Raw genomic sequence first — 60,948 nt, forward strand, 5'->3', positions numbered from 1 at the left:
AAGACTTTGATGTGTGTGTGTGTGTGAGTGTGTGTGTGTGTGTGTGTGTGTCTGTGTGTGTCTGTGTGTGTATGTTTAAGCGCTTTTGAATTCTTGAAGGTACACTACTAATGATGTGTACTATAGATCCTTTGACGATTTTTCCCCCCTCATTTTCTGCGTGTCATTGGGGAGGGGGTGGTTTTATATCACGAATTGAAATAAATGTTTTTCTGGGAAATTCGATGAAAAATCTTCGGTCTATCGGACCTTTGGTTTACAAGTTCCTTTTTAATGTTCGGTCTACAGGAACTTTCCAAGTGTATGTATAAACAGCAATAGATAGCTTCCGAGGGCTAATATAACTGGGCGTGTAATGTTGTGAGTACCGCTCAACGCTACAACATTTTCTATTCTTGTGATACAAATAAAAGTGATATTCAGAACATTTCTCCGATTATACAGCTTCACTATTGGATCGAATGACAACACTACGTGGCCTGTATGGTACCGGCAAGTATTATCGCAATAAAGTTGACAGATATAGTGAATGTACGTATGTGTGTGCATGTGTGTGTTTGTATGCGTGTTTACATGCGTAATCAATAACCATGGATCTGACAATCCAACGCTCACTGTATAGGTTATCGTAATTGGTCAAGAATTTCTTAGGTTTATTTGCTATGAATTTTGAATTCTAAATAAAATCAAAGGGTGTGTACAGTTCTGGTTGAGGTGAGGATTTAGCTTTTAACGTTTTGCGAGCTATTCAGAAACCACTCTATGAGATGTCAAAGAGCATGCAATTCTAAGGGGTTTCAAAAGTTTATTTGATGAAAATCGGCTTTGAAATGGCCGAGATTTCCAAAAACAACGTGAAACAAAGAGATCCTAATAAAAGGCGTGGCCTGTCGCCTTTTATTATTATCACTTTTTTTTTTGATTTCTCAGCCATTTAAAAACCAATTTTCATCAAATAAATGTTGAATCCTTCTTAAAATCACATGCTCTTTCATATTTCATAAGAGGTTTCTCATTATCTCACTTGGAATGTTCAAAACAAGAAATCCCTACCTCAACCAGTACTGTACAGTCCCTTTAAAACAACGCTATACAACTTGTCACGCATTTAATGCACTTGTATTCATCACACAATTTCCACATTTGTTTTCAAATCCAATTTAACATAGATTACAGTTCTTTTTATGAGAACAACTGAATCTATGTGATATTGGAGTTGACATGAAAACAATATGTGCAAACTGTGTAATGGATAGAAAGGAATGTATATGCCTATTTTAAGGTAAGATGAGCTTGCGGTTAGAGCGCAGTCGACTAGACACGTTTAGACCAGGACCCCGTTTACAGTGCGAGGCTCGGCCGCGGCCGAGCCCACCTTCCTTTCAGTGTAAACGCGCAAAAGGCCAAATGCGAGGCCAAAATTGGCCTCGCATTTGGCCTCGCTCTGGAGGTGGTTTCGGCCGCGGCCGAGCCCGGCCTTGTCTCAGTGTAAACGCAAACTGGGCCAAATGCTCGGCCAATTTTAGTCTGGCTTCCAAACCCTCTGCCTGTATCTTTCGCTATTCAGGATATTAACCCCCTCAACATCGAAAACTGGTATAGTTTAAGGTGGTTTTGTCCTGCAAAGGATTTTTTCCTTCGACAAAGGCCTTTGCCCGAACGGCGACTTTGTCGCCACGGCATTCAGTTGGCAAAGGGTCTGAAAACCAGACAATACCAAATTGCGTTTGCTTACAAGCAGAGCGCCACTACGACAAAATATTAAAAGGTTTGAAGCAAAAGCGCGGCCGAGCCCGGCAGTGTAAACGGACAAAATTGCGGGGCCCGGCCTGGCAATTGAGGCTGGGCTCGGCCGCGGCTCGGCCCAGCCCCGCACTGTAAACGGGGTCCAGGTAACAAAATAAAACCAAGGAGGTTTGAGAAATGGAGTAACAATAGACCCCGTTTACAGTGCGAGGCTCGGCCGCGGCCATGCCCAGCCCCGCTTCAGTGTAAACGCGCAAAAGGCCAAATGCGGGGCCAAAAATTGGCCTCGCATTTGGCCTCGCTCTGGAGGTGGTCGAGCTCCGGCTGAACGTTATGTAGGCGCGGTCCCAATGCACCGAGACCGCGCCTACGTAACGTTCAGCCGGAGCTCGACCAATCAGAGACAAGTTTCATTGGTACACTCTTTTGATTGATGCCTAGCAATTTCGGGATTGAGCGAGAGTTCAATATTTTGTACTGGACCTTTGTGAGGGTGCGTTTCGGAGGGGTTTGGTATGTCTCCCTCTTACGTCAGGTTTGTGGAGGGATCCTAACCGGAAGCTGTATGTTTTATGTCGGGATTGAGGACACCCCTGCACAAAGGGCCAGACTGGACTAGTACAGCACGCGCGTCTTCATTGTGTGTCAAGTCTATATGGAGGTGTGTCGGGCGTATCCCTTCCCCCACGAGGAAGCTGTTGCAGTTTTGAAATTACAGTTCGACGCTCTTGTGCGCACTTTGTTTGAATATTGGAGCATTTTTGATAAGAAAAAAAGTGAGAGAAAAAAAATCAAGGAAAATGCGAATGGCTAAACCGAGTATCTTTCTGATTTTGTTCTAGATCTATGTGTGCATCTTTAAATCCATAGAGTTGCGTGGCGCATTACACGTGTGGGTCTAGCTACCTTAAAATACTCGTACTAAACACAGGGTAGTGAGGCTATAAGGGGTGGCAGATATCATGATAATGCAGTATGTATTTTTACGCTAGGATAACAATAAATGTGATATTAGCAAACAAAAAATAAACAATTTACAATCTAAATTCTGTGTGATTTTCTCATTTACTGGCTACATTATTTGAAAATATATGATATGGAAATCTAAAGAAAGTGGGATTTCTATATTCCTATAGGATTGGGGAACCACCATCCAGATTCTAACCAAACTGAACTGACAGATCATTTTCAGAGACTGCAATATCCATACGATGCGTGATAAACACATTCTAATTAGAGTCAGAGAGTATCAGTCATTGTCGCCTACTTACAACAGTTGGTTGTGCTTTCTCTCAGAAATCAAAGTTTTCCGTGGTGCTTCTGCACCCCCTCAAAAAAGTCAGGGGTGCTGTACAGCACCCTTAACATCCCCGCTCCGAGGGGACTACACTATGAAAGCTACCGGTAAACAATGTGGTAAACATAGTAGCAACATTGACTTTGCGCCACTGGAGACCGAAGGCCGTGTTTACTTCCATATCGTACCGTCCATGTTTGCGCGTGTTTATTGTGTTTTTGTGGCACTGCAATATAGAAGCTGCAAAAAAAAAAAAAAAAAAATTGTACTTGATGCTACTGGTGCTATGTACCTGAATTATTCTTCTATTGTGCGTGAACACTACATCAGTATACACTTTAGGTAAGTGTACCTGCCAGCCTCAAGGTAAATGCAGTTAAGAGCTTCTACACCGGGGTTATGGGTTAGTGTATAATGTATATCGTATAGAATTCGATCTAAAAGATTGAAATAAAAGCTCACGTTTACACCCGGAGAATGTAGGCACCTAGCTATCACGTCTAGTCTGAAACTGTGTGCATGTTTTACCAATAAGAAGCTACTAGGGCCACCTATTCGCATGCCTTAGTAGGGCCTACAACGAAATGTCCAACTGAAAATCGAAATATTTTCCATGTAATATTATAGTTGACAGATTGTTTGTTTTGCTGTTTGTTTGTCGTTTTCTAACAACTCTTTTATGAAAGAAATACTCTGATTGATAGACCAGCAGGTTTCGTCAAGGCAGCTAAGATGTCCCAACAAATAGTACTTCTGACGGGTGGATCGTCTGGGATGGGACTGGCCGTGGCGGAGAGGCTTGCCAAGGATTCTGGGAAGAGATTCCTCGTCATCGCGACTGTCATTTCCATGAGCGAGAAAGGTGATCTGGTGAACGCTCTCGGTGACGCGCTCGACTCGACGGCGTTCATTGAAGAACTAGATATCACCAACGATGACAGCATCGCTTCCGTTGTTGAAAGCGTGATCGCTAAACATGGTCGCATCGATATTCTGAGAGAGTTGGTTAAGCATGTATACAGTGCGATAGATATAAATACATGAATATGTGGCTGTGCATCACATTGTATACCATAAAAAAGTCGCACGCCGGACTTAAAGTAGATGAAACCGGTGAACCTACATAATCTGTAGTTTTGTATTTTTTCCGAAAGAGCAATTATTCTTCTGCGTTTGTTTTTGGATTCTATCGTCCGACAATTCAGAATTGCGTGATGATCGCATCCAAAGCGGTGCTTGAAACTCGGAGTAGCTATGAAGCACCAATAAACCTTTAGTCATCTTCTTCTGTAAACGTTATTATTACATTGTCATGCTCTGCCATCCGGACATCGAACACTCTATACGAGGATAGCCTTTCCAAAGTGAGTGTATATTATATATGATTATATATATATATATATATATATATATATATATATATATATATAAAGGATCGTTATGCCCTCCCTACAATACTCCTTTTTCGTCGAAGTTTAATTGGGATGGAATTACACGCAATGTATGCCGCCTGGGAAACATGGGGAGGACTTGTTGCTTTCTATGCACCTGTTAATAGTGGAAGCGGGCAACCATCATACCTTCAAAGTTGGTAGAACAAGAATGAATAGTTCCATGATTAACATTCAAAGTCAGGTAAGGAAGAAATTCATATTATCCATCACGAACGGTTTTGGTATCCTCCTCGACAGGGGAAAAAAATAAAACAAATAGCCTGGGGAAAAAAAAAATGTTTACCCTATAATCCTATGTTGGTTCCCAGTGACAAAGTCCATGCAGTAGATATTTATTCAAATAGAAACTTAACGACAGGAATGAGATCATGGCTATAATTCAAACACTGAACACTTGGTGTTCATTGGTGATGGTGTGTGTGTACGTCGATGAGTGACAATGTGTCACTCAGTTGCATTAAGAACAAGAAGGTTGAAGATGTTAATTCAATAATCATCATACACATTATTTTTATTATGATTGACTTTTTCTTTTGACAAAGCAAATACATGGCGCCATATAAATGTAAATCATCATATTGAACATAAATCTTTCTAATAATCGTGAAGACTTTAGAGCTTGTTAATCATTGAAATTTTTTATTTGTTTATTGATTTTTTCCCCTCGGTGATAGTTTTTGCTTTGCTTTGGTGTTGTTGTCTTCTGTATCTCTCAGTGAATATTGCTGGTGTTCAAGTATTCGGCGTGGTTGATCAGATTTCACGGAAGCAAGTAGACCTCGCTTTTAACGTCAATACAATTGGAACCATTCGACTGGGGCACCCAGTCGGTGCTGCCACACATGAAGCGTCGGATGGCCGGAAAAATCATTTCGGTTACGAGCCTGTACGGCGTGCATGGTTGGTATACCTCTTTAGATATAAAATGCCTCACTTATTCACCCTGTAAGTTATCGTATCAATTTTTACATTGAAACATCTATAGTAGGGCAGATATGTAACAAAAATTGGTCGAGATGCTCACATCCGGCGGAAAGTATGAAATTTGCCATAAAGGGGTATTTTTGGGCGCTGATTTCAGAAATTACCGGATCCAAGGAATCTGACCACGGGGTCGGCAGCCATTTTGAATTCCAATATGGCCGCCATCACAAAACAAATTTAAAGATCCCTATCTTCAGTTCTGAATGACCTGTGGTACCAAAACTTGGTACACAAGAGCGTTTTGACATATTGAATTTGATGACAGATTAATTTGAAATGTCTGACAAACATCGAATAGCCGCCATTTTGAATTCCAATATGGCCGCCTCGATGAAATGTTCAAAATCATTATCTCGAGTTCTAAGTGGTGAGTGGCGCTGAAATTAGGTGCAAACAAGTATATCAACATACTGAGTTTAAGAATTGACTAATGTGATGTGTCTGACAAACGCAATGCCCGCTATTTTGAATTCCAAATATGGTTGTGAAGACAAATATCACGACTAACATTCACGGGCATGCCAAAAAGTGCAGCAAAAATGAAGCATAATGCGCCTGTCACTGACGTCACAATGTAAATACAGCACCGCGCACTCAATCAGTTACAAACGCGCGCTTAATCAGGTAGCCTAATTTACAAAGCCAAGATAGAGATTTTCAGCATTCCAACATGGTAACTATGTAAGAAAATTCAAATTAGCTGCCGTGCAGCTTGTCAGACATGTCAAATAAGTCTGTTATTGAAGTTACCATATCACCATGCTTTTACGTATCAAATTCCAATGGCTTATGTCATTCAGAACTGAAGATAGGGATCTCTGACGGCGGCCATATTGGAATTCAAAATGGCGGCAGACCCCGAGGCCAGATCTCTTGGATCCGGCAATTTTTGAAATCAGCACCCCAAAATACCCCTATGTGCAAAATTTCATACTTTCCGCCGGATGTGAACATTTTTTTCACATATCTGCCCCACTATTAATGCATTGTACAAAAATGCGCGCGTCCACACAACTATGCAATGTAGGCTAAACATTATACACGAGTGACGCGCATAAACACTCATATGCACGTATATATATATATATATATATATATATATAAGTTTCTTCATAGATGATAAAAGCATGTGATAATGCCTGTATTCCTATGTTACTATGTGCATAGGCATACAAATAATACAGTACAGTGTTACAAAACAAGTTTGACATAAGGTTATATACAGTGATACGTTTAAAGTATACGAGTTTGCCCTCTTCCCCTCTCTCCGTGGCGAATCGAAATAATCTATCATTATAATCATTATTATTTGTGAGCTAACGCTTATCTTCGGTATGGCGACTGGTATACCTCGGCCATAGTGCATATGGTTCTTCCAATAGGTCTATAGAACAAACTCTGACGATGTGTGATGCCAGTTTCACACGCTGTAACTGGAAAATATTAAAATGCCTGGTTTGTCACTAATGTGATGAATGTTCACTTTCCTCGAACTAGGATTAAAGGACAAGTACACCTTTATATACATGTGGTTTGAGTAAATGCAGCAAAATTAGTAGAACACATCAGTGAAGATTTGGGGAAAATCGGACAATCTGTTCAAAAGTTATGAAATTTTAAAGTATCTGCACAGTCACTCCAGCTGGATGAGAAGACTACTACAGTGCATGATGTCACATGCGTATACGATATAAGGAAACTATAAAGAGAATTTCACAAAATGTTATCTTTTTTTGGGGGGGGGGAGTGAAAGATTCCTCGACTTGTCACTGGCGTATATGTTAAGGGTAATATTATTCCCCTGTCTTCTGAAAAAGGAGAGTCAAATTCTCTTATACTATGCTAAGAAAGTGAAAATATGTTAAGTTTTCTACATATTTTTTTTTTCATGTCGTTCTACACATGTGACATCACAAACTGGAATAGTCTACTCATCCAGCAGTGACAGAGTAGAAAATTCAAAAAATCATAACTCTTGAACGGATTGTCCAATTTTCCTCAAACTCTCACTGATAGGTTTCACTTATGTTGCTGCATTCACTTAGTCAACATGTCTATGAAGATGGACTTTTCCGGATGGCTATATTGCCTAAGAGTGCAGGTATTTGGGATATTGAGGATTTTCACTTGAATTTTGACCCTTTTATAAGTTTATGCATAGAGTAATTTTCAAGGTATCAAGAAAATGTGTCATTCTATTATTCTATTATCTGTATCTTCACTTGGCCTTTAACCCTTGAACTTTGACCCTATAACCCCTAAATTCCCAAGAGAATCACTGTCAGGTATAGAACATGCATCAATGATTACAAAGTTTCATGAAAATACCTTGAGTTTCTTTCGAGATATGGAGGAAGAAGTAAAATTTAGCATTCTTACTTGACCATTGACCTTTTGGCAAGAAACTTCCAAGAGAATCTCTATTGGGAATACATGCATGTATTAAGTTTTAAGAAAAATCCTGCAGGCTTTGCATAAATATGAGGGAAATAGTGAAGATTGAGGAGTTGACCATGCCCTTTGACCGCCTGACCTTTGACCCGTGATCCCCAAATTTCCTAGATAATTGCTGCAATTCAGTACATACATATGTAGGCCTACTAAGCTCCATGACGATACCTTGAGCCATTTGCGAGATATGGGGAAAAAAAAGGGAAATTGTAAAATTTTTACTTGACCGTTGACCTATGACCTCATATCTGGATAATCTGTATTTGGTAGTACGTGTATACACCAAGTTTCATGAAAATATCTCCAGGCATTGCATTGATATGGGGGAAATTTTTGAGCATTTGATCTTGACCTTTTGACCTTTGACCATGAGCATGTGCACCCAAAGGTTGAGAGGCCCAACTCTTATACATGCCAAGTTTTATCATAAGACCTCAAACGGTTTTTTAGTTACGCTGTCCACAAAATTGATTACGGACGCAAGGACGGATGGATGAACAGCCCGAAACCATAATGCCTCCGGCGACCCGTCGTAGCGGAGGCATAAAAAAGATACAAACATTGTACAACTAAAGATTTATACATTATTAGATGAAAACTGTCTCAGGGCGAAAATGAAATAACGGGGTACTGACATATATTATGATATTACCATACATCTCACTATTGTTATGTGTACTTGGTAAAGACAACAATGATAGCGATTTTGTTGTCTTTGCTACATGTTTTTCTAAGACGGTGTTGTGGTCAAGTAACGTATTTTTTCACCAAGCAAGAAAGTAAGGAAACAAAATACACAGGCATAAACTACCTACTTCGATAAGCGGATTAAGGATATATTCGTCCGGGGTTTTTTTTCGATTTCAAATTGAATTGTTTACCATACAGTGTGTTGGACAGTTTATTATGTCCATTACCTATAGCGCAAAATTATAAAAAACGTCAGAAAATGTCATGAACTGCCTGTCACACTATATTCTAAACGTGATGGATTCCAGGTTTGGAGTTTTAACTTTTAACTGTTAACTGTTATTCTCAAACATCTGTACAAGGGCACGAGGCCTTACCCAGCAAATGCTATACACTTTAAGACACAGAGTAGGACCTATTTTGTTTACATAGGTGGAAATGGTGACCACCTTTCCTTCCCCATGCCAGATAACATTTTCAGAGGTAAAAATGTCAGAGGTAGAAATATCGGGTGTACGTCACGAGACCGACACCCACGAGCCATACAGCCCACAAGTCATACAGCCCACAAGTCATACAGCTCACAAGTCATACAGCCCACGAGTCATATACAGCTCACAAGTTATACAGCCCATGAGTCCGACACTAAGCAAACAAGGCCCATGAGACCGACACATTACGCGCCGTGTTGTATCTGTCGAACTCGTGGGCTGTTTTTATCTAGTGTCGAACTCATGGGCTTTATTTGCCTAGTGTCGAACTCATGGGGTGTATGACTCGTGAGCTGTATGACTCATGGACCTGTTTTTAATGTCGAACTCGTGGGCTGTATGACTCGTGGGTGTCGGTCTAGTGGGATGACCCCGAAATATCGCGCATGAAAAATGACAGAGATCATGTCAGAGGGATAAACATGTCAGAGGTTATGTCAGCGGTAAAGATACAGGAGGCAAAAAATGTTAGAGGAAAAAACGTCAGTGGAAAAAAAAGAATATCACAGACTAAAATGTCAGTGGTAGAAATATCAGACGTAGAAATGTTGGGAATGAAAATATCAGAGATAATGTCAGAGGGGAATATAGTGTCAGAGGTAAAGAGACCAGAGGTCAAAATGCCAAAGGTCAAAATGTCAGAGGTAGAAATGTCGTTGATAAAAATGTCAGAGATTATGTCAGAGATAATAATATCGGAAGTAAGAACTTCAGAGGTAAAAATGTCAAAGGTAAAAATGTCGGGGGTAAAAAATAACATTTTACAGGGTTTGACAAATCCACAATTCTTTTTAATTTCAGGGGCCATGCATGGAGAGCTCTACGCTGCTTCCAAGTTTGCTGTAGAAGGATTCTTTGAGTCTTTCGCTCTCGTTGCGAGAGCCTACAATATTTGGTGAGTGGAAACAAACATGATAGAATCTTAACATTGAATTTAGGAACTCTTCTTTTCCCATACATTACTAGTTATCAAATTCAAACTACCAACACTAGACACCCCTAAAAGCCTCAAAGAGTAATAGTTGCCATCTCAGGCGTTAATCCCGAAACTTCCATCGACTATTATCTCATATAGGGAAGAACTATTCTATTTTTACTACAGGCCGTGTGTGATCGAGCCAGCGGGTGTACAAACACCTCTCTTGGACGGAATCATCCAAAGTCTCCAAAAAGTGGGGACTGGTGAATCCGGGAGCGAGATCGACCAAGCGAAGGCGGCCAAAAACGCGGAAGTCCTCGAGGGTGTCATAGTACCGATGGAAGACGTAGTTGCGACGTTCATGAAGATCGTAGAAGATCCCAAACCCCCACTGCGCCATCCAGTCTTTGGAGCTAAATCGGGAGGGCTAGATTTCTTCCGCGATCCAACTGCTGAGCAGTACATAGCTGCGATGAAGACTTCGGAATGATCAGCTTGATCTGTACAAGTACGGGTGTTCGACGGATACTTTGTTCTTGTTGTTGTTGATTTGTGGATTGTTTTTCGCTTTTGCTGCGTAAACCATAAAGAAATAAAAAATGGATTGTGCACAAAGACAAAAACATATTTCGTGACATTTTTTTTTTTTTTTTTTTGGTCTGATTGACCAAGTTTCATTGGTTATGAAACCTGATAGACGCTTGTTTATAATTTTTCATACACATTACTTCACTGGGTGATTTTTACAAACAAGCAGTTTTAAAATTCAAATTCTTGTCCTTTGTTGATAACTTACGTGCCCTTTGTAATCAAAACTCAAAAACTTATTCTTCCGTATTTTGGAATTGCCATAACAGAGTTGTAAGTCGTGAAGTATTTTGGGCCAGTATAAGTAGAAATACAGATTGACAACATATACATTTAAATGTCCACAAGAAACTTTCATAAAATCGAATGATGTAATAATATGGTCATTTTTATATTCAAGTTCATAATGTAATAGGCAAAGGTCACAACGAACATATGATTAGGAAAAGAAAGATCATATATCCATTAACGGAAATAAATTAGAAGTGCATCACTGAAATACGAAGGTCTGAATATCATACAAACTGCTTTCGTAGGGGCGATATGTGGCTTAGTGGATAAGACTCCCGACTGCCTATCGGAAAACCCGAGTTCGATTCCCGCCCAGTGCTTTGCGTCCTTGGACAAGATATTTTTAACCACCATGTCCCTCTCGACCCAGGTGTATAAATGGGTACTTAGAAACGCTAGGGTAATAATAATGGCAGGGCCCTCTGGTAGAGCAGTGGTAACACTGAAGGGTCTATACCGTGGATAAATAAGACATTGTTATTGTTAGTATATATTATTAGTAGTAGTATATTGTAGTAGTAGTATTATGATGATGATGATGATGACGATTATTATTATTATTATTATTATTATTATTATTATTATTATTAGTTTTCTCTGGTTTTTCCCATAGGGATATGTGATATCTCTTCCCTGTCATGCCTGTTTCCCCAGGAAGTATTATCCTGCTACAGTTCAAAGAGTATAGAAGTCGAAAAGCGCTTTTCTTTGAGGGGGGGGGGGGGGGAGTGCGGGTCTTTGTTCTTTTGTTTTAAGTTATTAGATTCTGAATCGTTACTCACTTTGATTATGTATGTCTACGTCTTTACCTAGTTATGGTATTTCATTATCAAACTTACATATAATATGAAATTTTTTTTTTTGTTTATGATCATCGTCAGTGATTGATTTGTACTTTCAAACAGAGGCATATCTACATATTAATTGTTCTTTTCATTATGATAACCCATATGAAGGGATTGGGACATACATGTAATTGTGCTTTAATACACCGAGTAAAAAAAAAAGTGTGTTTATATCAAGATGTGCGTGTCTTTTAATGGTGTGCACTATAGATCCTTTGGTAAAATTTTTAGTGTGTGTCAAGTGGGGGGGGGGGGGGTTCATCACGGATTAAAGTAATTATTTTTCCCGGAAATTAGATGAAATCTTCGGTCCTTCGGAACATTAAAAAGTTCCTTTTTAATGTTCGGTCTATGAGATTTCCCCAATATCTCCCAGAGAGCTATATATATATATATATATATATATATATATATATATATATATATCCCTCTGACACCACACCACACACAGCAAGCAAATCCCAACGCCTTAAAAGCCCTTGAAAAAGGCTGGTTACACAGTCGAAAGCTTGGGAAATAAAGGCCATAGTGAACATCACTGCAACGTCTGCGAGTCATTCTTCCGTGACACATATACCCAAAGATAATGCAGCACCCACCACGTACAAGGCCAAGCCCGCTTCACGTTATATATATATATATATATATATATATATATATATGTAGTTGAGACAATGTAGATGAGAGAAGATGTCGCATGTTATCTACATTGTCTCAACTATAATTTCACTTTTTTAATAAGGTGACAGAGGCGTGCGGTAGGAATATCAGCATCATCACACTATTATATATATATATATATATATATATATATGCACATTGTATATGTATATATGTATATATACACATTGTTTATATACATATATATATATATATATATATATATATATATATATATATATATATTGTAAGTCTGGGGCCCTGTTTCATAAAGCTGTTCGCTTCGTTACGAACAACTTACGAACGACTGGTTAGCAGTTCTGATGTGCTCTGCTTATCAGAATTTCTATCATTCAGCACAAGATCTGATCACCAGTTGTTCGTAAGTCGTTCGTAACTTCACGAACAGCTTCATGAAACACCCCCTGGGTGTGTTGTTTTGTGAGTACCGATCTTTCTATATCCTTGTGATAATAGAAGCAATGTTCAGAACATTTATTTGAATACACTATTGGATCCGGTGGCAATACTACGTGGCTTGTAGCATTGGCAACTAAACCCTTCAAAAAAAAAGTTTGGAAATCTGAATTTGATCAATCATTTCTCGTCTTTCCTTAGAAATGATTCATTTGTGCTTAGTACCACAGAAAGATTGTTTAATTTTCTTTAAAATGATACCATACTTGTTATGATTATCGTATACATGGAGGTGCAGTGCTTACAAACATGAGGTAAAGTCAGAATTAAAAAGTTGCAAAATGGCCCAATTTTTGACGTCTGTAATGCAGTTTCCTCGTGATGAGTGAGTTCCCCATTTTTTCTTTGGTGTTCATTTACTGTAACATCAGCATTTTTATGGAATGAAACATGTATGCGTTCAACCAAACAGATAAACACACACACACACACACACACACACACACACACACACACACACACACAAACACACACAAACGATCATGACTCAAACCATTTCTTCTCACAGAACCTCGCCACATTAACCGCAACAAAGACATAAAGAGGTGAAATGGCATGGTCTTGATTTTATTGGAATTTCATTTTTTTTCCGTCTTCATTTTGTCGTTATTTTGTGTTTACTTTATGTTACTTTGCATTTATATTGTCAATGAACATGATCGGGGCTCAGCATCTGGTGGACGAGCCAAGTGCTTGCACCACCGCGCCGCCTGGCACCGTGTCCTCATGCTGTTGATTGGCGTCACCCAGTATCTGACGGAGTCCTGCCTATATGTCGTTGCATTTCTGACCCTCTTTCCCACAGCTCAACCAAGTTGATCCCAAAAATGTTCTATGAGGTTGAGGTCGGGGCTGCATGCAGGCCAGTCCATTTCTAATGATGCCCTCTCTCTCTCGAGAAAGTTGCCCACATGTCTCGCTCTATGTGGTTTTGTGTTGTCATCTTTTTGAAGCATCTCAGCTTAAATTTGCCCTATGGCGCGGGGTTTTTGAACATTGCTTACAAGTGGCTTGATGTACAACCATAAAACTTTATGAGCTATCAAAATTGCCTGGCATGCCACCACTGAAAACTTGAATGTGAACTTAAGATGTCTATTGAAATTTGCCTTCATGGCTGACCAGTTGAGAACAAAAGACATAACACAAAAGAACATGTTCTTTATGTACTCTTCACGACCATTCTCATTCATAAGGACAGTTCTTGTTCGTTTTGCAACTTTTCAATGCAGACCTTGTCAGACACTTTTGAGTACAGTTCTTTACTTGATAGCATGATCATAATGAGTAGGATATCATTTTAAAGAGAATTGAATATTCTTTCCATTGATATCAAACATATATATTGTATAGTGCTTACAAACTGGAGGAATTTACAACTGAAGTCAGATTTCCAAACTTTTTTGAAGGGTTTATATGAATCGGATAGATGACAGACAATAATTATAGCGAAAGTACGTATGTGTGCCTTCGCGTTTTTTTAATGTGTGTGTGTGTGTGTGTTGAGTGTGTACATGTGTAATCAGTATTCATGGATCTAACAATGCAACGTCCACTGTAAAGGTCATCGTTGGTCAAGAATTTCTGAGTGTTTTTTTTTCTATAAATTCTAAATTGTAAATGAAATAAACAACGCTACAAAACTCAACACTACACACGTATCAACACTGCGGTTGGTTTGCTTTATTTCCTTCTTATTCGGTTCAAAGAGCAATCATATAAATTACCATTCGCAGCATTGAAGCTTCGTGAACACATACAGTCATGTATTCGTTTCTCTGAATATTCATGTGCATGGACAAAGTACAAACCTCATAAACAAAATGCACAACAACAAAATCAAATATTCATACACTTAGTAATAACATTTCATCATGACCATCGCAATAAAGCAAACAATGTATATTATCCATCTCCTATCTTATTCTTGATCTACAGGTATACACAATCTCCATTCTTTCTATCACTCGTGCATCGATACCCTTTCCCAGCAGTAACGGATGATGTCATTTTATATTAAACATGCCTAGAGTTTTGCTGATCCGGTACATTATAGGGAGCTTTAGATTTGTGGCGGGGACGGTTGAGACGACTCTTGAGCTGGACGTTCTCCTCTTCCCTGCATCGTGTTGAAAAGTAGCTTTAGATTACGCCGAGACGTAACCTATAAAAAAGTAACATGGCGCCTCCATAATTACGATCAGTGCATGAAGTAGCTCTCTCTACGTCGTGAATTGAACAGACGTAAAAATAGCATAGTGAAAACTCAGACGACGCTTTTGATAGAGATTCTGCCGATGCTCAGAACATGTTCCCCCCCCCCTCCCCTCAGAACGTCCCCGTCGCGAAAATCTAAAGCTCCCTAGTACACGTGTATGTTGGCAAACACAAGCTTAGTATAGACACTTTCATGAAATTAGGAGATTGCACTTTTATGGTATCTGTTCAAAGTGTGAGCAATTTAACTGAATGTATCATACGTGACACGCGATGCCTTCATTGTTTGTTTCATTTTATCTATTTGAGAAAATGGCTGATGGATAGCCCATATTCAGCTGCACTAGCTGGTCTTCCATGGGTCCTGGTTAGGTGTGAGGCGGGACCATTTGCAGTGAATGAATGAAGCGGGATCTATACGTGCGTGAGTTGTGACTGTCACACAATGGACCTCCATTTTATATCCTATCCGAGGGACAGTGTTATATATAGTGTTCGGCCTCTTACTAGAGGGTGCGATTTACACAACATCTGGAGGCAGACGCGCTACCTTGAGCGAAATTTCATCGCCCTCATTCACATGACACCAATAACAGTGAAAATGAAAAAACTACCGATTTACCTTGTAAAGTTTAAGTAGAGCTCCTTGCGCTCGCAATATCAATCAAACAAACTGAGGCCATTAGGTCTACGTCGTTTTCTAAGTCTTTTTAAGTTATATTAGATTAGCTATCACTGTTTAGATCACTCCGGCACAGAAAATAGACTTTCAAATCATCCCGCGATTATCACCCCGTGGTTCTGTTAGTCCATAACAAACGAAAAACACACTTCGGGAGCTTCAAAGTGTTTATAATCTTGGTTTGTTTTGTTTTGGTTTTTTTCTTGCTTCTTGCTACCACACCAAGGCAACATCACCACGGTAGACTGTATAGGCCTACTTCAGCTTCAGGACTATCGACTGTAACATGAACAACACTGTAATTAACTGTAAAGAACGATCTTGAAAGAAGAAAATAACGAAAATTAACGATACTCACTCCTGAAGAACGATCTTATAGAATTGCAACTAATATTAACAAATTGACCTTCGTCGACGTAAAGATGAAAAAAAAAAAATCAAAGCAAGAATCATTCATTTGAAAGACAGAACATGGAATGATCATTGCTTATACAGAATCTTGTTTAGAAATTCACGATGTATTTTTCTGTTCGACCTGGTTATAATGTCACTCGTATCCAGTCACTTGCGTGTATGTGTATGTTGGCAAACACAAGCTTAGTATAGACACTTTCATGAAATTAGGAGATTGCACTTTTATGGTATCTGTTCAAAGTGTGAGCAATTTAACTGAATGTATCATACGTGACACGCGATGCCTTCATTGTTTGTTTCATTTTATCTATTTGAGAAAATGGCTGATGGATAGCCCATATTCAGCTGCACTAGCTGGTCTTCCATGGGTCCTGGTTAGGTGTGAGGCGGGACCATTTGCAGTGAATGAATGAAGCGGGATCTATACGTGCGTGAGTTGTGACTGTCACACAATGGACCTCCATTTTATATCCTATCCGAGGGACAGTGTTATATATAGTGTTCGGCCTCTTACTAGAGGGTGCGATTTACACAACATCTGGAGGCAGACGCGCTACCTTGAGCGAAATTTCATCGCCCTCATTCACATGACACCAATAACAGTGAAAATGAAAAAAACTACCGATTTACCTTGTAAAGTTTAAGTAGAGCTCCTTGCGCTCGCAATATCAATCAAACAAACTGAGGCCATTAGGTCTACGTCGTTTTCTAAGTCTTTTTAAGTTATATTAGATTAGCTATCACTGTTTAGATCACTCCGGCACAGAAAATAGACTTTCAAATCATCCCGCGATTATCACCCCGTGGTTCTGTTAGTCCATAACAAACGAAAAACACACTTCGGGAGCTTCAAAGTGTTTATAATCTTGGTTTGTTTTGTTTTGGTTTTTTTCTTGCTTCTTGCTACCACACCAAGGCAACATCACCACGGTAGACTGTATAGGCCTACTTCAGCTTCAGGACTATCGACTGTAACATGAACAACACTGTAATTAACTGTAAAGAACGATATTGAAAGAAGAAAATAACGAAAATTAACGATACTCACTCCTGAAGAACGATCTTATAGAATTGCAACTAATATTAACAAATTGACCTTCGTCGACGTAAAGATGAAAAAAAAAATCAAAGCAAGAATCATTCATTTGAAAGACAGAACATGGAATGATCATTGCTTATACAGAATCTTGTTTAGAAATTCACGATGTATTTTTCTGTTCGACCTGGTTATAATGTCACTCGTATCCAGTCACTTGCGTGTATGTGTATGTTGGCAAACACAAGCTTAGTATAGACACTTTCATGAAATTAGGAGATTGCACTTTTATGGTATCTGTTCAAAGTGTGAGCAATTTAACTGAATGTATCATACGTGACACGCGATGCCTTCATTGTTTGTTTCATTTTATCTATTTGAGAAAATGGCTGATGGATAGCCCATATTCAGCTGCACTAGCTGGTCTTCCATGGGTCCTGGTTAGGTGTGAGGCGGGACCATTTGCAGTGAATGAATGAAGCGGGATCTATACGTGCGTGAGTTGTGACTGTCACACAATGGACCTCCATTTTATATCCTATCCGAGGGACAGTGTTATATATAGTGTTCGGCCTCTTACTAGAGGGTGCGATTTACACAACATCTGGAGGCAGACGCGCTACCTTGAGCGAAATTTCATCGCCCTCATTCACATGACACCAATAACAGTGAAAATGAAAAAACTGCCGATTTACCTTGTAAAGTTTAAGTAGAGCTCCTTGCGCTCGCAATATCAATCAAACAAACTGAGGCCATTAGGTCTACGTCGTTTTCTAAGTCTTTTTAGGTTATATTAGATTATCTATCACTGTTTAGATCACTCCGGCACAGAAAATAGACTTTCAAATTATCCCGCGATTATCACCCCGTGGTTCTGTTAGTCCATAACAAACGAAAAACACACTTCGGGAGCTTCAAAGTGTTTATAATCTTGGTTTGTTTTGTTTTGGTTTTTTTTCTTGCTTCTTGCTACCACACCAAGGCAACATCACCACGGTAGACTGTATAGGCCTACTTCAGCTTCAGGACTATCGATTGTAACATGAACAACACTGTAATTAACTGTAAAGAACGATCTTGAAAGAAGAAAATAACGAAAATTAACGATACTCACTCCTGAAGAACGATCTTATAGAATTGCAACTAATATTAACAAATTGATCTTCGTCGACGTAAAGATGAAAAAAAAAATCAAAGCAAGAATCATTCATTTGAAAGACAGAACATGGAATGATCATTGCTTATACAGAATCTTGTTTAGAAATTCACGATGTATTTTTCTGTTCGACCTGGTTATAATGTCACTCGTATCCAGTCACTTGCCCCTGTGTCAAACATAATCTATTCCACCTCTCCAGTGTTATAGGATGTTGTTGTGTTATCCAGGCCCATTGTCGATCCCCGAATTGTCCTCTGTGGGTTTGTATGTACCTACCATCTCAACAGCATCGACAATGTCGATCTCCGATTCACAGTCGCTATCTTTCTTCTTCCCCCTGCACCTACCGACGAGGTAGTAGGTGAGAGAGAAGAGGCCCCCTTCCAAGAACGCCATCATCATAGCGACGAAGGCCACCCTCGCCGCGAGGGTCGCCTCCGGCTTCGGGAACGTGCTGAGGAGCACGATAAAGGCGATGGTCCCGTTCTGGACACCGGTTTCGAAGGCTATCGCAATCACTTGGGGCTTTTTCAGGCGTGCGGTCATGGATACGGTGCCACCGATGAGAGCCCCTGAAAACGGTAGTAAAAGAGCAGCAACGTAGATCTTCCAAGGGGAGAAGAAAATGTGTAGGTTAATAGGGAGAGTTAAGGAGCCGACCACTACGAATGTGACAGCCACACAAGGTTTGATGATTTTTTTCACCTTCAAGTTTGCTTGCGGAAACTTCAGTCGGATGAGCACGCCCACGAACAACGGAACGATAAGCGTCAGGAGCTGGGTAGCGATCCTACCGTACGGTGTGACGAGGTCGGTCTCGACGACGCGAGGACTGTAGATGAGGAGATTGAGAGGCGTTGCTCCCAGGGCGAGCACGGTGGAAAAAACCGTCATCGTGACGCTCAACATGTAGTCAGCGCCTACAAGGAGACTGAGGTGGTTACTCATATTCCCGCCGGGACAGCAACCGACAAGTAGAAGCCCCAACGCTGTAGCTGAGTCCATCCTTAACGCTTTTCCGATCCCGAAGGCAAGGGCGGGCATAATCCCGAACTGACAAACGCAACCGATGGTGATGCCAAGGGGTCGGCGAATGCACTCCCAAATAACTTTAAGATCAAGTAGGATTCCCATCAATGTGTAAGTCAGTGTCATGGGCACGATAAATAGGTAGTTGACAATTCGCCTATACTGACTTTTACGCAGCAACACCTTAACCGTCACTTCCCCACTCACGTTGGCTCCTCGGGACCCCATTTCCGACACGAGAATCCTCATACTCGACACCGCCAGATTTCTCCCGCGAACCACAAACCTGAACGTCGCGGGGAGAAACATGTTCTCGTCAAGCGGGAAACGCGTGTCCGAGCCGTTGATGACGGTAAATGCAAAGTCGCTCTCGCTCTCGAAGAACATCTCGCTTTTTGGTCCATGGTACCTCGTCACTGTGACGTTTGCCGCTACATCTTGACCCTGATGGACGTAAACGTCTGTCAAATTTCCGAATGATACTTGTGCCTCCTGGGTTAAACCCGATGATGAGTTATTGACAAAGGTAAGTAGAAAGATTACAATAGTTAATGGAGACATCCCCGTCTTCTTGTACTTTCTTTGTCTACCTATAATGTGATGATGATAAGAAAGATTCCATAATTATTTAGTGTTAATATTGGATTGTGTTATTCTCAGTGACAGCATGTAAATTCTGCTTATTGAGAATCATAACTGAATAATATGAGAAAAAAGAACATCCCATAGAAAATACAGAACAAAAAAAGAGCACAATCATTCTTTTTTATTACATTACAGATGGTTAAATTGATAAAGCATGTCTATTCTCGTAAGTCACAGCAACTTAGAAACTGAGGGAATTGAGATCACATCGTTGGATCCCGACCAAAATCGATGTTCATGAGTTTGAAATAGCTTAATCAGTTTTTATAACATTGAACGCACATCGATTGTCTTATGCATCGACCTCCTGTGGTCTTTCACCAGGGTGTTACGAAAGAAAAAGAAAATTAATCTAATGTTATATATTATCACTTCCACAAACGCTTTTCTTTGTCTAGGAAAATACAATTAGTGGCCTCAGAACCGTATGGGTTCGTTGGTTCACTGTCCTGAAGGTAATTTTAACGCGGTAAAGAATAACAATACGTGATTACGTGATACAGTAACACAACCGAACTTATCCATATCTTCAGCACTTTCTGAAATTGACATGGGGTCGGAATATTGAGACAGACAACAATAACATTATTAAGGAAATAGCTGTGTAGTAGTGGTAAACAGCTGAAAGCATTTCCAGTTTCCTCCAGTGCGGTCCAGATCACGATTATACAGCATAAACTGAATTACAATCAAGTTACAGCTTAGAGCCAAATGTTCAAGAGACTGTACAGGTTCGGTTGGAATGGGCCTTCGGGTTTCCAACGTTTTTCAATGATGATTTTTTTTTTTTTTTTTTAGATAATGAGAAACCTCTTATGAAATATGAAAGGGCACATAATTCCAAGCGGATTTCAAAGTTTATCTGATGAAAATCGGTCTTAAAATGGCTGACATATCCGCAACAAAGCGAACGTAATAAAAAGTGGGACCCACCTTTTATTAGATCACTTTGTTTTACCTTGTTTTTTTTTTTATATCTCAGCCATTTCGGAACCAATTTTCATCAAAAGTAAGTTTGAATTCCTCTTGGAATTGTATGTTCTTTAAAGGCATTGTTAACCATTTGCAGATGAAACAAAAGCCCAGCTTTAGTGCTTGAAAGTAGTTCTAAAATGTCAGTTAGGGATAGAAATAACCAGTGTAAGAAAGTTAATCAGTATAATCATTGTTAAATATTGTTAAATATACTAAATATGAACAATAGTCAAAATAAAAACTGTTTCTAGACTAAACAGTCTACAGTTAGGGTTTAGTGAGAAAAATAATTGTGATATCTTAGGCTTTATTCCAAAAATTTTTATGAGGCAAGATTTTTTTTATACAACTGACCTAACATATGCATCAAATGTAGCTAAATGTGATAACTCGAACATTGTTTTTATCACTGCTCTTAATGGTAAACAGTGCCTTTAATATTCCATAACGTGATTTCTAAGCATGTCGCAAAAAGTTAAATGCTTGATCCTCACCTCAACCAATACTAGGCCCTATAGCATCCCTTTAAGTATCGACTCGTGTACTAATAAAGTCCGTGTTCACGTTGGCTGTACATACTCTAGGCCCTACAACTTTTCAGAGTTTTGCTCCCTGACGGCTTCCCTATACAGCGTAGATATGATTTATCTAACATTAGAATGTATCAACCATGAACAGCAATTTGACATGTTTCGATTATATAGGACACTTCCCACCAGTGCTGCGCTTGGAGTTTAAACTTTCTACATCGTGAGTATAGCACCAATATATCAACGTAGAAAATATCTCCTGCTTGTACCATACACTCTGTATGTCAAACAAATGAATAAAATCGTTCATGCACATTCATGCCTTACGCTTACCTGCGAAACAAAGTCGACGAAGTTTGTTGCTGTTCGTGCCCAAATCGTTTATATCTGCGCAAACTACAAGAACTCCGAACGTGATATTTGAGGTGTGACATCGCAAAATGCTCGTGAGGGAGTTGAGTTTGCTTCACAAATCCACACAATCCAAGGCAAAATTCAATGTCTGACTGCTTCTCACTTCAAGCTCCCCACTCCTTCGTAGTTCAATCACTTTCCCCGCATACTCGTGCTACACACACAGAAAGTAGCAAGGACTGATTATGATATAATGTTCGCATTCATGAAGGGCCGCTATAGTAATCGAGATAACTCTATTTAAGCTTCGACATCCGTTTACGACAGGGGAGGGACATGCATTGTACATATGCTAGTTGTAAAAATAGCACGTGATATGAACTGAAAAGAATCAAGATGGTTTCATTAAAGGCCATGCAGGTTATGTAGGCCTATGTCTATATTTTGTTCCGATTGGCAAGAATCCCCTGATGGAAACCATTTTTTTTTTGCAATGTTATGATTGATATGTGAACGGATGGTATTTTATAATTAACCTGATGGTATCTTATTATGACGCTTACCACATCATTATGCTAGTACATTCTCACACGTCGGCGTGCATGATGAACGCTCACATTCATACATGTCAAAATGCATACAACTTTCTATCTACACATACACTGTACATCACTGAAACCGAAGGAGATATTCATATTCACGTATAATATCTATGTATGTGTGTAGCCCTATGTACGGAGATAGCTGAATTTTAGTGGCGTTCATGATTTAATATTTTAAATGGACTTACGGTTCGGAAGTGAGAGGGACGTAAAACGATCCTGCGTTCATTCCGCAATACAATTTAGAAGACATTGTGTGACATCAAAAGTAAACAAAAGTGGAGAATGACAAAGAAAGAGAAGGGGGGGGGGGGTAGACTGAGGAACTGAGCAAGGCCCGGTTTGGGATCAGAACACTTGACCTGCAGTACTTCAAACAGTTCACAAACTCTGAGCGTTCCGACATATTAGGGTTGACTCACTCGAAGGCTTGCTCAATGCAGGGATCAATGGTCGGAAGCCAGTCCGGATATTGGTGCTGTTTGCAACGCGGCCAAGATTTCAGTGACACCATGTAATGTGCTAATGTGGCTTTATCGACCTGAACTTGATGGTTTGTCAGTAAGTATGCAAGGCTGTGACTGCCACAATTAATAGTGGTATAATGAGCATAATTTTCGTTATACTTGATCTGTTTAGGTTCTGTTTAGGACGCTACATAAAATGAATAATTATAAATGCACTGTTGTTGCAAAATTGCTGATTTAGCGACACCACCTGTTTTGAATAAGGGTACAACGCATCGTTCAGTGAATGAGTAACTAGGAAGAAGTCACTTACAACAATTAATTATGGTGATGAGAACACCAATTCAAAGGTGCCCGTGTGGATGGCTGAAATAGTATTGATGCCCAAATGTGAATGTGGTCATGGATTAACGTTGTAATGGCTCAATTTCAGGAATTATCAACCTTACATGAGCGTGTATAATGATATTCAAATGCATAAAAAATGTTCATTATGCCAAAGTTTTTAGAATTATGACATTATGCTGTTACTGTGAGATCTATTATCACTCTACTGATGCACTTAAACCCGTAGAATGGTAGCTATTTCAACGCTTTGCATGAGAAATACTGCACAATTTTTAAGGAAAATGCGGTCACTCCCTCACAGATTAGCACCGTTCTCGACGCATTTAAGGTTAATTGTAATCTACATGTATTTTCATAGATTCATATCCACAACATCAAAGAGTCTAGTAGCAGGTATAAGGGTCAAACAGCTCAGATTTGATGGTGGTCGTTTTTCCACCAAAAAAATGTTTAACGGAGCCTTTTTAACCAAGGAGGCGGGACATCTCTATAGCTCTCGAACCTCCCTGCTTTAACTACTAAACCAAGTGGGGTTGGTAATCCGTTTGTGTCTCCTGGTTGAAGCACGTCAGAAATCACACTTTCTCTGTAATGGGCACTTTTGCACGGGTGATCTGATTCGACCACAACAGGCTTGATTGGGATTAAGTTTCACCTGTTATTATACAGACGGCTATAATGCATATCTTTATTGTTAAGAAAAAGTGTTGATTATCATTATATTGTCATTGTTATTATTATTAGTTGGACATTACATCAAAATTAACACTGCAATTTCCCACTGCAAATTTGATACAAATAGAGTTAAATCAAACAGATCGAATGACCAGAGTTCGATTAGTATCAGTTGATTATGAGTGATAGTAATGTTTAAATGTAATGAGAAACCAACGGGTGAGTTGTGAGATAAGATGTCATCAAATTATCTGCCTTTCATAAAAACGACTCGGAATGATATCACTGTTTAGTGAACACGTGTGAACCTTTCAGTTTGCATAACTTGATCCATGTCTGAATTTGGATGACATGCTGTCATTTTGATCGTATGGTTCTGTTCTATTTAATGGCAGGCAGTTTGAACTTGAAGTGGAAATGTAGGCCTACTCAATTCCGCCTACGGTGATCACAACGGATGTACGTCACGAGTTCGAGAGCCGCGAGTCATACAGCCCAAAAAAGTTATACAGACCACGAGTCATGCAGCCCATGAGCTCGACACTAGGCAAATAAGGCCCATGAGTTCGACACTAAGCAAAGAGGGCTCACGAGTCCGACATATTAAGCCCCGCGATGTAATGTCGAACTCGTGGACCGAACTCGTAGGTGTCGGTCTTATGGGATGACCCTATCACAACTGGACATGTAATTTAACTTTAAGTATTTTTAGTTGTATTTTCACTTTTTGTCTCGCCCACCGGAGGTGAAGGCGAGACTAAGGGATCCAAATGGCGTCCGTCCGTCGTCCGTCCGTCGTCCTTCCGTCGTCCGTCCGTCGTCCGTCACAAATGTTAAAGTTTACCTGCAAGACTTTGATTGATCTGATTTTTACCTTCTTGTCATCCCTGGTCAGCACTGAGATTCGTCCATCGGTAGTCCACACTCTCTTCACCTTCTCATGCTTCCTCGCCATGTAGACCAGGTTGCTCCTCTCTTGTGTGAGATCCTCGTGGATGTACACATTGGAGCCTTTCAGTTTCTGTCTCGCCGTGTACACCTGTTGTCGCACGTTATACCGAGCAAACTTGACGATGATGGGCTTCGAGGGAAGGAATTTCGTCGCTCGTGATGCCGCGTCCAGGATGCCGTTGCCTCTCTGCTCGGTCGTACGCATGAAGCGGGATACGATGAGATCGATCCAAGTCCGCCGGCTGGATGTCGACGTCCAGTTTCTCGCGAATGATCTTGATGATGACATCGTCAGTTTGTTCCTCGCCGTTCTCTGCAACACCGTGGAATCGTAGGCAGTTTCTCCTGCTGTACTGCTCGTGTTCTTCCAAGGCACTCTGGTATGAAGAGAGCTTCTTTTCCAGATCCTCTATCTTGGCTTCGAGGGCGACAAGTTTGTCGGAGTCCAAATGGAAGTCCATGTTGATGGCGTTGTAGACGTCGTTGGTGACATTTTCTACAATGGCTTTTGACACGGCCTGTACAATGGCGGAGATTACCTCTTCAGACAAAAGAGCGTCCTGAATTCTTCTCTGTAAGGTAACAGGATTAACTCCATTGTCCTCATTCGCGCCCTTCCAGCTCTGTGATGAAGGAATCGCTTGGGTGGCCAGTTGACACGGTCTCAACATCTTTCGGGGAAGTGTCCGAAATTGCGCCGGCTTCACTCCCGAGGGCTTTGGCTTGCTGACCGATGGGTTGTTTGCTGTTCTTAGTGACAAGTTTGTCAGCAGGATTCCTGCTCCTTTTTCGAGTTTCCATGGTCAGATACAGTCCCTCTTGTATACCAGGCACAAGTGAAGATACTTAGATGAGATATGATAGCTGTGACAAATAGACTTGAAGCTCTGGAAAGATCAATATATCTCAAATTCAGAACACAATCTCAGAGCACAGCTTCACAACCTCAGAGGAGAGATAGAAAGGGAGAGCGAGAGAGGCTGGAGAAAAATAATAATAATTATAATGATAATAATAATAATAATAATAATAATAATAAATATTGATTATAATCACATTAACAATGCTACTACTACTACTACTACTAATAATAATAATAATAATGATAATAATAATAAATCATCTTACCACATTGCTCTCCAAAATAGTCGTCTGTACATGTACAGTTGTACCCCACGTCAGTTTCTTCACACGTTCCTCCATTGTGACAGGGTGATGACTTACATGCTGACATACATCAGGAAGGAGTGGGAGAGAATCACACAGAGAAGAGAACGGAAAAAAACTGCATCTTCTCGCACTAATATGCATTGCAGGACATATCAGGGCAATCACCCCCCCCCCCCCTTAATACTGGTTGATAAGGTTAGAGTAAAGATTAGGGTTAGGGTTAGGTTTAAGCATGGCTCGACACTAACTTTTTTGTTTGGTGGCCCGATGGGGCCACCAAAGTCCTAAATTTCATATTTTTGGTGGCCCGAGAGAAAAATTTGGTGTCCCGGAAAAAAAACAATAAAAAACATTAAAAGTCCTCTTTTTTTTTTAATGAGTCAAATATTTAAGATTTATGATAGTAAGAATTAGAAGTTGGACATATCTACTCATAAATAAACTTCAACAAACTTGCAACACTCACTCTCAGGCATTCAATCAGTCCTTTTCATCCATCCTTTGAACAAAAATTAACTGCTAATTTCCGGCGCAAAAAGTTACGAATTTATTCACATACTTTTCAAAAAATTTTGGTGGCCCGACTTTCATTTTGGGTGGCCCCGGGCCACCGGGCCACCGTTAGTGTCGAGCCCTGGTTTAAGGTTCGGAGTTTGGGTTAGGGTTTAGGTTTAGGTTCAGGATTAGGAGAAGGGTTTGGGCCAGGGGAAGGGTCCGGGGTAATTGCCTTGGACCCATTGAAGGGTACTACATGTAGGTCAATTATCATACTTGGATCTCATCTAAACATATTCACCAAAGTAAAATAGCCATGCCAGATGACGGAAAAAAAAATCATACTAAATGCACGCTGAATCATTAACATTTGTTTAAATCTATTTGTACATTCACTTTTTATTTCTTTCATAACTATGACATTATAACAGCCTCGGTTCCTTAGTTAAAAGAACTGTTTTACGATCTTATTTGTTAATCTTCATACCAAGATATAATTCATAATATGACACTATAGGAAATGTTCCCCGCGAAAGCCTAGTGGTATACTTTTACCTCAAGACTGAAGGTTTACTTTTAAAAAAAGTTACAGAAAGTTACAGATGGTATGTAAATTTTACGAATTAAAAAAAATGATAGCCATAATTGGTTACAACCAAAATAATATGCAAACTATATCCCTCTGATTTTCCTTTTTTTTAAATCGGAAGTCAGCATTAAAGTGGCGTTAATTGAACCGCAACGTGAGTTCATAGATATTATACTTAATATGCCTTATAGAGGGCCCCAGTCCGTGTTCACGTTGTCTTTCATAACAAGACTAAACAAAAGTACACTATCAATGGCTATGGAGCGGGAGCTCGGCAGTCTACATAGTGGATATGACGCCTGCGGCATGTCTAGCAGTCAGGAGGTTGTTGGTTTCTCAGAGTCCAACCCAAGTATGTATGCCCATGATTTTTTTTTCAGTTATTATGGCTACTATCAAAACACTTAATAATTTGTGTTTATTTACTCAGATGAAGGGCAATTTATCAATCAGAGGAAATGAAAACAACTACGCACGAATCATTAATTTGAATCTTCCCGATGGTTTTTGAGAAATTTAACATACTGCCCGTATATTCCAATCAATGAATTCTTGGCCCAGTTGCTTTTATTATTGATTGACTGACAAATTTTCCTTCATCGACGTAAAAATACCGATTTTTGAATGTATTATTTCTACAAATCAGGAGAAAAGAGTAGTGAAGACCAAGGGTTAACAAAGTCATATCCGAATTTACCCTCTAGGTTCATAATAGGCCTAGTATATTGTTCATTTTTTAAAGATTTTTAAAATCTATATGACATTTATCTTTTATCATAAATTATCATCACATATTTTTTTCTAGGGAGTTGATAGACTCACGAGTGGCTTCACAATTCTGCAGTTTTGGTTCTTTATGTTTGTTTGTTCGTTTGGTTGTTTGGTTGGTTGGATCAAAGACCTGATCATGGACCCTACATTAGGGTCCATGGTCGGATATACAGTGTAGTTGATTCGTTTGAAGGTACCTGTTATCACACACGCGAATAAATCAGCCCTCTCCTGCGACGGAAAATAACGCTTGACCAAAGAATTATTGTCAGCAAATAACAACTTGGGAACCATGGCAACCGTTTCCCCAGTGACCAAGGTTCTCAAACCACAATCGATGTTCCGTATGCACAGTTCTTTCCTGTCTCCTTCCGCTAGGACACCGGAAACTAAAAGAAATATGAAAGTGGGAGACAAAATAACGGAGGACAAGAATTTCGTTTATATCCAGAAGAAATTAAAAAGTGTTTTCATTATCTTCCACTTACATTTGAAAAGCATTCATTCATGAATTAGGCCCTAATTCGTGTCCTCTTCCATTATGAATGTAGACTTCTAAGATGAAAATTAGATCTGTCGTCGATAGGACATGATACATAATTAATATGGTATTAAGTGTAAAATTGATAGTCGAAGGATTTTTTGAGTTAGCCTCTGCACAAGATTTGAGAGTGAAATAAAGAAGAAGAAAAAGAACATTAAAGAAGATTAAAGAATTTGTACAGATAGAGAACGTAATCCGAGAGGAGATATTCGGATCACCTGATTACTTCAAGTGGGTGCTTGAACTTACCGAAATAGATAAGAAAAAGTGCGCGGAATGTATCCCACGATTTACCCATTTTTGATCGATGGCTTGTAAACGCTCAATCTGGGAGACCAAACTGGAACGTTCCGCAGCTGTCTGAGATATCCGTCGAAATGACCAGATTCGTTAGCTGTTTTACCAATATCTGATTACTTAATGTACTCATGGACCTGCCCATGACATATTGCACAATCTGCCAACATTTAAAGTGCGCGTTAACCGTAACAGACCTTCGTTAGGATTGTGGATAGGGGGCGCCGTGATGCACTCTTAAATCTCGGTACGAAGCGGGAGTAGATGGACGAAAACAGATCATCCCACCACACCATGGGGGGGGGGGGGGGGCAACATTTACTTTAGCCTAGGATGTCAGATTTCCAAATAATTTGATAAGTAAATGTAAAAACCGCACAATTTATGTTCCCCTAAAAACTCCTTCTATTCTTTAGACTGCGACGCCAGATTTTCAAACGATTTAATAAATGCAAAAAACACGCAACAATTAAAGAAAGTAGGTTTTTCCTCGCGTTTGCTAATCAAATTAATATTTTCTCGTTATCCTACTATCAGAATATCATACATGGCATCATCGTGATATAGTATATTTACATTCCATTCACTACAGTTTGTATTGTCATTGAGTTGTATATGCCGATGAGCGTTGTCTATACCTCCATATTCGTAGTACACATAGCAGGAAAGACAGACACCCCCGATCTAGCCATACACATTTTCCTTGAATATTTATTTTTCTTACTTTTTACACAAATTTTGCACAATGTTAAAAGAAAAAAATATACACCAGATCGTTGAATTTCAATTCTTAAAATGCAAAGGCTCCCTTGTGAAATGAACACGCATGCACACGCGGAAAAAAAAAGAGACATACCACGATTTACCGATTCAGGGTCTCCTTGAATCTTTACCTTTCATATTTTCTTATTGAAAATTTGCCATATATTGTTGAAAATCGTTGAATTTTAATTCTTAAAATGCATAATTATGCCAACCCCTTGATAGGCTCCCTCACTTGCGTGTTCCCCCTCCCCATTTTTATAACATATTCTTACATCCCCCCCCCCCGGAAAAAAAAATGAGTACACCTAAGACACGATACCTTATAGCAATGGTTTAATGGAAAAACATTAACGTCAATTGATTTAAGGGCAGATTTACGTCCTCAGCAAACCTTTCAAGGTAAAGGTCACTCAGAGGTTCATACATACAGCCATTAAACACTCTAACTAATCGCCCTAAGCAATTAAATATATACGACGTGTTAAAAAGAAATGGCATCCGTGTGATCTATAAATTACTTTTAAAAAACCCACATAGCTCGTAATACTGAAATTGATATGGATTATAGCTGGATACACACTGTGAGTGCCATCCATTAATGGAGCACGTTCTTTGAGTTTACCTCGCCCTGACACTACACTGTACAGATTCATTCTTCGAATAATGATTAGCACACACAGCCATTTATTTGCTCGCACACAAAGATTGCTTGCACACGTGGGTTAGAAACTGGGCAAAATCTGAATCGTAACTTAAAAGAGATACATGAATTTCGTCAAAGCTGATTCATGATATCATGTCCAAAACCAACTCAAGCAAAATTATTGTACACTTGATAATTCAGCTGTACACTATCAATTCAGTCGGTGGCGTACCATGGGTCAAGACATTGTGGGGGGGGGGGGCACCTCATGGCAGCAACATCAGAATTGCATAACGGTACAATTAAATGCGAGCGAGCGGAGCGAGCGAGCTTGAAAATTTTGACATTTTACAGTCCCCAAACTGTCGTTTGTAGCTATGTTTTTTTCGCTTTGAAAATTAAGGGGAGGTGCGCACCGGGGCGCAACTGCTGGCAATTACTGACAGCGACATCAGGAGAATGGCATAACGATTAAATGCGAGCGAGCTTTAAAATTTTGACATTTTAGAGTCCCAAAACTGCCGTTTGTAGCTATATTATTTTTTCGCTTTGGAAATTAAGGGGAGGGGCCCACCGGGTGCAACTGCTGGCAATTACTGACAGCAAAATCAGGAGAATGGCATAACGATTAAATGCGAGCGAGCGAAGCGAGCAAGCTTGAAAATTTTGACATTTTACAGTCCCAAAACTGCCGTTTGTAGCTATATTTTTTTCGCTTTGGAAATTAAGGGGAGGGGGCGCACCGGGTGCAACTGCTGGCAGTAACATCAGGAGAATGGCATAAACGATTAAATGCGAGCGAGCGAAGCGAGCGATCTTGAAAATTTTGACATTTTACAGTCCCAAAACTTCCGTTTGTAGCTATTATTTTTTTCGCTTTGGAAATTAAGGGGAGGGGCGCACCGGGCGCAACTGCTGGCAATTACTGACAGCAAAATCAGGAGAATGGCATAACGATTAAATGCGAGCGAGCCTGAAAGTTTTGAAATTTTACAGTCCCAAAACTGCCGTTAGTAGCTATATTTTTTCGCTTTGGAAATTAAGGGGAGGGGGCGCACCGGATGCAACTGCTGGCAATTGCTGGCAGTAACATCAGGAGAATGGCATAACGATTAAATGCGAGCGAGCGAAGCGAGCGAGCTTGAAAATTTTGACATTTTAGAGTCTCAAAACTGCCGTTTGTAGCTACATTTTTTTCGCTTTGGAAATTCGGGGGGGGGGGGGGGGCGCTCCGGGCGCAACTGCTGGCAATTACTGGCAGTAACATCAGGAGAATGGCATATTAAAGGACAAGTTCACCTTCATAAACATAAGGATTGAGAAAATGCAACAATATTAGTAGAACACATCAGTGAAAGTTTGAGGAAAATTGGACAATCGATGCAAAAGTTATGAATTTTTAAAATGTTTTGTGTTGGAACCGCTGGATGAGGAGACTACTACAACTTGTGAGTCATATGCGTACAACAGTATAAAGAAAATGTAAAGAAAATTCAACGTATTTTCACTTTTTTCGCATAATAAAAGAGCACTTGACTTGCCTCTTTCTAAAGGCAGGGGGAATAATATTACCCATAACATATGTCGGTAACGAGTCGGGGGAATGTGTACTTTTTTCAAAGGATGAAATTTTGTGAAATTCTCTTTATATTTTCCTTATATTGTTGTACGCATGGACATCTAAGTTATTCACACACTGCAGTAGTCTTCTCATCCAGCGGTTACTGCACAAAAACTTCAAAAATTCATAACTTTTGAACGGATTGTCCGATTTTCCTCAAACTTTCAATGATGTGTTCTACTAATATTGCTACATTCTCTCAATCCTTATGTTTATAAAGGTGAACTTGTCCTTTAAGGTTAATGCGAGCGAGCGAAGCGAGCGAGCTTGAAAATGTTGACATTTTACAGTCCAAAAACTGTCGTTTGTAGCTACATATATATTTTTTCGCTTTGGAGGGAGGGGGCGCCCGGTGCGCCCCTGGATCCGCCACTGGTAGTCAAGGGTGTCGGTTTATGTTCATGATTGGGGGAGGTATGACCAGCGAGGGGGCGTCGAAGTGACCAAGCGGGAGAAGGATGTCCAAAATCTGCACTTTATAAAGAGCATCCCCTAATTGTTTGTGTTTGTGAGTGAGTGTGTTTCATATAGATGGAAAAGTTAGGAAATAGCCAAGGTCAAGTCTTATTATTGGTAATGCAAGGCATTTTAATATAGACTAGTATGTAAAGCAACACTGCAAAATCAATGATCTAGCTTTGATAGCAATAGCAAATGTGTACAACCTATCAACCTACATCACATTGCGCAACATTGCAGCGACTCTTTTTGCCGTTCCGATATTCTGAGTACACTGCGCACATCCTGCTTATATTCAGAATGCCAACCAGGAATCACGCTGATTCACAAACTTTTCCGGGCTTTTTGAACAATGTTTCACTATATATACCTCTTTAGTTATATGGTTAAAAGAAATCTTAGAAAAATGTCTTTTTTCTTGATCACCCTTTCATGTCGATTTCAAAAGCAGTTTACTAACCCTTGAAATACCATTTTGGTATAGTTTTTTTTTTCTTTTATTTCTTTTTTTTTTAACCAGCGGATTGGGAGGGGGGCACGTGCCCCCCCCCCCCCCCCCCCCCCCGTAGTTACGCTACTGAATTCAGTATCATCCATGTCGGCCTACATTGAAATGTTAAACATGAAAAGCATGTGTGCCATAATTTTTCTTGACTTTTTCTTGCTACAAACATTGTAACAAGGGTGGCTGGATGCAAATGATATAGGGCCTACTTATACGTTCCGCTCGAGTCGTGGCGTAACTCCTTGCATCACGCCAGCATGGATGCACTCATGGTAAAAAGAGCTAAAAACTTGGATTAGGACGAAAAAAAAAAATGGTCAAAATCTCACGGCGATCTTTACATATATGTTCCGGGCAAAACGGGACTGCAATGGCCGCCAGAGCATAGTGTGTAAATGTTGCAATAATGCGGCAAGCAACATTTAAACTTGTGCTGCATCAGCACGTGGGAATAGCATCTTTCACTTTGTCACGACAAGAAGAAGACTGTATCTTTACACTTACAATCGTGTTTTCACCTTCTTTTTATTTTCTTTTTCATCCAATAGTACTCAAAGAATTAATTACACTGATGCCACAGCTTCTGTTAAAAATAAGATGGTATATTGAGCAAGGTATAAACTGACTTGTAAGCATATATAATATTTGGAATTTCTTAATCAATACTATTTTTATCAGATTTATTACACTTATGATATTTCATTACGCACTGTATGAACAACACTGTAATCTTTGATTACCAATACAGCTTACATATACATTGTGATATATATTGCCTTTTACATCATTGTATCAGTTGCCATATACAGCTGTATGAAGATTTCATATAGATCTTACATTATTCACCACTGGATAAGACATATGTTTATATTGCACTGTATCATCCGTAACAAGTACAACTTAGACATCTACTACAAGCACAGAATGAAAGTACACTGTATCACATGGACCATAGGACTACAACACAGTACAGTGTAGCTCCATTCATATACAGACTATGACAAACTGAGTACAGCTGCTTTAAGTAAAACAGGCAAAATATGACTTTGGTAGAGTTTATGCCAAAGCTAACATTAGCTGATGCAATTTTAAGTATAGATTCTGATCCTCTTGCACACAAAAAAAAAAGCAAAAAAAAAAAATCCATTACGCTGTACATTGTACATGCTTTCATGCCACCACAACACGACCGAGATGGGTTTTTGTTTTACTGAATCCAGAAAATAAAACATAATAAAACTTATCTCCAGTTGAGAACAGGTTATGGGGTTTATAGTGCTGAATACTTTTGAAGTAGACAACAAAATAAGAAACTGAGTACCATAACACAGTGGAAAAGTGGCATGTACAGAAAATGCACTTCTATGACTACCATTACCACTTTTTATCAATGCCTGTTTGGCACGTGGGATGAAAAGGATATCAGAATGTTCATACACTGTAGAAAAGAATAACATCTCAACATGAACCACCAACATTACCAATATCTCTTCCAAAGCTGGCCTGCTTGACAAATACACTGTATATGCCTTTCAAAAAATTAATACGAGAGCATTTAATAATCAAATGCATGTATACTTGCTGAGAAAATTCTTATCTTATTCTGTACAATTGGCAATGAAACTGGAAATGATCTAGTCTTCTTTTTTCTTTCAACATTAACAACCAACATTAACAATATCTCTTCTAAAGTAGGCCTACTGGACATAAATAGGCATTTCAGAAATTAATAGAGCATTTTATAATCAAATGCATGTATCCTTGCTGAGAAGATTCTCATTCTATTCTGTATGAATGGCAATGATACTGGTAAAAATATATACACCTGTAGTCTTGTTTTTTGTTTCAGAGAAAATAAATCACAGTTCTGATTTAAGTACAAACCCTGGCCCCAGGCAGGCCTGATAGAGTACCGAAGTAATGATGTCACAGTCTTTTGTCATAGCTTAGGTTGGAATCAGGTGCAAGCATGGTTAGCAACACTAGTGTTTACAGATATTTGGGCTGGGTGAGGTTGCTTAGAACCAGTTTCCACGGCGATAATTGGCTATGACATCACACTTTGGTACTCTATAGGTCACAAGTCACGAGGCAATTTTACTGCACAAATTATGATCTTGTCCTCATCACTTTCACAAGACTGATGTTTACTGCATACATATTCTATGTGTATACTGAAGAACGATTGAATGGAACTGAAAGAGTTCATAAAATTTGCTCAGAATCATGAAAAAAGTACTTTTATTTGCTCATATGAGAGCGAAACAGGAGCATTTACAAATGTGCTGCCAATTTATGAATTGTTAATCCAAAACATACAAATTCTGTAGATCCATATGCTCATTTATCCAAGTATGAAATAGGGTTGTTAATCCAAACATTTAAGGGTTATTCCGAAGGTTCATTTATCCAGAAATTAAATAAGGTTCGTTATTCTGAAGTTGCACTGATCCAAAAATGAAAGAGGGTTTCTTAATCTGAAAATGAAATAATGTCTGTTAATTTGAAAGTTGAAAGAAGGTGTGCACCAGTAAACCTTCTGAATTGCAAACCGTATGTCATTTTGGATTAACCAACCTTCATAACAACAAACTTTTTTTTTTTCATTTTTGGATTGACAAACCTTTGGAATAATGAATCTGATTTCATTTTTGGATTAATAAACCATTTGCAATGATAAACCATATTTCATTTTCAGACCAATAAACCTTCAGAATAGCAAACTGTAACCAATATACAGCACCACACCACAGGAATGTGGCCCCTAGGACTCCATGGGTTACTAATGAAAGACCAAAACCTGCAGATTACTAATCACTTGTGGGTTTCAGTAAGAGTATGAAACGAAGTATCACTACACACTCTGTATGTATCACAGTTGTCACACACTACTCTGGGCATCAACAGACAACATTAAAACAAGAATATGTTTTTCACATTACAAAGGTTTTCCAATTGCCCCCCCCCCTCCAACATAAAAGAATAAAGAGAAAGGGGGGGGGGGGGCACTTTCAGTTTTCCAAGCGATGCGTCAAAATATGAAGGATTAAAGAACATTACCGGTAGCCTTGGAGCACTTCAATTAACCACCCCTTCATCGCAACAAATCTTGCTCAACAATGTATACATGCACAGTTAATCAATTACATGACAATTATAAAAACTTTCTTTCAATGACAGAGAGCCTTCAGCACATGATCAGCATAGAGTATTTCGAAAATTATTTCAAGTTCAGATTTAATCAAGTCCCCTTCATATAAAAAGTACTGCTGATATTACATACTCACATCATACACAGATCCTTCATTATGTGACTCTCACATCATAAGTGCCACAGAATTATGCTTCCAATCTAATGTTTAATATAAAACATGACATCTAAAGCAATTGACTCAATGTTCCTTCTATCTTCTGTGAGTTTCTTTGAGTTGAGTTTGGTTGAGTTTGGTGGAGTCATCTAGTGACATACAAACTGGAACATTTCTATGTAAGCCCTTAGATTTGTTACCACACACACTCTTAAAAGACCCAAGTATATGCATACCCAAGAGTAATTTGACAATATTATTATTATCATGCACTCATTGACAACTGCACCTTGCATATTTGCAAGCAAATTATTGGAATTCGGCTATTAAGCTATGCATGAACCACATCTTTTCTGTCTACACATTTTCTAATGGCCGGTACAGAGCTACATAGAATGTGAAGGATTTCAGCATTAATCGTCTAATAATTCCAGTGCAACTTGCATCTGGCCACTCACAATATATTCATCAATGTCTTGACACAGGCAACCCCCATAACATGTGCAAACATAGAGCAATGAAAGACAAAAAACCTCACATAAATCATCACACATGGGACTTGAGAAAATCTGTCCCTTTAACGCCGTTGTCAATTTACCCATCAATTCACACATGCTTACAAAGAGTTACTAGAAAATTCAGAAATTTTCACGTGCATTTAAATTTCGGGAATTTTGCGAGAGACAATATTCGAAAAATTAAAATGCACACAAAAGTTCTTGTCTACAGTATATTCATTGAATGCCAGTGGCAATTCGCTAAAATGTCATGCCGTGAAAGAGGCCATCAGCTCCAATTCACAGAAATTTGGGTTAGTCTTGGTAAATCTTGGTAAGTAGTAAATTATTGTTTTGATGGGCCTACATGTACAGTCAGGTACATTTACACCCCTTTCATTACATCATGATCTGAAGACAAAAACTTCAACCACAAACTCTCACCTGCACAATGAAATCATGTCAACCTCTTAATTCTGACTTATGTGAAGAATTTGGCAAGGAATAATGTAACAATAGTAATAATGATGATGATAATGATGATGATGATGATGATGACGACGACGATAATAATAATAATAATGATAATAGTAATAATAATAATAATAATAACAATAATAATAATATTTATAACAACAACAATAATATTACTAACAACAACAGTAATGATAATAATAATAATCTATATTGTGCATAATAATCATCAACTAATCCTTTACGTAAGAGAACATCTGGAATTAATCATTGTGTCAACTTATGCCATTACATCGATTGCAACAATATCGAGTTGCACAATGTTCACTGTACACGTACATGTATGGAATGAGATGTATATTAAATTGCACATATGTAGATCGATAGGAATTCAAGTCCAAGGTCACAGCAGGTTGACTGGAGTGATGGGGTCGCTAGAGCGCAGCTTCATCCTCAGCCGCCTAACCTGGCTGGCAACCATCGCCATGGGAACCACGGACAGGTGGATGCAGAACAGCTCACAGCAGGAGACAGCGGAGGTTTCTGGGAAGGCGTAGTCAACCACCTCTCTACGAAGGGTTAACACAGTGCAAAATATACATTGTCAAAATTCTCAACCCATTGAAGATTAATCACGAATAAACTCCGGCAGGCGTCTATGGGAAATGTGTGTTAGAGCACAATACACTCATCCTCAACAGTTTAATGTCATGTGTGCATACATGTATACATCTACGATTTCTATTTGATACATACCCCACATTCCACAGACTGTAGATTTACTCATACAGTTGCATTATTCATACACACACAGATCATGTGTCAAATCTTCAGAGAGGTACAAAAATTGGCCCACAGATTAAACCATAAATTACAGGTTTAAATAAGAGAACCTCTGATGAAAAAAAAAAACCAAAACACACATACATTCTGAAGCTATAAATAATAAAGCCCATGACTGTATTGCACAGCACTAAAATATGTGCCCCTTCATCAGAGGAAATATGATTAATTGTATAATCGTGGTGTCCTGAGCTTACCTTGATAACTGTGGTGCAGAATGGGAAATGGCTGAAATTAAACCCTTCATCAAATTTAGTTTCTGTTTAGCTCTATCATTTTATCCTATACTATTCATTTATGGCAGGCTATTAATTTCTAGTTCAAGTTCAAGTTCAAGTTCAACTTTATTTCCATTTCCATTGAATAAACAAAGAAAAATAGTATACAATACATTAACAGAACATATTTGTGACAATTTCAAAGAAAACGTACATGTGATCACGAGTAACAACAGGAATTCCTTTTCTATAAGGTATATACAAATACATAATACAAAGACTAGAATGGAAATGGAGGGTCCCACTATAAAGCAAAACTTGTAGGGTATGGGACCCTCGGAAAATACATACACAAAATCAAAGAAACCAATGTCAACTGACATTAAATTAACTTAGGAAGGGAAAAAAGAAAAAAAGAAGAAAGAAAATGTCACTACTGGGCTAAACTCATCAAGATAAATCTTGATAGATTTAGACTTAGAGTCGTGGAAGACATGGGGAGAGTACAAATGAGAATATCTCGCACAAACTAGCTGAAGGGGGGGGGGGGGGTAATAGATTTTACGTGAAGTATGCACCACAGGTAAACAGAATGTGCACTTGGGTGTAACAAGGGTGCATACAACCATGAATGAAGATATACTGAGATAGTGAGATACTGAGACATACCTCTTCTTTTCTAACTTCATTTCAGTTGGTTCTAGGTAATCAGTATTCTTTGTTTGTAACTGAATTCTCTTTAAGTCCTTTAGAATGTGTTTTGCATGTTGTCTTCTTTTTTGTTGTTGTTGTTCTGCTCAGAGACAACTGGGAAATGAAACCTTGCATCATGTCACATAGAACACATGATTTACTGCAAATATTGTAAGAAAATGTTGCTCTTACTTGAAGAATTTGCCAGCAAATATCCCTGGAACTGGAGTCTTGGTTGTCCTTGGAAGTCCATGACTGGCTAACACTGGTCCCTGGTAGGAATATTATGAAAGAGAGAAAAAAACGAGGAGAGGAGATGGTGATATCATTGTGAGAAAATTTTAAGCTAAGAACAGGAAAACAAATAAACAAACAAGCAAACAAACAAACAAACTCAACATGTTGAAAAATTTAATCTGGAGTTGCTTTCCATCTATATTCAATAAATTTCTTTGTGTGATCTCAGACAGAGATTATGTTTGGCATCTATATGTGATATAAAGGCGTGTCAGAGCTCATGTACCTGTCTCGTTTATATATCGCTTGTTAGTTTCATCTCTGCTGGATTTATACACCTAATCTAATTTTGTCGACCCCCTCAAAAATATGATGTACTTATGAATATATGTTTAACTTGGTCAAATGATTAAGTAACATAATCACATACTGCATTTGGTGACCATACATTTCATTTGATTTTGTATGTATACCGTAACTTTTGGGCCCCACATCTACAAGCTTTGCTTTTTTCTGCCCCCCCCTCCATCCTCCAAATTATTGAACACTCGAATATCTTACTTCTTTAATTCTCATTCAAAGTACAATGAACCCTTCATTTTGTTTATTTATGTTGATATCTCCTTCCTTTTATTCACACTATGTTTGTACTATTGATTATGCTGGAGATGGAGAAAAAATAAATAAAAAGGACACAGCGAAGGAGTGCTCTGTCAAATTTGAATGAAGTGCAATAAAACATAGTTAACTTTGCCTTAATCTAATTCAGTAACCTTGCCGATTGTACTAGCATTCACATGTAATGAAGAAACTCACATTTGGATCTTCAAAGTAGAGACAATAGGAGAGGGTGAAGTCCCCCTGCCTCGCGGTCTCCACTACAAAGCCCTGCTGAAGCTGCTCATGGCAACGTTCCACCATGCTCCATACCTATAGAGGGCGCAATTACAGAAGCAATTACACGAAACATGTACATCCTAGTGGGATAACTCTCCCAGTAGAATTCCCAGCTATTGCATATGGACAGACAGAAACAGAAGGAAAATTGGCCAAATATTTTACAAAAGTACATTTAAAGACGGTGTTTTAACAACGTAAACAGGAAAACTATACAACAAATTAAAAAACTTGGCCAGATGTCATTTGTAAGCCAGCAAGCTATTTTACACACAAGCTCATAGGTTTTTCTGATCTTTTTTTCTTTTCATTGAGGGGGGGGGGGGTAAAAACCAGCAATTTATAGTATGCATCTGCCCCTTTCATGAAGCAACAAAGCCCAATGTTCTCATAAGATTACTTCATCAAAAATTTGAAGAAGAAATTAAAACAAACAGCTCAAGGTATTGGGTATCCTGCATAAAGGAGTAAAGACCAAGCGTGGCATTTTTCAGACGTAAATCTGAGAAAGATCAGACCACACACCTGCCTTAACCAGGGATGCCATTCTCATAAACGGCATTCTGAGGGCTGAAAAGGTGTATTTTTGGCAGAAAAACAGTTGCTGTGTTCTGTGATATGTTCACATCTGTGCAAAGAGTTCGATAAGTCTGAAACGAGGCTAATGTTTTGCATGTGCAATGAGGAAAGAAGATTGCGGATTGCATCATGGCAAACAAATAAAATATTGACATTCGGTACTTCAGTATACATTTCGTTTTTTAGCGAGCTTTAGATCTGTAACATGAATGCTAAGACAATGCTAATTAGGAAAAAAAATGGTGTTTTTGCACATGCATGAGACAGCTGTTTGCATTGTCCATCCCGGGAGGCTGTGTTGTCTTAGCGTTGGGGTCACACATCTAAAGCTCACTACTCTCAGTGCTTTCATGTGAAAACAGCAACAGTTTTTTTTTTCTGTTCTTTTTTTACCTTTCCCTCAATAGTCATGTGTAGTAATAAAATTTGGGAAAGCAGCATTTTCAATGAAACCTGTGGTAGTTTTGCCCCCTCTAAAAAAAAAGGAAGTACAAAATACTGCAGAAAATGAATACATGTACAGTGGACTCCCATTACAACGAAGTCCTTAAAACCGGTAGTTTTCTTTCGTTATATCGATATTTCATTATCACTGAACAAATAAACGATGAAAAAACATACAGCAGATAATGTTGTGGCTTGAAGTTTTACTTCGTTGTAACCAGAATTTCGTTATATCCATGTTCATTATAACAGGGGTGCACTGTAGTTGGCATCTCTGCTTAGCAGCAGTCACCTTTTCATGGAGCAGCTTCCTTTCCACTCCAGCGTGCTCTGTCTCTGTGCTCACGTTAATGGACGGTGCGTAGAGCTCATCCTTGGAGCGGTTCACATGGGCAAAGTGCACCAGGCCGGGGAACTCCTCCAGGTAGTTGGTCATTGTGGTGTTGCGGCCGGCCTTGACCGCCAGGTACTCATGGTACAGCACCAGGGACTCGGCCAGCGAGGCGCCGACGTCGCTGATGACGGACAGGTAGCGCAGCGGGGGCCGGATCAGGGGCGTGTTACGGGAGATGTAGCGACGCTGGAAGATCGTCTTCAGTACTTTGCTCATTTCTGACAGCGTAGATTCCAACCTACACTCAAAGATCACACACACACACACACACACACACACACACACACACACACATGTACAAATATGATTACGTGATAGCGATTCGTGACATTGAGATTACTTTGAAAAAAAGATCCCTATAATAATACTGTCGCTTACCTGGTAGAAGGGCCATAGCATGAAATTTCATCCCCAAATCAAATTTTTGTTCATGACATAATTTAAGAAAATTTTTCAAGCTCCTTCAAATGATGCAATCATAATTTTTGTGACTTTTTGAGTCGGCAAGCCTGAGGGCCCTTCTACTGGGCAGACAAAGGTAGTGGTGTCTCTTACCACCACTGATACATCACCCTGTGCATTAGACCATTTTACTGTCGCTTTCCTTTTATAGGTTGCTCTGTAAACTGTTCTGATACTCATTTTACCAAACTTTTTTTTTTCTTGTACAATCCGTAGCTAATCTAACGGGTCGGAAAATATAGGATATATTATGGAGAAAGTCTCTTTGTAAGTTCATTGTTTTCTTAACATATGGTAATAGGGCAGTCCCAGCTTCCGGTTGAATTCAGTATGTATGGCTGCAAATTAATTCACAATTACATCCTTTGGATGATCAGAAGACTCTCTACTCACAATAGTAGAGCAGATAAGCCCTCAAAATCACGTGAATTGTGCAAAATTTGACTAAAGCATGAAACTTTCACCAGTGTTAGTACATACCATAAGATTTATTTTAAGATCGGGAGGTAAGTCTGATTTGACCTCTGATGACCTCCAGAGGTCAATGTACTTTAGATATCAGAAAATCGATGTTTTTAGACATTTGCGAATGTGGTTATGTTGCACTAAACATGCATTTATACCACAGAGAAATCATTTCCAGATTCAACAGAGCACTGACAGGTTTTTACCTTTGACCTCTGATGACCTCCAGAGGTCAATGAACTTTAAATATCAAAATATCGATGTTTTTAGACATTTGTGAATGATATATGTGGTTAAGATTCACTAAACATGCATCTATACTTCAGGGAAACCATTTTCTGATTCCACAGAGCATTGACAGGTTTAATCTTTGACCTCTGATGACCTTTGGAGGTCAATGACCTCAAAATATTATATTGATCTGTCATGTCATTGGTTAATGGTAACCATTGTTAAGATGTACAAAACAAGCATATCTGTCTTACAATGAAATTGTCTTCATATTCTAAAGAGCAGACAGGTTTCTACCTTTGACCTCTGATGACATTGAGAGGTCAATGACCTCAGAATATCAGAATATTGAAGTATGACATCATTGGTGAAAGGTCAAACATGGTAAAGATGTACAAAACAAGCATATCTGTGTACAATGACATCGTCTTCATATTCCAAGGCACACAGACGAGTTTCTGCCTTTGGCCTCTGATGATCTCGAGAGGTCAATGACCTCAAAGTATCAGAATAGTTTGGCATCATCAATGGTAAACATGCTGATGTTCTAGAGAGCACTCGTAGGCCCTGTTTATTAACGAGCCATTACCGTTCACCTATGAAAATCACACAAGGTCAAATACCTCGAATGAAATGTGAGGATGTTAATATTGATATTGCAATAGTTAATAGTTAATAATTGTTTATGATGTAGGGCTTACAAACCATGCATTTCTGTTACCAAAAAAGTGGCTACTCATTCCGCAGAACTTTTCAGGTAATTATCTAAGTCGGGTATGTGCACAGAGCAAGGGGTGTCGATCTGTTTTCACGTGGGGGGGGGGGACTTGGAAAATATGTAAAAGCATAAGTTCATGGTGTAAAGGAATGAAGCGGAGGGGGGAGGGGGAGGATGTGGGTGGGGGATTGGATTTTTGCAGGTTTAGACCTGAAATCAGTGATTCAGTGTAGCTCTTGTTTAATGTGTGCGTCATCACTTATACGGAAGTTGATGGGGTGTGGGCGCATCTCACCTACCCTCCTCCCAAAGACAAAGTTTTTTTTTTTTTTTTTTTTAAGAATCTGATGCATACATTTTGGGGAATATTTGGAAAATTATGGATCACCAAGGTGTACCAAGTCTATATGGATGGGAACCCAGCAAGCGCAGCGTTGGCGAGGGTAGGGTATTCCACTCCCATTCGAGAGAGCTCTTGTATTTTGAGAAATGAGATTCAACGACCTGGCACACAGGCACTTTTGAAGGAATACCTCGAAATTTGTATCAAAAAGGTGTAGTAAGTCAGCCATTTATGGAGGGAGACCAATCGACAGAAGGATGTGGGTGGAGGTATCCCCCTCCCACATAATGGAGCTTTTGCATTCTTTTGTTTGCAATTCAATGATCTCGTGCCACTCTTGGTTGAACTACCATTTTGAAAAAAAAAAAGTCCATACCCAAATGTGTAGCCATAATCAATGCATGGAGGAGAGGTTGATACAGCGAGAGGAGGGTATGAAAGGGGCTGTCCCCCAATCCTTCCCATGCGAGGGAGCCTTTGCAGTAAGAATAGAAATGTAAAAAAAAAAATCTAGTATACACATTTATGATGGAATATTTGGGAAATTATCAGTAAAAGGAGTGTACCAAATCTAACGGTCTAAGGGTAGAAACCGAGGAGGGATTGTTAATTGAAAGATACACTACCCCCTCCAACAAGAGGGATTTTCTTTAATATGTCGGAACTGAAATTAAAGATCTAGTACATACTTTGTGATGATATAGAACAAAAATGGGACAAAAGCACTGAGCGTATAATATGGAAGGGGACATAACGAAAGATAGTGTGGGGGAGAGGGTATGCAAAGGAGATTCTGCCTTTTAATCTGGTGCATACTATAGCTGAATTTTTTTTTCAGTTCAATTCGTTTATTCATTTCTACGATAAAAAACAAAGAAACATGCAATGCATACATACATAAATACAAAGCATACAATAATTGATTAGAATGTATAACACAATAAATATATAACAAATTAACAGAATAACGCACTTAGATATTTAACTGAGGAATACAGCCTTTGGTTAACTAAAGTGTGAAATGAAAAAAGAGAACTTGGAGGAAAGCTTCAGAAGCCTTGTGAGGAAAATGTTCAGTGACAATTCATTTTCTGTCAAAAAAGTGAAGAAAAAAAATCTCCATCTCAGGAAATACTTGGAGGCAAAGTTTTACGTCCCCACCATTCCCCCTCCCATATTTTCTCGGGAGGCGGGGCAAATGCCTCTTGCCCTCCAAAATGAACAATCGTGCATATATAGGAAAGTCTTTTCATCTTTGGAATTCAAATAAAAATATATCTTAAAAACATTTTTCATAGAATAAGGGAAATTATCATTCCCCAAAGTATGTTATATCTGTGGAAGGAACCAAGCAGGGGGAAGGAGTCTATCGAAAGGAGATATCCCCTCTCACAGAAGGGAGATTTTGCATTTCAGAATTAAATTTGAACAATCCGATGCACACTTAAAGTGAAAAACTTGGGCAGTTTTCTGTCTAAAAAGCAACAAAAAAAACGCACAAAAAACAACAACAAAACATAGTCCACATCTCAGAATTTAATGGGGTGGGGGTCAACTATCCCTGCCACCACCCCACCCCTCCTCCAAACTGATGCCCCGGCATGTGCATGTGTTTTATTCCACTTGTTGAAAAGAAGAGAGAGTTTTAAGAAACAATATTGTTCAGTGGTCGCTATCCCAGTCAAGTAAATTGTTTATCAATAAGGTGATTTCCTTCACCTGTATACCTTAAGATGATGTAGTCCTGGTATTTGCCTTGCACGTTATTACATCTATTTCTTTGTTAGTATTCTCGTTTATATTTTGATGTGAAAGTTGTTTACTTTGCCACGATTTTATTCGTACATAGAAAAAATAATCCAAGACTGAAAATGAAACTGATACAATATTTAATGATTGGCATGATGCACATATTGTGTATTTCTATAGCAATAAAAGTGAGCAATTCAAAAGGCGTGTACTCATTTCACATGAACATTAGCGATGATCCTCTGACCTCTGGAGGATATTGAAAGATATGCATCAAAATGTAAGAATATTGATGTCTGGTCTCATTGGTTTGTAATGGCCAGCTGCTTATGAAATAATAATTATATTTTTAAAAAAATGCATTTTGTGAGTGTGTGTGTGTGTGTGTCCAAAATTGTATGCAGAGTATTCAACACACAGTTCAATTTTGACTTCCATCTAGGACAATGAGCGGTTACTTTTTTCTCAACAACACTGTAATATCAAAATCTATTGAAAAAACACGGTGGCGGCTGGGTCTAACACATTATCATTCCTTTTCGTTGGAGATCCATGCGGGATGGTCAAAACAAACATAAAAAACAGATATCTCAGACCTAATTGTTATAACAAAGCATCATATCCTCATATACCCAACACAACCCTCTATGCCCAGACAATGTAAACCACCCCATGGACTTACTTGGAGCTTTAGAATATCCTTTGTCAACAGAGAGAGACATCCAAACCTTTGCAGTGCCGACTAAGATCTGCCATGGAACTGATTGGTATTGGCTCTGCATCATTGACAGCAGATCTCGTTTCCTATTCTCCTTCTTCTTCTTCTTCTTCTTCTTCTTCTTCTTCTTCTTCTTCTTCTTCTTCTTCTTCATTATACTGTGTAATCTTGTAATATTCTGCCATGGAGCCTTTTCTTAATTGGTTAAAGAAGGTATCCAAAGAGCTATATGAAGCAAAAAACAACAAACAAATGCAAAAACAAAAAGAGAGACATATGTATCTTTAATAACAGAGCTGAATATTGAGTATCTCTCTCCTGAAGTGTTTCAAAGAGATACAAGAGACAGTGGCCGAGAGTAGCCGTCACCTTTTTTGGGAGTAGGCCTACTTTGTGTTCTTGCAAATGATGCCTGACATTTTTGGTCATTTGCCCTTTTTGAAGAATGCAGCAATAGAGCCACAACTTCCTGCGGAGTGGATATTGTGGGGTTCTTGATGCAGAACATTATCGCTGAATTTGCCTGTGCTGTACTTTCTTACAGGGATTGCCATTGTAGTTTTGTTTTGGTTTGCTTTGTTTTGTTTTTCAAGTGTGGCTGTAACACTGCTTGTTTTGCTTATGATGGTCATTGCAGCTAAAGAGTGCATATCTTCTCTGGATCATTCCAAACTTCATGATGTTTCACCTGGGTGAATGGATCCCAGATGATGCATGCATATTCTAGGACAGTCCTGAGCGGCATGGAGTAGCAAAACACCTGAACTTTATGATACTCGTATCTTTGTCTGGAGAGAGTCTTTGGTTGAAGTATAACCTTTTTAAACTGCTGTGGCGATTTGATTCCAGCTGAGCCTCCTATTGGAACTCCAAAATATTTTGCACAATCCGCTTTCTCCATGGTTTGCCATGAATGCTTATCTATTCCCTGGGTAGGTCTCGGATGGCAATAGCTAGTTGCAATACACAGGATAGCTTCATGTGGAATGCATGTTGGGCCTCACAGTATGTCGAAGTTTTCAAGATGGTCCATGATGTCGCAGCTGTGGACTGTATACTCCAGGACCATGAGTCATTCATCGCAGTCATACTGTAACAACCCACCAGCTTTACACTGGCCAATAAAGGCCCACCAGCTGGAAACTATGCAAATATTGCCCATGAGCTTGACACTTAGGCAAACCAGTCCCATAATGAGTCCGACAAATGGGGGAAAAGATCTATGAGACTTACACTGAATAGATTAAACACTCTGTATATCAGTCTCGTGGGCCTTGTTTTCCTCGAGTGTCGAGATAATGGCCATATTTGCCTATATTTGCTAGTCTACATAACTAACCCAAACATAACAGTTATATTTGAGGTCACTGCCATCACTCAAGAAACTTAAGCTTTATTTCTGAAGTAATTGACCTCTCACATTTCAGAGACCTGTTACTATAAACCAATGCTCTGTGGAATATGCATACATACTTTGATCAAAACGTCAATGCGTGATTTGTACATGATTAAGCATTTACGATTACACCAATGAAGCCAAACATACAGGTAAGCCTACACATGTGACCTCAGTGACCTCTCATTGTCCTGAGAGGTCAAAGTTGGATATAATGCACAGGCTAATGACCAATGTTCCATGGAATGACAAGATTCTTCTATTATAGCATAAATGATTGTACATCGGGTATTACAAAGTTGACCATTGACTATACATAGAATATCAATATTCTGATATTTTGAGGTCATTGACCTGTCACCTTCCTCAGAGGTCAAAGGTAGAGACACGTGAGTAATTTCTCTTGCTCTGTGGAATAGGAAAACAATTCAATTGTAATACAAATGAATATAACATCTAAATCATGTTTGTCATCAACCAATTGCACCAAATATCAATGTTCTGACATTTTGAGGTCATTGGCCTCATCATAGGTCATCTGAGGTCATCAGAGGTCAAAGGTAGAAATCTGACTCGAAAGGCTCAGTTGAACATTGAGGCAATTCCTCTTACAAAAATTAGTTTTTAGTACATAATTATCGTGTTTCAGTTATGAGTGACGCATTATAATATCAATTTTCTGACATTTTGAGGTCATTGACCTCTGGAGGTCATCAGAGGTCAAAGATAGAAACCTGACAGGGCTCTGTGGAATATAAAGACAATTTCACTGTGACAAAAATTAAGTTTTAGTACATCATTACTGTGTTTATCATTAACCAATGACGCAAAATATCAATTTTCTTAGATTTTGAGGTCATTGACCTCTAGAGGTCATCAGAGGTCAATTCAGACTTACCTCCCGATCTTAAAATTAATCTTATAGCATGTACTAACAATGGTGAAAGTTTCATGCCTTAGTCAAATTTTGCACAATTCTTCGGCTTATCTGCTCTACTACAACTGGCAATTGACTGAGCATGCATTTTTATGTCTTATCATGCATAACCTACTGTAAAGCCAGAAATTTTTGCATGCATGGAACTTTTGCAGATTTCACGAGTAACTCAGCGATTCATCAAAGTAAAATGCACACGAAAGTTCTTGTCCACACAATGCATTGAATGCCAGTAGCAATTTGCAAAAGATTCATGCTGTAAAAAAGGCCATGGGCTCCAATTCACAATACAGTATAGTAATTTCATACCACGAAAAAGGCAGTCAACTCCAATGTGTGCAAGTTTCATGTTGCAGATATTTTTGGTTTTGCAGTAATTATGGTGGGTTTTTACCTACTACTTTACCCTTGATTCATCTTTCCACTGAAAACATATCACTCCAAGGCCTGCTGTAGCCAAAGAAGAACAATCTTGGTGCCTTCTAACATATTTCTCCTGAAGAAATGGCACACAACAATAATCCCCCACAAAATTCTGATGTAACACCTCTATTCTTTTACTCATTTTAAACAGTAGAAAAGACAACATACAGAATGGGAGGAAGATGGGACACAGAATGGGAGGGGAGGGGTAGTGAGTGGGTTTCAGAGGGTCAAGAAAACTTCTCACCTGAGGGCCATCCCTGCACTGGTGCCCTGGCTGGTGGTTAGTCCGCTACCTTTGGCTATCGTCCACAACTTCAACAGGTCAGTATGGACCTGCTGTAAGCCTGAAATCTGCGGGACATTTCATTGACTATAATTTAGCCAGAGGTCTGTACAAAGAAATATCAAGGTATCTTCTCTTTGGGCAGAGGGCTATGGCCAAAAGTTCTACATCCAGCATATTTTGAAACTGAGGGCATACAGCCTCAAGAGGATTGCATAGGTACATGGAAGAACAAGATTTTATCATTTCATAATCACTGGCTGCTCTGCATAACTAAGTGAAGCAACATTTCACTATTTCATTAACTTTGCTGTGCTCTCTCACATAATGCAATTAATATCATAAAAAAAAAACAATTGGAATCAATATCAAAACCTCTTGACATGATATCACAGGATAAACACAAAACGATGCAGAAACTCCTTTATGTGTACAAGCACATGGCCATACAGACTCATTTATTTCATTCATATTTGGATGATTATTTCCAAACTCAGTCAAAAACAAAGACAAACCTCCCCCCAATTAAAACATTATTATCATCCCACACGAAGGTCATTGAGAGACGATAGGTATTTTATATGATCCATGATACCTATTCACACATTGATCATCATATAGGGCATGCAAGCAGATGTGCTAACTGGTGAAAGAAGCACCTCAGAGGCTAAAAGAGAAATTCACCCACCCTCAGTTTCTTGATTGCGTTTCCAAGCTGTTTGATGTCAGCATCCAGCTTCCCCACACTGCTATGCTTGTGCAGCGCCTCACCCATCATGTCTGACCTAGAGAGGGCGTTTGTTAGGTTGTTCAGCCGCACCAGGCAGTTATGCACACAGATTGCCACCTGGTTGTTAATCTGGAAATGAAATAGGAGATAAAGTTTGTGCAGTGCATGTCAACGCTACTATGGCATACATGTACAAGTTGTAGATCAAATTCTTCCCACTTCAGTGCCAAATGGTTTCATCAACCATTGTCATTAGTTTCTGTGTATCACTTTCCTATGAGAGGGGACCCACTTGCTCCATTTTGTCGCTGAAGTAAAATCCTTACACAGCATCACTAGGAAAGCAGGGCAAGCAAATCCACAGGCAATGACGGGAGAGATGACAATGTACAAACATTTATCACACTCAGAGAACTGGATTATCATATAAACCCTTCAATTAAAACTGAAATGAAGGTTTCTTATCTCAGGGTATTAAGACTGCTTTAAAGGTTAAGACTGAGAAGCACACCAATTATTAGAGAGCACTATTGGCAGTACTTACCTCTGATACCACCACCAGCACAATGCTGGGAAGGATGTGGATGATGTGAAGGGTGTGGGGGCTGTAGGGGCAGGATTGCTGGAGGAACACATTCACCTGGACGGCATCCTCTATTCCACCTGCTGCATCATCCTCCTTCTCCACCCCTCTCCCTGCTGCATCCCCCATTGATGCCTGGGTCGAGGTGTCCGTGGGCGCGGCATCTACGGGAGACGGGTGGGGTGAGGACGCCGATGCGGAGGAAGAAGTGGAGTGGCGAGGGTGCCTGACGGGATCGGGTGTGGTCCCCTGACTCCTCCCAGTGGATCTGGCAGACTCATCATCATCTCCCTCATCCCTGCTGGAATCCTGTCGATATAGATGGTTGTCATGAAGACAAATGACATGAGGGCAGAGTCATGAATATTTTGCAAACTTAAAAACTATTACATCACAGTGGCGGATCCAGAGGGGGGCGCAACCGGCGCACGCCCCCCCCCCCTTTATTTTTCGTAAAAAACAAAAGAAATAAAAAGAAAAACAATGAAATGAAACCCGGAAGTGGCACCAGAAATATTAGTCACGCCCCCCCCCCCCCCCCCCTTTACAGAATTTCTGGATCCGCCCCTGCATCATACCTTACTTGTATAAGTCAATGAAAGTTTTTTTTTTAATTTGTTCTTTTACTTACATTTGAACAAACCATGGCATGTGCTTAAAAATCTAACCAAAAAAAAAATCAGCTAAAGGATGCATACACACACACACACACATAAAACAACCTGGTAACTGAAAATAACTCAGTTGAATGTGAAACACCGAGCAGATTTATGATTATTATGTAAACCTTTTTAGAAGTATCAGTACCTTAGCAGAGCTAGCAAAAAACAAACAAGACCAAAATATCCATCAAAACAAGACAACAGAAACAAAATGCATTGGGCAGTGATTTATTAAGGGCAAAATAATGAATTACAAGAACAATTAAAGAGAAAAAAAAAAGAATCAACCAGTGATTTGTTATGGGCAAAATAAAAGGCTACACAGCAAGAACCAAAGAACCATTGGTTGTAATCAATATCATACTCATTTAAGAGCATTGACACCTAAGGTGAAGATTTAAAAAAAATTGAGTGTACTCTTTGCTCATTTTTGATAATCCAATGACGGAATATCTCAGAGTTGCAAATATTCAATAAACAAAACCTAGAACAGAGAGAAAGTAATGCAATGAGGAGTGGCCATACCTCTATGGGTGTATACCAGATGGTGTTTGAAATTGGGGGGTCAGGGATGCGCCCCTTGGGTGTGAAATCCACCGAAGGAATTTTGGACATGTCGGCCCCCGATCCGCCCGCCAGGTCACACCAGCTATCTGTGCGCGAGTCGCTGGACGTGCTCTTGTCTCCAGATCTCTGCCGTTGAGATGATTGCAATTTGGGGGCATGGGGGCAGTGGGGTGGTCCCCCTGCTCTGGGACATCAGAGGGCTGAGGGCTGCCCTCACCATTGGACTCAGTAGGGCTGTAGTAGTTAGACTGTGATGTTTCATGTCAGGATGATAAATGTTTGATGAAATCAATGAGAAAATATGTAAGTCGCTTAAAACGAGAGAAAGAAGTATGACAACTGTAAGTTTAAAACCAGGAGAACATTACAGAGTACACCAGAACTTCTAGTAGATTTAATATATACTATCGTATTCATACCAATATAGTCTTATTATCATTTGAATAGAACAAAAGGATCATATAACATCAGTATACATCACTTGATATATTAGTTGGATACAAGAGCAGAGTACAGATATACAGGATCTGTTGAGAAAAGGTCAGTATAATACAAGGTAAATGCAACAATAACGTGGAAATATACAAGTCATAACTAACAATCTCTTTTAAAGAGATCACTAAATTATTAGCGACAAGACAGATAAATGAGGCAAAAATATTTTCCATTTGTCTTGCTATTTTTTACTTCAATATCTCCACTCAGTGTTAATCTCCAGTCACACAAAATTACCCACTCTACAAAAGCAGCAAAGTATAAATATTTACCATATTACCAAAATATATGCCATACATAGTGTTTCTTGTATACTGTAAAAGGGGAAATTTTTGTGTTTCGCACTACATGAAAACTAGCACAACTATTAAAACACATGAATTTTTTGCTTGCTGTATGTAATATTTTATATTTTGATTCCGCAGAAAAAAAAAAACATGCAAAATTGATCTTACCAGGCCAAGCACAAACAATTACTCATGACAAAATGTCCACACTTACAGAAATTCTCGATAGCTACTTCTTACATGTGACCAGGTAGGCAACTTAACTCACCCCATCTGAAATGCCACCTCCCCAGCACTCAGGAATTCTCCATCGCTGAGAACACCAGACAATCGGTTCTCTCCGTCCTGCTTGGGAGGCGGAGCCTCTTCTTGGAGTGGGCCGTCCGCGGCTGGGTAGAGCGACCTCACCAGATTGATGATAAGCAGCACATCGGAGAATTGGAGTTCGGCTTTATTGGGGCTGTGAAAGGATTGAAAATATTAATAATCTAACCACAACATTTGCACTGAACAGGCTATCCAGACTCGTGTGCTCTCAAATACGTAACATGCTAAATTCATGCCAGTACATGCATACGCATGCCCAAGAAAAGTATGATTTGTACTTATATATCAACTTCCTGATCCTTTGTGATGAATTTTAAGCTTTCCGCTCACAAGGAGATGGCATGTATCCACATCATACATGTGCAGTGAAGTGCAAAACAAGCAACTGTACCATATTACACAATCGTAATGCAGTCAATCTTACATGCAACACTTCTGGAATGAGGCTTCCCACAGAATTGCTAGTAGCATGCCAAATAATTGTCCATCCTTGCAACAGCTAATACACTCAAAATGCATTCAACATTCCCATGGATTCAGTCATGAGAATTTCATTTGTAGATAACAGGCCTGAAAATATTTGTCAACCAAACACCCAGGACAAAACACACATGCACTCAAAAACAATATAAACTCATACATTTTACGCATATCTCCCACCTTTTCACAGATGATAATCTGCCTCAGACATGTGCCAAAGAACTGCGTGCCCCCAAAATATGCACTTTTACCATTGCTGATATTTTCATTTTCAAGCTACACTACACTGTAAGTGCTACACAGCAGTACCACGGCATGTCAAATTTGCACTAATTTATCATTACAGATGTAGGTACTGGTACATTTTTAAAATAATTTGCAGTACTCAATTCACTATGAAACACATTTAAATCCACTTAAATGGTCACAGTCTTTCCTTTGATTGCAAAAATTTGATGACAATTCGGCACTTACATCCTCCTTGATTACAATTTTGAAAAGGAAAAGTAGCATCTCTAAGTTTATGTCAACAACTATGGCGATTAAGATTGGTTATCATGAACTCTACTCTGCATGATAACAAATAATGATCACAGGAAACATCTAATGCTGTCAGTGTCTAACTTGCAAATTGACTCTGCCTGAACTCACTCACTGTTCAAGCGGTTAATCTTTTTACTACACCAACTCCCCACCCCTCCCCCTCCCCCTCAAACCCCCCCCCCCCCCCCCCCCCCCCTTGGTACAGCACTTCATACCTGGAGTAAAGAGAGAGCACTTTGGCTCCTGTGATGAATATGGCATGGACTGCATTCTTGTCTCCGGCCGCCTGGAACTTGAGAATGACCGACTTGAGCTGACCGATGCAGTACTCACTCAGAGTGTGGTTAACGGTCAGTCTCTCAAGTGCCTTCAAGAAAACATACAATTGGAGGTGCAACAATGTAGCTTGTGTGAGATGACAAACCCTTGCACTTGGTTTGCACTTGGTTGCAACTTGCTATAAAGCTCTTTTACTAGCACAGAGTTTATCAAAAAAGAGAAAAGAGGAAGAAATGAATGAAAACTTTGACAACCAACTCAGGAATACCTATGCCACAGTTCCACATGAATGTGAAGGTAATACAATAGTGACTGGGTGAATACATAATCTTTACTCCTTATTCACATCATGAGTTTCTTGGCTTCTCAGTCAATTGGCAAGGAAAGCAAATGGTGGATGTGCTGATTGCTGAATGAAGCCTAGTGAGAGTTAAATACATTCTATTGATTCCTTGAAGTACAAACTTCTTGTCAATCTCATGAAAACTACATGATATTTCTTCACACCGATTATATTTGCAGAATACTGCATGAATCATTAACCTATTATCTACAAGAGCTGGATGCGCCCTGGTAAACTCTGTTGAACTTAACATATACCAAATGTAGGACCCCACATTGGCAGTGGCCCCAGGCAACGAAACGTTGATGCTGGGCCACCAAACTTTCAAATGGTGGCCCAGTGAGGCAACTAAGACTAAAATAGATTGCTACATTTCCTTTAATTTAGTGCCACTACATTTCTCTTCCAACCTCCATCATTTCAAATTGAATGATATCAGTGGTCCAAACAGGCCACCAGAGACAAAAGCTTTAATAGTGTTGAGCTCTGCCATAAGAAATGGGCTGCACTCATCCAGAGCATTGTACTGACCTCAAGGAGAAAAGACTGGTTGGTGTGATAGAGGTCGCACCAGCTGTCTAAAATGGAGCCAAGCCTGTTCCACATATTATCCCTCTCATTCAGATTATCTTGTCTCAGTCTGTAAGAGAGAAAGAGAAGGATATGTTTGTTTGGATGAAGCAATCTGTAAAGCATCGTCTCGAAATCCCCACGTACAAGAATCATTTGAATTGATTTAGTTCATTTTTAAAGACAAGAAAAGTTCAAGGGCTATGACCATAGAAGAAAAAAAGAAGAAACAAAATCCACTAGCTTAAAAACATTCAATCTGGTGAAACTGAAATTAACCTTTTCAAGACTAAACCTGAGTATATCGTTGAAAGCATATGTTACATGTACATCAAAATCAGCTCATTCTCAATGGGTGCGTTCGAGCGCTCTCCTAAAGCAAACTGTACCGTACCATACCCGCACCAGAAGAATGCTCAAACGCTCCCAAAGTGTACCGTACCGTACTGTACCGAGCCAAAAGTGGACCACTTCCCGATGTGCTCCAAAAGCATACCAAAAGTGTACCAAAAGTTCGCTGTAAAGAATGCCGGTATCATGCGCATACGTCACAATGCAAAACATCATTCTCTTTGTTCAGGACAGCTGTAAGTAGTTCAAGCACCAGGTGAATGACATTCTTGCTACAAAATGTGCGACCTTTTCTAAAAATAACTCTTGAGGTACGCTTTCTAAGCAGAGCTCTCGAACGCTTCAAATCTGGCACAGTTCGGTACGGTATGCTTTGGTTCAGTTCACTTTGGTTCAGTTTAGAGCGCTCGAATGCACCCAATGGGTTAAGAGACAGAAGCTACAATTTCAATACAGGTTGTGAAGATGGACTGGGGAGAGAATCTTACTGCTCGGTAGAAGGCCCAAAGAAGAACTGGACAATCCTGTGGAAGACCAGGAGCTTCTTGTGGAGGAACTGTTCTGTCTCCTGTCCATCTCCATTGACGGTGATGTAGAGGTGCTCGCTGAACTGTGAATAGACAGGGTACATGAATGTGTCAAAGTTCTTTTTCAAGCCCACAGGAATTTCCAGCACACCCTATTCTGATACAAGACACAGCTCATTCAGTTACAGTCAATAAATATTGGACAGATTTGTAAAGAAAAATTCCAACCTTAAAGGCATAATTTACCATTTGCAGATGAAACAAAAACCCAGAATGAGTGCTTCAAAATAGTTCTAAAATGTGAATTACGGATAGAAACAACCAATGCAAAGATTTGAACCAGTATAATCAATGTCAAGTATTGTTAAAAATGTACAAAATGTGAACAATAGTTATAATAAAAATGTTTCCAGACTAAACCGTCTACAGTTATGGCTTTATGAAAAAATAGTGATATCTCCTTACATTTTAGGCTTTATTGTAAAAATTTTATATGGTAGGACGTTTTGTGATACAACTGACCTACACATATGCATCGAAAGTGATAATCTTGAACATTTTTTTTTTAAATCACTGCTCCCACAGGTAAACAGGACCTTTAATCAAGGGTAGGCAATTGTTAACTGCAACAATAGCTGCTTGAGTCCAGTCTCTTGTAATTTACTCTTTTTTTAATAGTTCTTATTATTTTCTTTTTAAATTGATTCACTAAATTAACAGTGTATGTTCCAGAACTATCATTACTATGCTCTCTCACCTGCTTGATGACAAATATGAAACCATTGTTACAAGTGATGCTGGAGTATGGACAGTTCATCTCTGACGACATGAGCCCATGGGAGGCAATGATGGGTGAGAAGTACTGAGTGACGACACTGAGGTCAAGGTCATCGTTGACCTCATCAGGCTGGTGCAGAAGGGAGGAAACAAACGTGTTACACTTTTTTTCATGCGAAAAAAGAAAGAAGCTGTCATCACGAAGCTATGTGGCCAGCCACCCTTATCAAGACTTTACAGAGTAAGCCCCAACCCCATTGACACCTCAAATTGCATAGAATAGTAAAAAATTAACATAAAATCTCTTCAGACTACATGGAAGTTCAAAAAGATCAACTTCAACCTGATTTGATTTAGGGTGTATTGATTAGCCATGTGGAGTTTGATTCACCAGGAGGGCACAGGTTTACACTATAGTTTTAGCTATCATTCAATTCAGCACTAGCACTCCAGATAATTATGTCAAGTATTATGACACAGAATACTTGTAAGTATCAATCCTTCACAAATTCAGTGTCTGTGATCTAAAACAGAAAGAAAAATATGAAAACAACTTTCATCTGACAAAATTAATACCTTATATATTCTACCTCAAAGATATTTCTAGTAATTAAGCAGTTCTGATGGACACAGTCTATGCCTGTGATATGCTGGTGATATGTTGATATTCTTACTCACATTTAAGAGTCCTCTTTCCATAGCTGACTTGGCGATGTGTTTCTTGAACTCCATGTCACTCCAAATAAAGACAATATCTGGCATGCTGGGATTGCGAATGATCAGTAAACACCGCATCTTGGCTGACAAGCTGGACTGGGCTGTATGCTAACAAGAACTGTTCGCTCCTACAATCACAACAATGACAATGGAAAGGAAAGATTAATTACAAAGCACTACATTAGTGACGTTGATCCCACAAAATCACCTGACCCCTGACTATGTCAGTTGAATGAGACAACACACATCGCAGTTTCTTACAGTATTAGTAAACCAAAATATGAACAAGATGGGCTGTACACAGTATATGTTAGAGTAGGTAAAAATATTTACAGTCCAGAACGAGATGAAGGCACACCACAAATGATTTATTACAATGTCTTAACCCATTGAGGATGGACTGATTCTGCTACAACACGTATTTCCCAAAGACACTTGCCCGAGTATACTTGGGACTTGTCCTCAACGGGTTAATAGGGTCTGTATAAGTGGTCCCATTTATTCGTACTACAGCAGCTCAGTATTTACTGTGTAGCATAGGGTCCAGGTCTATACAACACTTTAAATTAAAGGATGATTCTTCGACAGCTGAAGTAGCAAAACACACACACAAGTGAAAACAAAGTATATTCTTAGTATAACATAACAGCCTGCTACAGCAGTCTTTGCTATGTAAAAAAGTTTTACGTTAGAGCTGGAGTCTGAGTGAAGTGTCCTCCATTTTTGTCACATAAGTATTCCTAATAAAAAAGATAAAGTTAAACTTTACAACTCTAGCAAATGACGGTTAGTGTGATGGAGTAGCCTATGAATTGTAAATATAGACCTATATGTTTCATGTATACATAATATATATATATATATATATAGAGAGAGAGAGAGAGAGAGAGAGAGAGTGTGTGTGTGTGTGTGTGTGTGTCTCTCTCTCTCTCTCTTATTTAACATTTTAAACAGCTACACCACTAGCCCCGGAGACCGCGCCGCCAGGCGCGGTCCTGGCGGCTTCCCCGCAGTTTCGCTTATGTGAGCTCCCCTATTGCCACGTGCGGCGACTTCACAAATAAACAATAACTAAATTTCGATAATGAACGCAGTAACAATCAAAATTGAAGTATAGATTACTTCATTGGCTTGGTTTTTCTCACCAATTCATCTGGAAACTGCAAAATTTTCCACATTTTTTAGGAGTAAGCGACCTGCCACAGTGAGGAGAGCCCTGCTGCCATTTTGAACGTGTATCCATTTGCACGCATTTACGCATGCGTAAATAATGACGTCATCGGTAGGGAAGCTCAAGGATATGAATAATGCATAATTACTCAGTGCATAATTACAAGGTGAAATGAATATGCATCAAACAGTTCATTTTCAATGTTTGCAATACTGTACGTAGTACAGTACTGTATCATTTTGTATACAATTACACGGCTGGCTTAGTTACAACTACTAACAGTCTAGTTTGACAGAATTGTGATTTGAATCACAGCATCATGGATGCCATCTTCAGTGAGATAGAGGAAGAGGTGGGGTTTCAGTTTTTCCTTGTTTTTTTTTCCCCCCATCGGCCGCATCGTCGATGTACATAATACTAGTAACATTGTAAATGAATATTCATGAACTCAGTGTGAAGACCTAATTGATGTGCAAGATCAAGACATTATTATCATTATTATTATTATTTTGTAAGCGATTCAAGCAGCATTACTGGAACACATTTCTTCGGCGTATTAAGGGTACGGAAAAAAATGCCAGCAGCATGTTGTTGTTGTTATGTTATTTTTTTTTTGGCGTGTATCATTCATTTATGAATATTTACGTCTGTAGCAAGTAATACGTAGCCTTTTGTCAAGGCCCTCTCGCTGTATGGTGTGGAGAGCCAGCCGAGTGGGGTAGCGTTGTGCGCTCGGATGGACTAGCTTCGCTCGTCCGTTCGCTCTTCCGTTACAGCGTGAGGGCCTTGACAAAAGGCTAGCAATACAGTTCAAGTATTCTGTGCGCTTGTGCAAGTGATTGTGAATTCTGTGAACATCGGTGAGCTGCTTATAAGACATCATTTTGTGCATCACAAGCAATGAAATGCATCAAACAGTTGCCGATGATAGTCATTTAGGTTTCATCGACCCATGTAAGTATTCCTAGTAGTTTCTGTTGAAAAATTAAGGAAATATAGCGCCGCAAAGGCACCCGTTTGTTCAACATGAAGATCTTGAATGGGAGCACGGCGCAGCCGCCACACTGCGTGTGGCGGCTGTCGCAGTTTACACCACCTACAAATTTAGTGATATAAGTTAAGATACGACTGTTAAAGTGATGATGAACACCAATCTGGTAACTCACTATCTAGAATAACTCAGGTAGAAGGCCATGATCATGAAGAGATTGAAGGAGATAAGACAGACTAAACCAGCAGTATCACTCCAGGCCAGACAAGAGCTCCAGAAGAAAAAGAAGAATCGCCTACAGTACATGACATAGATTTCTGTATACGGGGCTACAGAGTAAAATACATCTGCACTGTTTACTATGTCGATTGTATCAATCAATTGCCTACTTGAGCTTCGAGGTCGAATTACGATACGGTGTCGGGTTTCTTTTTTTTTTGTTAGAAATGATCAGCACAAATAACATAACAACTTACACGTCTACCTGCTCACCTCTTGAAACAGTGGAGATTTTCACCCAGAAACCGAGATTGACGGCTGGTTCATCGCTAGCCTATGTTAGATATTGTTATGAATGAATGAATGGGAGCAAAACGCAGATCACGAGCACTGCACTGTATATATGGGTACGGTGCCAGTCATTGCATCCGGCGGTATTGTACCTCCTCCTCCTGTTTTTGTCGTTGTTGTTGTCGTTGTTGTTGCTGCTGTCGTCGTTGTTGTCGTCGTCGTCGTAGTAGTAGTAGTAGTCAGAGGCGGATCCAGGGAGGGGGGGGGGGGCGCACCGGGTGCCGCCCCCCCCCCTTGTTAAAACACAAGAAATAAAAAGAAAAAATGTTGTTGTTGTTGTTGTCGTCGTCGTCGTCGTCGTTGTCGTAGTAGTAGTCAGAGGCAGAGGGGGGCGCACCGTGCACGCCCCCACTTGTTAAAATTAAAGAAATAAAAAGAAAAAAATGGTGGGGGGGGGGGGGGGGGGGGTGGGGGGAGGGGTAAGATCTAAAGATCTTACCTGGTCGCGTCATATACACAAAATATGCAACAAGGCAAACAGCATGCTGGGGCTCTTGAGAAGAAACATTCACTGCTGTCCTCCTGAAGTTAAGTCAATTGCTTATAAATCACTGGTACGCCCAAGATTGGAATACTGCCATGCCATCTGGGATCCTTACCACAAGGTACACATATCATCAATTGAAAAAATCCAAAATAGAGCTGCACGATTCGTAATAGGGCGGACGTCCACTTGGGCGCGGACAAGCCCCGGAAGGGTTGCGGAAGCAAATCTTGTTATTTCGGCATCCTGTCCGCGACAGGCGCGGAATAACTTTGTGAATCGGCTTGTCCTGGGACATTCCTAGGACTGTCCGCGGACTGTCCGCGGACTGTCCGCGGACTGACTG

At 39.5% G+C, this 60,948-nt stretch overlaps 3 protein-coding genes across 3 annotated transcripts; 1 reads left to right on the forward strand and 2 right to left on the reverse strand.

The window, feature by feature from the left end:
• The first annotated feature begins 5,257 nt into the window (after nucleotides 1-5,257).
• Nucleotides 5,258-10,761, forward strand: LOC139717835 (retinol dehydrogenase 8-like). The gene is made up of 3 exons (XM_071629332.1): nucleotides 5,258-5,397; nucleotides 9,915-10,008; nucleotides 10,216-10,761. Exons 1-3 carry the CDS (start codon nucleotides 5,340-5,342, stop codon nucleotides 10,520-10,522), a joined length of 459 nt encoding a protein of 152 aa, XP_071485433.1. The 5' UTR covers nucleotides 5,258-5,339; the 3' UTR covers nucleotides 10,523-10,761.
• A 7,758-nt stretch (nucleotides 10,762-18,519) lies between these two features.
• Nucleotides 18,520-21,945, reverse strand: LOC139717836 (ileal sodium/bile acid cotransporter-like). Its single transcript, XM_071629333.1, has 2 exons — nucleotides 21,914-21,945; nucleotides 18,520-20,020 (listed from the first exon to the last, which is right to left on the reverse strand). Exon 2 carries the CDS (start codon nucleotides 19,989-19,991, stop codon nucleotides 18,621-18,623), a length of 1,371 nt encoding a protein of 456 aa, XP_071485434.1. The 5' UTR covers nucleotides 19,992-20,020; nucleotides 21,914-21,945; the 3' UTR covers nucleotides 18,520-18,620.
• Nucleotides 21,946-37,394: 15,449 nt separating this feature from the next.
• Nucleotides 37,395-60,114, reverse strand: LOC139717813 (BLOC-3 complex member HPS1-like). Its single transcript, XM_071629311.1, is given in 17 exon segments — nucleotides 37,395-37,684; nucleotides 39,062-39,141; nucleotides 39,923-40,036; nucleotides 41,319-41,658; nucleotides 49,110-49,216; nucleotides 49,837-50,007; nucleotides 50,423-50,770; nucleotides 51,649-51,833; nucleotides 51,836-51,938; nucleotides 52,741-52,760; nucleotides 52,763-52,932; nucleotides 54,038-54,189; nucleotides 54,976-55,084; nucleotides 55,854-55,975; nucleotides 56,650-56,799; nucleotides 57,348-57,514; nucleotides 60,041-60,114. Coding segments are annotated over 16 exon segments (2,454 nt in total). The 5' UTR covers nucleotides 57,465-57,514; nucleotides 60,041-60,114; the 3' UTR covers nucleotides 37,395-37,518.
• Nucleotides 60,115-60,948: the final 834 nt, after the last annotated feature.

The sequence above is a fragment of the Diadema antillarum genome, unplaced genomic scaffold, assembly GCF_040938485.1.
Source record: "Diadema antillarum isolate AM-2024a unplaced genomic scaffold, OU_Dant_1.0 scf00000083, whole genome shotgun sequence".
NCBI lineage: Eukaryota > Metazoa > Echinodermata > Echinoidea > Diadematoida > Diadematidae > Diadema > Diadema antillarum.

Bases quoted from the DNA above. Each gene is read 5' to 3' on its own strand.
- LOC139717835 (XM_071629332.1), top strand. From the start codon at position 5,340: ATGAAGCGTCGGATGGCCGGAAAAATCATTTCGGTTACGAGCCTGTAC. The intron at 5,398-9,914 runs GTTGGTATACCT...TTTTAATTTCAG, and splicing joins GAGCCTGTACGGCGTGCATG to GGGCCATGCATGGAGAGCTC. The intron at 10,009-10,215 runs GTGAGTGGAAAC...TTTTTACTACAG, and splicing joins GCGAGAGCCTACAATATTTG to GCCGTGTGTGATCGAGCCAG.
- LOC139717836 (XM_071629333.1), bottom strand. From the start codon at position 19,991: ATGTCTCCATTAACTATTGTAATCTTTCTACTTACCTTTGTCAATAAC.